We start from the raw sequence: 71,237 nt of genomic DNA on the forward strand, positions 1-71,237 counted from the left end.
CCAGAACTCTCCCCCAACCGGATCGGGCTGTATGCCAAGTCTCCCTTTAGTTCTATTATATTCTTGATTATATGATAGATAAATCTGAAAACTATGTGACTAACTACTACTCCTAACATATTCGATTCTATGCCCTAACTAGTGTATCAAAATAAGTCCCAAGCTGTCTAAAAACTATTATTACACAAAACCAGAGAGACAGGTAAAGAGAGCTAGCTCCAGCCGGTTGGCTAGAAACTCTCCCCAACCGGATCGGGCTGTATGCCAAGTCTCCCTTTAGTTATTTATATATATATAAATCTGAAACTATGTGACTAACTACTACTCCCTAACAATATTCGATTCTATGCCCTAACTATAAGCTTTATCAAAAAGGAAAGTCTTAAGCCTACTCTTAAATGTGGAGACGGTGTCTGCTCCCGGACCCAAACTGGAACCTGGTTCCACAGGAGGAGCCTGATAGCTAAACGCTCTGGCTCCCGTTCTACTTTTAGAGACTCTAGGAACCACCAGTAACCCTGCATTCTGGGAGCGTAGTGCTCTCCTAGGGTTGTAAGGTACTATAAGCTCTTTAAGATAAGATGGAGCCTGACCATGAAGAGCTTTGTAGGTGAGAAGAAGGATTTTAAATTCTATTCTAAATTTTACAGGAAGCCAATGCAGAGAAGCTAAAACAGGAGAAACGTGATCTCTTTTCCTGGTTCCCGTCAGAACACGTGCCGCAGCATTCTGGATCAGCTGTAGAGTCTTTATGGATTTTTCGAGCAGCCTGATATAAAGAATTGCAGTAATCCAACCTAGAAGTAACAAATGCATGGACTAATTTTTCTGCATCATTTTTAGACAGGATATTCCTGATTTTTGCAATATTACGTAGTGGAAAAAGGCGATCCTTGAATTTGCTTTAAGTGGGAATTAAAGGACATGTCCTGATCAAAGATGACTCCAAGATTCTCACAGTGGTGCTGGAGGCCAGGGTGATGCCATCCAGAGAGTACTATATCTTTGGATAGTGCGTCACGGAGGTGCTTAGGTCCGAGAGCAATAACTTCAGTTTTATCTGAGTTAACATTAGAAAATTACAGGTCATCCAGGTTTTAATATCCTGAAGGCACGTTTGAAGTTTAGCTAACTGATTAGTTTCATCCGGCTTGATTGATAGATATAATTGAGTATCATCTGCATAACAATGAAAGTTTATGGAGTGTTCCTATAATACTGCCTAAAGGAAGCATATATAAAGTGAACAGGATTGGACCGAGCATAGATCCTTGTGGGACTCCATGACTAACCTTGGCGTGCACAGAGGATTCATCGTTAACATGAACAAACTGAGATCGATCTGATAAATAAGACTTAAACCAGCTTAGAGCAGTCCCTTTAAATGCCATTATGTTCCAATCTCTGTAATAAGATATAATGGTCAATGGTATCAAATGCAGCGCTAAGATCTAATAACACAAGTACAGAGATAAGTCCTTTTCTGAAGCAATTAGGAGGTCATTGTAATTTTCACAAGTGCTGTCTCTGTGCTATGATGAACTCTCTAATCCTGACTGAAAATCCTCAAATAAGGTGTTGCTATGCAGAAAGTCGCACAGCTGTTTGGCGACTGCTTTCTCAAGAATCTTAGAGAGAAATGGAAGGTTGGATATAGGTCTATAGTTGGCTAAAACATCTGGATCAAGGTTTGGCTTTTTCAGAAGAGGTTAAAATTACAGCTACTTTAAAGTACTGTGGTACATAGCCTGTTAATAAGACAAATTGGTTATATTCAGTAGCGAAGTGTTGACTAATGGTAAAACTTCTTTACTAGCCTAGTCGGGATGGGATCTAAGAGGCAGTTGATGGCTTAGATGAAGAAATAATTGAATTAAATTGAATAGATCAAGTGAAGCAAAGCAGTCAAAACATGTATCTGGTTTTACAGCTGTTTCTAAGGTTCCTGAGTTTAGAGTAAGTCATGCCAGTTAAGGCAGGTCTTGGTGAATTTTGCTTCTAATAGTTATATTAGAAGTTGAAATTTTATCATTGAAGAATCTCATAAAGTCGTTACTACTAAGAGCTATGGGAATACTTGGCTCAGTAGAGCTGTGACCTTCTGTTAGCCTGGCTACAGTGCTGAAAAAAACTGGGGTTGTCCTATTTTCCTCTATTAATGACGAGTAGTACGCTGCTCTGGCATTACGGAGGGCTTCCTATACATTTTAAGACTATCTTGCCAGATTAAACGAGAATTTTCCAGTTTGGTGGAACGCCAACTCTTCTCAAGTTTCCGCGATATTTGCTTTAATTTGCGAGTTTCAGTGTACCATGGAGCTAACCGTCTTTGTTTTATTTCTCAGCATCGACTACGTGTCCTGTCGGAAGTGGACGCTGGCGCGTTTTGCAGCCGCTGCTCTCCGCTCCCCGCTGCCGTTCATTATGTGGGCTTCCAAGTGTTACACTTGGTTTATCCTTCTCTGGACTGTCCTTTCAATTGTACATCAACCTGGGGCAGGCCTGACCCAGTATTCAGCGGCTGATCTCCTCCTGCTCCGCGGGCTTCTGTCTGTGCCCCCCCCGCTAGATCTTCAGCTACACCCCTGAGATCGCCTCCTTCCCCGCCGGAGATACATCCACCGCGGATCTCGCCGGAATTTCCACCTTGACGACTCCAATCCAATAACATCATTCTGGTCCACTTCTCGCCGTTCCCGCCGATGCTCTTCCCGGGCCGCTGACCGCGGTTCGCTTGCTAACCTGGCTAGGGTAGCAAGCCCCGCCCCCCCCCGGCTTCAACACCTCTGCTGTCAACTTTGGTCTCCTGAATGTCCGCTCTCTCTCACAACAAGGGTCAGCTCATCCAGGATCTCCTCACTGACCGTAAGCTGACTTCCTCTGTCTCACGGAGACCTGGCAACAACCCAGCGACTTCTCTCAGCTCAACCCTCCACTCCACCTGGGTTTTGTTTATCATTCTCATCCTCGTGGCTCTGGCCGCGGGGGAGGTCTCGCGCTGCTCTATCGCGAGAGTGGAAGATGTTGCCAGTTTCCACTCCAGTTTTCGCTCTATGGAATGCTTTGTTTTAAATTGCCTGGTCCTATCCCACACTTATTGCCACAGTCTACCGCCCCCCCCCAACCACACACAGCGACTTTTTAAACGAATTCTCCCTACTACTTACCCACCCTCTCTACTCTCTCTCCTAATGTCATTCTCTTGTGATTTTATTCACATTGACAATATAAATCTCCCACTCACCAAAGACTTACTCCTGTCTTGACAGTTCTGGATTCCATCAGTATGTTGACTTCCCCACACACATAAAAGGACATTCACTGGATTTAATCTGCTGCTCTGGCTTAATCCCCTCCAACTGTTCTGCTGATGATGTTCACATTTCGGATCATTTTCTTTGTCCTTCAATATCTCTTTGTCTCTCTCTGTAATCAAGCCAGTCCGCCAGATCTCTTTTCGTAATATCAAAAACATAAATACAGACATCCTATCCTCCCACATTGACAATTTGCCTATTCCTGATTTTCCTCTCCAGACCACCTTGTCACCCATTATAATTCTGGACTTTGCAATATTCTCAACTTCTTGCCCCTCTCAAAAACCCGATCTGTCCTTTTTTTCCGCTCTGCCCCTTGGTTTTCAACCTGAGCTCCGCCTCATGAAAGCCAAGGGTCGCCAACTTGAACGCCTCTATAAAAAAACTGGTCTCTCCATCACAAAGAAATGTATAAATCTCATCTTCTTCATACTCAAACTCAATAGCCGTACTAAATCAATCTTCTATTCTGACCTCATCTGCTCCAACGAAGGAAACTCCAGGTCTCTCTTTTCATAATCCATAAAACCTTATCCCCCTGATTCTCTGCCTTCTCACATGTACTCAGTTGAAACTTGTAATTCACTGGTTGTCTTTTTTAATGAAAAAATCAACTCCATTCACCAGCAATTACATTTGACCCCCTTGCCTTCCCCTCCACCTTTGCCCCTCCCCAATAGCCATCATTTTGTTGCTTTCTACTGCCACCCCCTCCGAAATTTCTGATCTCATTCGTAAATCAAGTCCTCAACCTGTTCTCTTGACCCCCTCCCCACAGCTTGGTCAAAACCTGTCTCACTTCCCTCATCTCCTTCATAACATACCATTATTCATTCTTCTCTCTCCTCTGGTAGTGTCCCCTCACTTTTCAAAACAGCATCCGTCTCACCGATTCTGAAAAAACCTGGACTCAGACCCAACCAACTATAAATCTTCGTCCTATCTCAATCTTCCCTTTATTTCTAAAATTCTTGAAAAAATAGTGTCTGTTCAACTCCCATGCTTTCTTACCCTTAACTGTCTTTATGAACCTTTCCAGTCTGGTTTTCGCCCTCCCATAGTACTGAAACTGCCCTTATAAAAATCACCAATGATCTCCTCACAGCTGCTGATTCCGGACTCATCTCCATCCTCATCCTCCTCGATCTCAGTGCGGCCTTTGATACCATTTCTCACTCCATCTCCTCAATAGACTTTCTCCCTCGGCATCTCTACACACCCCTCTTGACTGGTTTCCGCTCATATCTCTCCGACCGCACTCAGTTTATTCAACTCAAATCTTTCACATCCCACCCTTCCCCTGTTACTACTGGCGTCCCTCAAGGTTCAGTTCTTGGCCCCCTCCTTTCATCACCTACTACTTCCCCTTGGCAATATCTTCCGCAAATTCAACATTCATTTTCATTGTTACGCAGACGACACCCAGCTCTATTTATCCAGCAAACCCACCTCCTCGCTCCCCCCTTGTCCTTACTAACTGCTTACTTGAAATAAAAGACTGGTTCACGCAAACTTCCTTAAACTAAACAGTGATAAAACCGAACTCCTCCTCGTAGCCACCAAGTCCACCCTATCCAAAATCAATAGTTTCTCTCTACCAATCGACAACTCCTTGGTCTCCCCTTCCCCTCAGGTCAAGAGTCTGGGCGTCATCCTCGATTCCTCCCTCTCCTTTCAGTCACACATAAAATAATATCTGCCGGTCTGCAATACTTCCACCTACGCAACATAAACCGCCTCCGTCCGTCCCTACCACTCACACTGCCTCCATCCTTATCCACAGCCTCGTCACCTCCCGCCTTGACTACTGTAACTCTCTCCTTTTTGGCCTTCCTCAAAAATCCTCCATAAACTTCAACTTCTTCAGAACTCAGCAGCTCGTGTCATCACCAGAACCCCCTCATTTCATCATATAACCCCGGTTCTTCAGCAGCTCCATTGGCTCCCGGTTCAATTCAGAATACAATTTAAAATCCTTCTCCATACTTTCAAAGCCATCCATAACCTTGCCCCTCCATATCTATCAGAACTCCTACACATTGCCGTCCCTCCCGCTCCCTCAGATCTCCTCCTCCTCCACCTCACTGTCCCCCATGCTCGACTCATCACCGTGGGGACCAGAGCCTTCAGCCGCTCTGCTCCCCAGCTCTGGAACTCACTCCCACCCGACCTCCGCAACATCATCTCTCTCTCTCCCTCTGTTCAAAACTAGACTAAAAACCCATCTGTTCCAGCTCGCTTATCTGTAAATACACTGTTCCTGTTTTGTTTTGTTTTGTTGTTTTGTTTGTTTTGTTTTTGTTTTATCTGTTTGTTATTACTACTTACACTTTTATGTTCCCATATCTGTCTTTTATCTCTGTAAAGCGTCCTGAGTGTTAGAAAGGCGCTGTTAAATAAAATGTATTATTATTATTATTATTATCTTCTTTTTTAGAGGGCAACAGAGTCAAGAGTCATTCGTAGCGAGCCTGCTGCGCTATCAACAAAATGATCGATTATACTATACTGGCCCATTCAGGATAAGCACTGTGTACTCTGACTGCAGCAACACAAGTTCAAATTTCAGTGATACCTAATTTGATGGTGATTACGAGACTGAATGCAAAGTGATCTGTTAATGGGTAGCAGGGGGATTGGGTGGACATGATGATGGGATGCAAACAGAGGTAATCTCTGCAACAACAAGGTGCTGCTGGACTTGAACCCAGGAGCCCCTGTTTACTAGACAGGCACTTTAACCAACTAAGCAACAGCATCTCCATTAGCAGGTGTAATGTTAATTCTCAATTTCTCTTTTACCTTGAATAAGCTAAACATACAGTATAATGATTGGCAGTATTGGGAGTAACGTGTTACAAAAGTAACGCAAATAAGTAATGTATTCCTTTTTGCTTTAACACAGTAATATAACTCATTACTAATTACATTTCAGTAATATTATACTTGTTGAAACAACAAGAAAACACAAACATAAAGTGGAGCCAGTGAAGCTCGGTCCACCAGGTGGACCAGTCACCATTTGAACTAGACTGGGGAGGACGCTTCAGGGCCCAGCACAAATGTGGAGCAACAGCTATGGCCGCAACAGTGCCTTCTGACGTCCACTAAGGACCCCCCAGTTGCTCAGAAAAGGGAAGTTCGGGGTCCCTTGCTGGAGTTGCTTGACAAAGACGGATGGATGGTTGGAACCCTGGTCCTAACTCATTGTAATCTTGCATGACACACAAACCTGTAGGAGGCACTGTAGCTTAGTGGTTAAGCACCTGTCTTGTAAACAAGAGATCCTGGGTCCAAATTCAGTGCCTTAATTATCAGTCAATATTATGTTATCAGCACTAGAAAGAGTGTATATATATATATTTTGATGTTGTGCTTTAGTGCCTAACAAGCATTATTTAATTTTGCCAAAAAAAGGGAAATAGATTGGACCCATTTTTTAATGCTTGTTTTGCTGGGGCTGAATGTGGCCTAGGTGTGACCGTTGTTACATCACTGTCTGGGTTTTAGGTGCATGTGATGCTGACTGAGGTCAGAGGTGAAATTAACATGAACTTTACTGGCCAAGGCACTGACTGCTTGACTTTAACATCTTCAGTATACCTCACTGAAATCTAATTTATTCTGTAGCTGGAAATCGCTGTGAGCAGGGTTTGAACCTGCGCAGGGAGACCCCATTGGATTTCAAGTCCAACGCCTTAACCACTCGGCCATCACAGTTGTATACTCTGTTTTTACAGCAGAGAACCCCTGAGGCCCGACAGACTCCATTACAGTTGGTAACATCAATCAGACAAAAAAGAGCCTATTTCACAAGTACCTTGGGCAGTTCTGAATGACTGATGGGGATTCCTAAGCATTTCAGTCCCATGTGTACAGACAAGATTACCAGCAGCATTGCCATCGCAGTGCTAGTTGAATCTCAACTAGCACTGACTCTGCAGAGAGAGCCAATTAGAGCTGATCAGCAACAGCTGTGCTACCTGCATGATGGTTTTTAACCTGGCATGTAGCACAGGAACCAGTTTCTCTTGGTGACTGGAGTGATGGGAGCTGTTTGGGTCTTTGTTGTTTGTGTGCTGACTGTTTGGCTTGACAAAGGTTGTTACATTTCTTCTGTTTCAATCTTGTTTACAAAAATGTAGTGGAGCATAGCAAATGTAAAGAGTAGGGTAAATTACTCAATTACTGAAATGAAATTTAGCTGGAACAAGTTCATGATATGTGGCGTCAAACCGCAGAAACATTTGATTAACAGCAATTGCATTGTCCTTAGGCATGAGTTTGCCAGTTGTCGGCACAAATGAAAGACATGATGATGTGCTGCAGAGGAGAATGAGTAGAGGTAAGAACATTAGTGACAAACCAAGTAAATGCAGCACATGAACACAACTGCTGTGTTAGCATAATCTCGTTTCTGTAATGTTGTAAAAAAAACTCAAATGGCCTAATTACCAATGAAGTCGTTTGGGGCTATTGAGTCTTAAAAGGAAGTGCTTTGCGTTTTAATAAAACAAAATTAAAAGACTTGTAAATTCTTCACAGTGTTGAAGTCAAGGGTAGTTGGAACTTCACAATTTCTTCTGATCTTTCAGCACAACTTGAAACCAATGAAGTAGAAGCTGAGGCAGCTATTCGCAAACTTGCAGAATTGTCCCTGAATGACATTGGTTCCCTTCATCAACTGACATTTAGGGAGCAGCCTGCCAACCTGACGTTGGGCAATCCGCCAGCCAACCAGACGTCCCTTAAATCATTGATTAGAGGCTGGTAGAAAATCTCCCCGTTGGGAACTGGAACCCTGTATGTCCTTAAAACTGTGTTTTTTTTTGTCTCAACATGACTCTATATCTTTTAAGTGCACACGTGGCCTACATTTTGAAATGCATGCAGGTGTACATGCACACAGTGGTATGCATGCGTTTAGGAACCTATGCTGAAGTTGACTAAAAAGAGGAATTAAAAAAAATCACCTCTTGGAAATTGATCTTAATGCCTTAATTTAATATAAAGGAAAAATCTCAACCTTTCAGGACACCGACTTTGTTGCCCAGTGATGGGGTTATAGTGGTGAGCATAGCTGCCTTCCAAGCAGTTGACCTGGGTTTGATTCACAGCTGTCACAGTAGTTTTCGTTGTGTGGTTACTTGCTTCATTTGTCAAGAAGTAACCAGAAAGGTTACATTCCCAACCTGATTTAATAAAATATTAATCTCTTTAATGGTACAAATAAGTAAGCATATCAATCAAGCTGCCTCCATGAGGATCCACAGACACAGGCAGCGCACTACGGTTTGCACTTTGCCTGGTAACTACTTCTAACCAATTAAAATGTATGAACATTTTTGCAAACCGGTATAGCACTGCTTTTCAGGTTGTCATGGCCGAGTGGTCAAGGCGAGGGACTAGAAATCCATTTGGGGTCTCCCTGCGCAGGTTAGAATCCTGCCGACAACGTGAGGCATTAAGATTGGTAGTAAACCAAATAGCAGAGGTTTCTTCATGAACAATATTGTGTTCTCTCATAGGTGGAAGCCATCAATGTATTTCTCAGCATTTCTTTTGTCTGTGTTACAAGATTTGGAGTGAACGTTGTATTGTCCAACAGAAAGGCAACAAATGTTACTTTTCGACTATGATTTATTTTGTAACAGTGCAAGCATTTTGCCCAGGTTTGATTTCCAGCCACCACAGTTGCATTTACAGGTTTTGAAGCCATATACAACATTGAACACAGAAACGGCAGGAAGGATAAATCCACCAAATTGGGTCACAAATAATCAGCACAAGGCCTTGTTTAATTTCTTTTATTTTGTATTTAATTGTTCCACATTGCAAAACATTTGAAACAATTCAACCGATGTTATTTTACAAGTCAGATGAATAAACCAGCTGTTTGCTTTCTATTTTCTGATTTTGTATGACATCATCAGGGTCTTTACTTTCAGTCTGAACAGACCTTGACAGATTTAAAACCACATTCAGTCACAGAAAATATGAAATGTCAGACAAAACCCAGGGCTAGTACGGCACCGGTGCCGTAACACCTGGTATCTATCGGACCGAATAGTAACGGGGATTTTGGGGCCTCATTTCGGTGCTACTGAAATACCAGCGCTGCCTCTTTCCACCTAGTGGTTGTTTTTGTTGTTTAGCAGCAATTTACAGGAGAAATATTTTTTACATTTAATTTGGACCATATAGCAATAAACAAGCTGTTCTTAAATTTTGCTGACTGCCTTTTTTAGCTCATTTCTTTTTTTTAACATATACATTTAAAAAATATATTTTTAAAAGGATAGGTTCAGGCACAGATTCTGGTCCCTAAATGGTAAAGGGTTCTGAGGAAAGGCAGAAAACAGTCCAGCTGATCCACAATAACATACATGTTGGTCAGAAGATAGAGTTACTGCTGGTTAGCCTTCAATGTGGAGAGAAGATCAGAATATAACAATACAGCTATCAGGGCATGAGGAGGAGGAAACAGCTTGGCTCTGAAACATGTTCACGAGGCAGAGTGAATGAGCTGGTGTCTTTTAAGGTGACTACTATGAGTAAACATTTTCCCACATTGTTCACACCAGTACGGCTTCTCTCCAGTGTGAATGCGCTGGTGTTTTTTAAGGTAACTACTACGAGAAAAGGTTTTCCCACATTGTTCACAGCTATACGGCTTCTCTCCAGTGTGAATGCGCTGGTGAGCTTTAAGGTTACCACTATGAGAAAAGGTTTCCCCACATTGCTCACAGCTGTAAGGCTTCTCTCCAGTATGAATGCGCTGGTGTTTTTTAAGGTAGCTACTACGAGAAAAGGTTTCCCCACATTGTTCACACCAGTACGGCTTCTCTACAGTGTGAATTTGTTGATGTTTTTTTAGGGAACCCTGTACTGTGAAAGCTGCCCCACATTGTTCACAGCTGTAAGGTTCTCTCCAGTGTGAATGCGTTGATGTGTTTTTAGGGAACCCTGTGCTGTGAAAGCCACCCCACATTGATCACAGCTGTACGGTTTCTCTCCAGTGTGAGCTCTCAGATGAATCTTTAAATATCCTGATGGGAAGGATTTGTCACAGTGCTGACAGCGGTGACGTCTGACTCCTCTTCCTCTCCGTTTCTACCAACAGAGAAAAACCAAGAGAGTGAGTTAGTGAGATGCCATGCTGTAGAGCTCTATCTTAAACTAGAAACAACATTTAGAGCATGTCTATGGAACATTGTTTGACAGATGCATTACCTTTAATTATTTGCCAACATCACTATTATGGAGTTGCAGTATGGGAAATGTAACATCCAGTGTTTGTTAGTTTGTGGTAAATAAACTACTTTTGATCAATTTATGTGTGGCCTCCATTTTGTTGCCAGCCTTTAGCCAGCCGGTAACACATGGGGATAATCCGGGATTTTTAGTGCTGGAAAGTTGTAAATGTAACATTTTCCCACCGATTTTTTACCTTTCACTGGTATCTGTCAGTTATGGCCCATATTTAATCTATATACTGTATACATACATATTTAACCTCTTTAGAAACACTTTCTCACCTACATTTTTACCCCCCAAAAAGTGATGCACTTCCCACATTCTTCTGCCCTCTGGGATGACCCTGAGGTCATTGGAAAATTAACACTCAATTTGTTGTTTCTAGTGGCATTGTGACACTAGGCCGTACTGACACAGAGCTAAAGAGATTAGAATAGAGAATTTCTATTTACGTCCAAGTAAATCATCTGTAAAATTAATAAAAAGCACTACTGTAAGCATATTACATGGGCTATATCCAAAATAGTACCGTAGCCATATGTCTAAACTTAGAACAGAAAAAATCCAGAAAAATTTACTCATTAAATGGATTTTATATAAATTTATTTATACAGATATGTCTGTGCGTTTTTCCTATTTCCAAAAAAGCCAATAAAGTGCAAAATACAAAACTTCTCAAACACAAAAACACATCCACATCACTCACACACATACCTGAAATAACTACATACATACATTTATAGGATTAAGTAATTATAAATTGATGAAATGGTGAAATGACATAAGAAGGCCATATTTTTGCTTTGACACAGCTGGAGCCATCACAGGGTTAATATTTTCTGGTCATGTTTGGTATCGTCAACTCGTCTGCTTATTGGCTACACAGGGAGCCCGGTTTCATAACCTCTACTTCTAACTGGAAGGAAAAACTGTCAATCCTTCCCACGTGGGCCCAATGGGGACTGTGGAACTTGATAGGCTTGTCTCAGGGACAGCTCGGGTTAGACTGAAGCGATTGGCTGGGAACAAAGTAAAATCTGCAGAAGCCAGAGAGTCTGGTGGTGTACGGAGTGACTTCGTAGCACGCCGAGGGAATAAGATACAAGCTGTCAAAACCCAGAAATGATGATCTATCTAGATTCTCCACGTCGAAACTTGGCTAGAAACTACAAGATTGTGAGGGGACCAGCTCATTTTGGATTACAAAGCTTGGATATTCTAATACCTTGGAGAGTTGGCGATGAAGGGAAAAAAAGTTTTGGCGATCTTTCACCGCCTGATTAAAGACACAAGAAGACAGGTTGGAAAACACTCAACTTAGACTCAAATCTTTCTCTGTTTCCTTACTTCATAACATGATTATAACCGCTGTGAGTCACCTTATTGCTTGTGTGTGGGCTTGATGGAATCATGAGACTTTAAGCTTTCAAATGATGTGCTGCTTGTGCGTGTTTATAAAGATTTAATGCTTGCAACAACGTGGGAAACAACCAAAGGACACATTGACTGGCCAAAGGAGAAATGGAGTAACATTCTGGGGACTGATGAGAGGGAAACTGTTCTTTTTGGGTCTAGGAGCCACAGACAGTTTGTCCTCCGACCCCCCTGCACTGAAATCAAGCCCCAGTCCACTGTGAAGACAGTAAAGCATGCTGGTTATGGGATGTTTCTCATACTGTGGTGTTGGCCTGTTTATCACATACCAGGGATCATGGATCAGTTTCAATACATCAGAATACTTGAAGAGGTCATGTTGCCTTATGCTGAAGAGGAAATGCCTTTGAAACGGGTCTTTCAACAAGACAAGGACCCAAACACACCAGGAAGGAGCAAAGTCTTGGTTCCAGATGAACCAGATGGATGTTATGGAGGGACCAGCCCAACCCCCGGACCTCAATCCCAGAGAAACACTTGTAGGGTGACATCATAAATGCTGTTACTGAGGCCAAACCCAGTAATGCAGAGGAATTATGGGATGTAGTTCAATGGTCCTGGGCTGGAATACAGGTGACTCCATGCAACACCGATATGAAGCAGTTCTCAGAAATAATGGTTATGCACCTAAATATTAGTGCAGGGATTCAAACCCTGACACATTTCAGTTTAAATAGTACACATTTGAGTTTGTAAAGAAAAATGCAAATACTGCTAATATTCCTCTTTTTTTTTAACACAAACTTGATCCATGTTGGTCATGTTTTGATTTGGAAATGAATGGGCAGTGTTCCCAATGCATTGGTATTATGGAATTAAAAGCTTTCTGAGGATTTTGAGCATTATTCACTTCTTTAAAAACACAGCTGTTATTATGAACACAACTGTATGTAAAGGTTTTACATACAAAGATGTAATGATTGGTGGAAAGGGGGGTGGCCTCATACAGCCCCCCCCCCAAATTACATGCATCTCCATTGATCTGCATTTGTATATCAACAGACAGAGTGAGTGAGTTAGTAAGTTGCCATGGTGGAGCGAGCTAAGTAAAACCAGAAGCATTGTTCACAGCATGTCTGTGTCTAAGTTCCCCTGCTGCGTTACCATGGTTACGCTCTCTGTGTGTTAATAAAGTTTGGATTGATATATCCAGGTTCCAGTTTGGGTTCAGGAGGCAGACACCGTCTCCACATTTAAGAGTAGGCTTAAGACTTTCCTCTTTGATAAAGCTTATAGTTAGGGCTGGCTCAGGAGACTCCTGAACCATCCCTTAGTTACGCTGCTATAGGCCTAGACTTTTGGGGGGACTTCCCATGATGCATTGAGCACCTCTCTCCTCCTCCTTCTCTCCATCTGTATGCAACCTCATCCCATTAATGCATGTTACTAACTCTGTAACAACTCTTTCCTGGAGTCTTGTGTTTTCTCGCCCCTCTCATCTCTCCTCCTCTCTCTTCCTGCAGGTGTTTCTGGCTCTGGATCTGTGGTTGGAGTCACCTGCTGCCTCCATGTTCCTGCTCTACACCCTCTGCTAAAATTCTTCATGTCTCTGTCTGTCTGTCTGTCTGTCTGTCTGTTTCTCCCAACCGGTCGAGGCAGATGCCCCCCACCCTGAGCCATGGTTCTGCTCGAGGTTTCTGCCTCTTAAAGGAAGTGTATCCTTGCCTCTGTCACCTAGTGCTTGCTCTTGGTGGGAATTGTTGGGTTTCTGTAAATAACATCCCAGAGTCCGGTCTAGACCGGGGCCTGTTGCACAAAAGTAGAATAAAGATATCCAGGATAAGAAAAGAGCAGCTTGACTTAGTGTGATCTGCTCATCGCGGCTTAATCGGTTGCACGTTTGCCGAGCCAGGATGAACAGGTGGAGCTATGTCCAGCCAGGTGTAGATAGCTGGGATAAGTGCACGTTCACGGCTTTTCTTAAATAGACCACGATATCGATCACAGATTTACTGATGCAGAGATGGAGAAGACGCATGCGCCATATGTTTCACCCAATGAGCAGCAGCTTCTAATGGAAAGTAAAGAGGAGGGAAGAATATAATATGCAGGAAGGGAAATTTGGCTCTTATCAAACGGAGAGAAAAAGCCCGACATAGCGGACCCGACTGAATGTGTGAGGATGTAAAATGATCTACTTAGCCTATAGTCACTCCACATTTTTTCCAAAGTTGTGGGCTACACTGTGTTTTTAATTACTTTAAATATGCTAGTTTCATGTTTCTGTTTTTATGTGATAAATGTGCTGGTTTTACTGTAAAGTGTCTTTGAGTAGCTTACCATGTAAAGCACTATGTAATACAATGTATTATTATTTGGCCTTGCCTTAAAAGTCAGCAGAGAGAATTATGTTCCTGGGGGAATGGACCCTAAGGACTCTAGGCTTAGGCTGTATCTCATTTCTGTCTTACCCCTTCCCCTTGTTTTTGCGCGTTCACGCGGGACATAGTGGTGTCCCAATACGTTTTGTGATCGAGGGCTAAGGGGTGCATGGCCCTAGAAACCATAGACAGTGAAAGAAAAAATCTAGGGAGAACGCGAGCATACTTGAAACCGAGGGGTAGGATAGACATGGTGCAACAGGCAATAATGGCTGCCGCATCGACCAGAGAGACGCATAAATGTAAGTATTTTGGCTTAAATCATTGATTTAAAAATTACGACAGTCTTGTTTTATTGTCTATACAGTCCTGTACATATATACTTGCAACCATGATCCTAACTGAAACTTTTTTTTAAATCGCTAGCTTGCAATGCTAACGTTACGTTGATTAGCACAACAATCCCACATTTCTTTGCAGCTGATCCACTTTGGGGCTGAAAACGAGCAGACGTTTCTTAAATCATATGTTCATGTTGTACCCATTCATTATTGCATGGTTCTGTATTATTGTAATAATTTGTAATTACTTCCTGTTCATGCAGTTGTATATTGTTGTTGGTTTTGATATGGGACACTGATGAAATATGAGGGGGGGGGGGGGGGGGGTGTGCACTTATATTAGACATATGAGTGCCTTTTTGTGTGTGACATGTTAGTTATGGTTCTAAGAGTTGATAATGGTTCTGTAACATAATTTTATGTAGGCCTAATGATTTTGCCTGTAATGTTTAATTTATTGGCAATAAAGATAGATTTTGGTGACAAAATGTTTTTTCTAAATATCAATGACATTCAAAACGGTGATAACTGGTTATAACGTTTATTTCGGATCAGACGGCAGCTGATTTGACACGTGAGACTCCAGGATTAATTTAGCCTGCCTGTTAGCCTGCTCTGGACCAGGCTAGCCGCAAAGAATAAATCTCAATCCAACACAGGCACGGCTTTACAGAAGAAATGGGTCATGTAACGTTAAATTAAACCATGTCCGTATAACAACATTGCAGCGGATGCGAGGACATTAGCACCGGTGCGTCCTAGAGGAGCTAACAGCTAACAGACGCTAACTAGCACCGACTAGCACTGGTCACTGCTGTTGTCTGAAAAACAACAGATGGGACAAAGTGTTGCGTTTACTGGTAAACTGGTCAACCTTGAGACCGATGTATAACCAATTGTTATATGTTGAGTTTTCCTCCCGTTACTCTGTCCTCTGTGAATGTCTACATCTAGAAACTAAGCTGCCCAGTGCAGGGAACAACTGATCATGTAGTAGCGGTAGATGGGCTTTGCAAAAAATCCCGGAGCGTTCTATGAAATTACGCTTTGAAAAAAATTGCTCAATCACGTAAATTTGATCGTGGGAAGTCAAAATCGCGATTGCGATTAAAATTTGATTAATTGTGCAGCCCTACCGTCTTTCCTTCACTCACCTCCTCCTCCCTGACATCTTTCCTCTTGCCCTCCTTCTTCTTCTTCTTCTCCTCCGTCTCCTTGTGTCTCTGCATGTACTCGGTGATCAGGTCTAGGTCCAGGTTGTCTTGTGGCTCCCATGTGTTCTCCTCACTGGAAAGGTGAGTGCAGACAGAAGAACATCTCCTCACACTTTGTTTTTAGACAATCCATTCTCACTCTAATTATCATTCCTGTTATTCCTTTTTTCTATTTCTAAGGTTATCTATTTTTCTATTGCCATCTTGTAAGGTTATTTGTGGGTCTGCAACGTAGTGTCAAAATACCAAACCTTCAACTTTGAGGGCATGATACCATGCTGACACTTATTTGCAATATGTAAGTATATTATATATCTCAGGACCAAGAACACCAAGCATTAATATTATAGACTCATACTTACTCTGAGAACCCCTTCCATTTCAGCAGAAACTCTACTCTTCCCTTCACCACTCTGCGGTCCAAAACCTTCTCCACCACATACTCCTCCTCTTCCTCCTTCACTGCTGCTGCAGGCTGCTCCTCCTCCTCTTCCTCCTTCACTGCTGCTGCAGGCTGCTTCTCCTCTTCCTCCTTCACTGCTGTAGGCTGCTCCTCCTCCTCCTCCTTTCCTGCTCCGGTCGCCAGCTTGACGTCTGTCCCAAGGCGGTGGTTTCAAATCGAGTAACCGGGGTAACAAATTATTTTTGTTGATTGGGGTTCACTACTTAACTCTCATAGGAGAAACCCTGGAAAGTAGAATCACGGAGTCAGTGAGTGAGAGAACGAACCGCCGTCCTCGTCTCTAAATCTCTGTCTGTTTATTACAAATTCTCCCAAACACAAAGGCATAAAACAGTCCTCAACAACAACATTTCACTTAAGAACCGTAACACCATTTTCTTTACTCCCCACTTTTCAGGGGGCAAAATCTTCCACACTCAAATTCCAAGAAATAGTCTCGTACTCACCAAAATAAATATCACCCTTACTGTACAGTTTCAATAGTAATATATATCTCTTCTTTCTACCTCCAAAACTCCTCCATTATACTAATGTCATCATGGAATCATAAACCCTCTTTGGCTGGAAATAAATATTCAAACGACTTCAGAGTCAAAACATGAACCATCATACACCTGGGGATAATAGTTCATCTTATAATACATTCCTTTTCTAATACTCTGTAGAACTTTTAGGAGGAACTCCCCTTTAAGAGTTAAACAACATTTTAACATTAACAATCCTGTCAGGATACGTTAAAAACCACAAAATAACTCATTACCAGGGAATGGAAGCACCAGCACCCAGAATCACACACACAACCCTATGTTAGCATGTTAGTTAGCAGTAATTAGCCTGAGCCTATGTTAATGTTAACTAGCATGTTAGTTAGCAGTAATTAGCCTGTGTCCATGTTAATGTTAACTAGCATGTTAGTTAGCAGTAATTAGCCTGTGCCTATGTTAATGTTAACTAGCATGTTAGTCTCCATGGAAACAACGGGACCTGTTGGTCCATGTCTTTAACTGTCTATGGTACCACCCCGATACACACCTGTTAGCTAGCCGCTAGCTCTATTGTTTACGAACCCGTTTCCCGCGGTTCCAAACGCGGCTCTGTAGCTCGCCTTTACACATCATAAACTCCATAACTAACCCACCACAGCTTCAGTACACCATACGCACGTCAGAAGGAAACCTGTTGTCATTTTTACCGAGTATCGACCTGGAAAGCAGAATTACGGCATCAATGAGAGAGAAAACAAACCGCCATCCTCGTCTCCAAAGAGGAGGAAAGTGTCCGTCACCGGGGCCCCGGGTGTACCGATACCCGCACATTGGTTCCGCTTTCTTTGTTCCCCCGCTACGTTAATATTGATTACCAATAAAATATGAAATTCGTACCAAACGCTACGCTGGTTATTATGTTATCCCTTAAGGGTGTATCACACATTCAAGCTGAAATAAATGTGGAGATATGCTGCTCTATACACGCTAAAAGTAGTGATTATTTACATGGAGTGTGGTGGAGATATGCTGCTCTATACATGCTAAAAGTAGTGATTATTTACATGGAGTCTGGTGGAGATATGCTGCTCTATACATGCTAAAAGTAGTGATTATTTACATGGAGTCTGGTGGATATGCTGCTCTATACATGCTAAAAGTAGTGATTATTTACATGGAGTGTGGTGGAGATATGCTGCTCTATACATGCTAAAAGTAGTGATTATTTACATGGAGTCTGGTGGAGATATGCTGCTCTATACATGCTAAAAGTAGTGATTATTTACATGGAGTCTGGTGGAGATATGCTGCTCTATACATGCTAAAAGTAGTGATTATTTACATGGAGTCTGGTGGAGATATGCTGCTCTATACACGCTTAAAGTAGTGATTATTTACATGGAGTCTGGTGGAGATATGCTGCTCTATACACGCTAAAAGTAGTGATTATTTACACGGAGTCTGGTGGAGATATGCTGCTCTATACATGCTAAAAGTAGTGATTATTTACATGGAGTCTGGTGGAGATATGCTGCTCTATACATGCTAAAAGTAGTGATTATTTACATGGAGTCTGGTGGAGATATGCTGCTCTATACACGCTAAAAGTAGTGATTATTTACATGGAGTCTGGTGGAGATATGCTGCTCTATACAAGCTAAAAGTAGTGATTATTTACATGGAGTCTGGTGGAGATATGCTGCTCTATACACGCTAAAAGTAGTGATTATTTACATGGAGTCTGGTGGGTTTGGTGATGGTGATTTCTGTTTCATGTTAAACTAAAAAGATCTTACTCTTTAACTAAAGGTCTATCTCTGTAGGGATCCATCCCATAATGTTGTCAAACATGATATGATCAAATCAACAAATGATAAAACGTATAGATTTTATTAAAAGCATTTAGAAACAGACTATATGATGATTGTTTATAGAAACATTTGTTTTCCACATTTTAAATATATTACAATATTATTTAAAATTTAAAGGACATAATAGTGACCAATAACAGTTGATTATTTTTGAGATGTGACATATCCTGAAGTGTTTTAGTCAAACAGTTCAAATGTTGATAACCAGAGATGAAATCAGATGAATGTTGTTGTGTTTGAGTCTCAGATCTGCTTCACAGTGCAGAGTGTGTGTGATGGTGAACAGACTGAACTTTGATTTCAGCAGCTGGTCTTCAGTCAGTGTTTCTGTCCACAGGAGAGACTCTCAGTCCTGCAGAGGACACAGAGACACTGAGGAACTACCAGGCCCGACCCCAAAACCAGGATAGAGAGACTGAGTGAATGTGGTGTTGAAGGTGTGGAGGTGGATCAGTGAGTCAGAGGAGACTGTGTAGAAGGACAGAGAGCCAGCAGGAACGTCCACATACACTGCTACTCTGTTAGAGACAGAGCAGGAAGTAAGGACTGTTTCTCTGTTATTGTGCCAGACATAGTAACCAAGTTTATCACAGCAGTTCAGTCTCCAAGAATGATCATTACATCCAAACCAATAGTCTCTACTGTTTCCTTTCCTTCTGATTCCTCTGTAACTCACTGATATATAAACCTCTTCTCTCCTTTCGACCTCCCAGTAACCGCGACCAGTCAGACCATCTCTACACAGCAGCTGAGGCCAGTGGTCAAATCTGTCTGGATGATCAGGATATGACTGATCCTCCTCCACACGTGTCACCTTCCTGTTGTTGTCAGACAGTTTGAGTCTTCTGTGTGCTGTGTTTGTGTCCAGTTCCAGTTCACAGACATCTGATGGAGAGAACAAGACACAATACAGCTGCAGGTTATCATCTGATCATTTATTAACAACTTTACTGACAATAACTGAAAGAAAACCCTTCAAACGTTGATTTGATATTCAGCTGTGAGTGATGTTTAACAATCCAGTTCTACCAACATGAAGAGTTCCTGAACATGAGAGTCAACATGTCAACAATGTCCAGCTTCTTGTCCTCGTGTTGACCCGATGAGGACAGCTGATGATCCAAATCTAGAAACATCAACTGAATAAAGTCTCACTAATAAAACTGTCCCATCTTCTTCTACTGCAGCATAAAGCAGCTCTGAACCATCTGCTTTCTAAAACTGCTATTAGCTGATGTTCAGTTGTAGAAATACCAGTTTATGGATGAAAAATGAGGATTTATGGTAGTTGAACATAAAAGGCAGTTACATTTTAAAGTGTTAAAGTTTTCTACAAATCCTTTCTTAAACTATCTAAATAATATCTGAGAGTCTCTCGTGATGTGTTTATTGTGTCATTTAATGTTGACTTGAGGATAAAAACATATGTTGTGCAGCCTAGTGGAGGACAGTGGTAATTAACCGCTGTGTTAAAGCAGTGTTGCAGACATTACATGTTTTTCACTTTTGAAATACCGATATAGCTCATAGTGAGTTAAGTAGTTCCACAGTGGAGGCACCGCGTTATTGGTTGTTGATTATTTCTTTATAGTTACCTATGTCTATAATAACAACATTCACTGGTAAAGGGAGATTTAGCCAATTCACCATAATAAGTAACCTCTTCTCATATTATACTTCCAGCGCCAGGAAGGGGTTAAACTAGTGTAACACACAGCTGAGTTCTCTTAGAGCAAACTTAAAACACACTCACACTTCATTAGACCAGGTCTCAGTCTCTGCGGTCCACCATGGTCCACCCTGCAGGAAGACACAAAGACACAATCCACTTCATTCTCCAGGGCTGTGGATAATTGAAGGTTTAACCATCATATTGTGAAACGAGACGGAGTGAGACTATGTGGACTCTGCAGCTTGTTCAAGTCAAAGTCAGGGCAATGCTGCTAAAGCTGTCATGGTGTGGTTACACTTAAGCCGCCTACACATGATACGCAATCTGCTCTCTGCACACCGCTAGGTAGGACGCGGAGCAAAGCACAGTGCAGGTAAACGTCTTTAAGGGTGGCAAGGAAGCTATTTCCCGTTGCTAGGTAACAACATGCCATTATCTCATTGGTTGCTCATTGGTTGCGCCTACCAAAGGTCAGCGGCAACTTGGTAAAGTTGAAGTAATTTGAACTTTGGGTGCAGATCAAAGCAACACCACTGCCCCCTAGTAAATAAAGCTGCCTTGCCTAACGCCAAATGAATCTCTCCGGTGGTGAAAAGAAAATTTTGAAAACATGAATGTCATGATGTTGTGTTTTCTTATTAGGGGTCCAAGCCCGAGGATGCGTGCACCGCGGTATCGCAAGGCGATACGCGGTTCACACAGCAGGGCTGTGGAACCCTACTGTTTTCGCCAGGATTCTTCCTTCTTCTTCTTCTTTTCCATTATTATTTTTCTTCGCCGCATAAAAGTGGTGCTGCAGCCTAAACCGTACATGGTGGCGACGCGCCATTTTCAGGACTGGTCCGAAAGTCCGCAAAGACCTGACATAAAGTTGTATAAAGATTTTTTATAGGATAAAAATTGGGCGTGTTACGCGCAAACAAAGTTTTGTAGCTAGCTATGAAAACATTGCCGTTGCCATATCTCGGCCAAAATAAATGGTATCAAAGCCAAAGTTTAGAATATCTCTTGCTATGTCCCCTTGAGGCTGTGTAACAAATTTGACGAACATTGGCCACTAGGGGGCGCTACAAATAAAAAAAGTGTGTTTTTCACAAACGTAATTTGCCATATATCGGCCAAAATACGTGGTATCAACACCAAACTTGGGGGGATTGTTTGGCATGTCGCCCGGAGGCTTTATACCAAATTTGGTAACGAATGGCAAATAGGGGCGCTATAATCAACCTTTGTTGGTTTTGTCCCTGAGGATCTGTACCAAAGTTGACAAACATTGGCCACTAGGGGGTGCTACAAATGCAAAAAAAGTGTATTTCTCATGAACCGCTCATCCGAATTTTACGAAATTTAAAGGATAGCATCTAGGCCCGCTCCCCAGGCGGTCCTCGCAGCGGGGTGGTGATTGGTGCGCTCCCCGGGTCGCCGGGACGACTGGCGCGGGGAGGCTTGGACCCCGTTGAAACTGCGTGCAGTTCTAGTTTTCTGTTGTGATTTGCACTTCAGGGCCAATAAACATTCACTTAGATCCTCCATTGAACATTAACCAGAGTTTCTCAGTTAGTGACAAAAATAAATAAAATAAAGTCTTGGTCCATCCATACCTGAGAGTGTCCAGTCTGCAGTTTGGATCCTCCAGTAAAGCAGAAAGCCGCTTCACTCCTGAGTCTCCTGGATGATTGTAGCTCAGGTCCAGCTCTCTCAGATGGGAGGGGTTGGAGCTCAGAGCTGAGGCCAGAGAAGTACAGCCTTCCTCTGAGATCATACAGCCTGAGAGACTACACACACACACACACACACACCACACACACACACACACACACACACACACACACACACACACACACACACACAGTTGGTGATGACAATTTAGGGAGCAATACTTAACAATTAATTTGAGTGCTAGAAATGGTGGTATACAGTCCAGCTGTATACCACCAAAACTAATGTTGTGTAGCTACTTGAATTTCATCGTCCAGTAGAGGGAGAGAGAGAGAGAGAGAGAGAGAGAGAAATAAACATTGTTTACAATTGTTTTGCAGTTATTACATTCTAAAGCACAAATAAATTAATTGATCGCACCGTTCTGCTGTTGTTGAAGCTGCTTTTAAAAACCCAGAACAAGTTGTGAATCACTAATTTTAGGCTCAGAGCTGAATGCTAAATGTAGCCTATTTTGCATTGTGACACTATACTATTTCATATACTGTATTTTTAGTTTTATACAATAGAGTTCTTATACAAGACACTTCTAAATGTGCACTCATAACGCCTACAATTGCAGGAAAGACGAAGAAAACAGTTGAGTTGCATATGCATTAATTGCCTCACAGTGATTGCTAATATTGATAATAATGAGAAGGATAATGGCAGGCGATGCTGATAGTTTTGATAGTTTTACAAAATAACAACAGACAGCTGGCCTTTTTGTTGTGGGAGAATTAATTAATTACTTAATTAATTAATGTCTTGTGTCATTGGCTCTGTTAGCAGAGTTGTTGACCCACTAGATTTAGATAAGTAGAAATGTAATCATAACAAATGCACGTGTAGAAGTATGAATATTTATGACAGCAGTGTAGAAGTAAATTACTGTGAACCTGTCTAATTCAGAAAATCTAAAAAATATACGAATGTTACACAATGTTTCATTGTTACTCAGGTACTAACTGAACACCAACCCGAGAGTTTGCAGTCTGCAGTGTGGACTCTTCAGTCCAGGAGACATCAGCTCCACTCCTGAATCCTGCAGGTCGTTGTTACTCAGGTCCAGGTCTCTCAGACTAGAGGACTGGGAGATGAGAACTGAGGACAGAGCTCCACAGCTTCTCTCTGACAACGTACAGCCACTCAACCTAAAAGAGATTCAATAGAAAGGCCATCCAATAATTAATATGTGAAGAAAAAACAATTTAGAGGTTTATCCTTTGCAAAGAGCTCAGCACCAACCTGAGAGTTTCCAGTCTGCAGTGTGGACTCTTCAATCCAGAGGACATCAGCTCCACTCCTGAATCCTGCAGGTTGTTCTTACTCAGGTCCAGCTCTCTCAGACTAGAGGACTGGGAGCTGAGAACTGAGGACAGAGCTTCACAGCTTCTCTCTGACAATGTACAGCCACTCAGCCTAAAAGAGATTCAACAGAAAAGTCATCCAATAATTACTATATGAAGAAATTAACAACATAGAGCAGTGTTTCCCACACAGACTATTTTGTGGCGGTGAGCCACACAATTAATACTACAGCCCCACTGTAGCTTCTCTCTGTCCGCAGTGAAATGCAGTGGAACTACCCGTCAAAATCAACATACAGGTCGTGCTGGACTACGTGGAAGATCGTTCCTATCACCACTCTGTCTTTGGCTGGTCCCATCTGGATCAGCGGGGACCGGCGCAGCAGTGAGGTGTGTTCCTGCCCGGGGGAGAGACGCTGCCGCCAGAGCTCAGATTATATGAATACAATGTTGTCAGTGTGTTATTGTTGGAGTCCCAATCCGACTCCTACCAAACAAGCGATTGTACCTGCTTTAGAAAGTTAACGTGTCGCAAGTTTGCGGAAAAATGTAGTTGGGTTGTTGAGGTCAAAATACTTATTGAAAATTGTATTGAAAGGTTTCTGTGACTGAAAAGGCACGTGTTGAGGATGAGGACCAGCAAGTCTGAAACAGAGCTGAACAGTCCGACCAGTGTAATTAGTTATGTTATTAATTTGTTTACAATATTTTCAGCCTTCAACCAGTGCTGCTCAAGGAGAAAGACAGGGTCAGGGAGAGAAAGAGATAGATTCGTTTGGCATTGAAGAAAGAGTAGGAGAGGAGGACAGCATCCAACAGCGTGTCCTCCTCAATTATTGATACGTAATTGTTATAAAAATAAGTATCCCCGCCCACCCCCTCGTCAGACACCACAAGCTAATATGTGGGAAACATTGTTGAGGTTCATTTTATCATTTGAAATAGCTGAGCACCAACCTGAGAGTTTCCAGTCCACAGTGTGGACTCTTCAATCCAGAGGACAGTTGCTTCATACCTGAATCCTGAAGGCCATTGTTACTCAGGTCCAGCTCTCTCAGTCTAGAGGACTGGGAGCTGAGAACTGAGGACAGAGCTTCACAGCTTCTCTCTGACAGGTTACAGTCTTTCAGCCTGAAAAGGAATCAGCAATGCATAAGAATACAGCTTCAAGCAAACAAAAACAAATTAATTTAATCTGAATAGTTGTGTGTGCACCTACAGAGCTTTTTTGGAGGTTTTTACCACCGGCAGCAGCCTCAGAAGAGCCTCTTCTGAAGCAGAGTATTTCTTCAGGTCAAACACATCCAGATCTTCTTCTGATGACAGTAAGATGAATACCAGAGCTGACCACTGAACAGGAGACAGTTGATCTGTGGAGAGACGTCCTGAACTCAGGGACTGTTGGATCACTTTCACTAGAGAATCATCATTCAGTTCATTCAGACAGTGGAACAGATTGATGCTTCTCTCTGCAGACAGATTCTCACTGATCTTCGTCTTGATGTACTCAACGGTTTCCTTTGTGGTCTTTGAGATACTATTTGGCAGTGTCATCAGACCTTGAAGGTGTCTCTGATTGGTATGCAGTGACAGACCCAGGAGGAAGCGGAGGAACAAATCCAGGTGTCCATTTGGACTCTGTAAAGCTTTGTCCACAGCAATCTGATGGAGATGGTTTAATTTAGGTTTGACTCTGGAGACTTCAGGCAGCTGGGAGGTTGTTTGTTCTTCTGCCAGCAGGTTGACTCCAGAGTTGGTGAAGGTCAGATGGACATGAAGAGCAGCCAGGAACTCCTGAACACTCAGATGGACGAAGCAGAACACCTTGTCCTGGTACAGTCCACTCTCCTCTTTAAAGATCTGTGTGAACACCCCTGAGCACACTGATGCTGCTCTGATATCGATGCCACACTCTGTCAGGTCTGATTCATAGAAGATCAGGTTGCCTTTCTGCAGCTGCTCAAAAGCCAGTTTTCCCAGAGACTCAATCATCTTCCTGGTCTCTGGACTCCAGTGTTGATCTATCTCAGATTTCCCATGATATTTAACGTTCAGTTTGGACTGAACAACCAGGAAGTGGATGTACATCTCAGTCAGGGTCTTGGGTAGCTCTCCTCCCTCTCGGGTCTCCAACACCTTCTCCAGAACTGTAGCAGTGATCCAGCAGAAGACTGGGATGTGACACATGATGTGGAGGCTTCTTGATGTCTTGATGTGGGAGATGATTTTGCTGGCCTGCTTCTTGTCTCTGTATCTCTTACTGAAATAATCCTCCTTCTGTGGGTCAGTGAACCCTCTGACCTCTGTCACCATGTCAACACACTCAGCAGGGATCTGATTGGCTGCTGCAGGTCGTGTGGTTATCCAGAGGCGAGCAGAGGGAAGCAGATTCCCCCTGATGAGGTTTGTCAGCAGCGTACCCACTGAGGTGGACTCTGTAACATCAGTCAGGATCTCAGTGTTGAGGAAGTCCAGAGGAAGTCGACACTCATCCAGACCGTCAAAGATGAAGACCACCTGGACCTCTTCAAACCTGCTGATTCCTGCTTCTTTGGTTTCACTAAAGAAGTGATCAACAAGTTCCACCAAGCTGAACTTTCTCTCTTTCAGCACATTCAGCTCTCTGTAGGTGAATGGGAATATGAACTGGATGTCCTGGTTGGCTTTGCCTTCAGCCCAGTCCAGAGTGAACTTCTGTGTTAAGACTGTTTTCCCGATGCCAGCCACTCCCTTTGTCATCACGGTTCTGATTGGTTCATCTCTTCCAGGTGGGGCTTTAAAGATTTCTTCACATCTGATTATTGTTTCTGGTCTGTCTGGTTTCCTGGATGCTGTTTCAATCTGTCTGACCTCATGTTCTTCAATGACCCCTGCAGCCCCTCCCTCCATGAGGTAGATCTCTGTGAACATCTGATGCAGAAGGGTTGGGTTTCCTGCTTTAGCAATCCCCTCAAAGAAACACTGAAATTTCTTCTCTAGGTTGGACATGAGTCTGGGGCGGCATCCTGCAACACGGGTTTCTGAACAACCTAACAAACAAATTAAATTAACAGAATCTAAACATGTGAGGCTGCTTTTAAAACTTGATTTGATGCAATGTGTGCAGTTTTGTTACAGCACACACATTTTGCCTCCATTTAATCTTTCTGTCAAGATTAATGTGCTAACATCCTCTTACTGCTCTGCAGACGGTCAGCCAGCTCCTCCTGCTTCATTCTCCTCAGGAAGTGCAGTGTGATCTTCAGAAATGCTTCTCTGCTCCTCCTCCTCTGCTCTTTATCCTCACCCTCCAAAACCTCCTCATCCTCCCTCTTACTCTCTAAGCATTCTGGGTAATCTGGACTCAGAGACTTCTGAATCTTCTTCAGCTCGTTCTTTATAAAAGTGACGATGTTCTCCTCCAGCAGCTGGACCAGAATAATAAAGTCAACATTTAGTTTAAAGAACTCAACATGTGATTCATCTCTCAGTCTGAAGGCCTGCTGGTTTGAAAAGAGCAGCATGGAGACTATTGGGATCTGAATGGTAGTTCATCATTTAATCTGTAGATAATAATGAAAATATTCTTTTAATATGTACACACCATAAATATGGAGTCCAGGTCTGTTTGCTGCTGCAGGTCAGACTGACCACCGATGCCCTCTGAGCTCTCCTGGTGAACTCTGTAGAGAAAACATCAAGTTTAAGAACATTTAATTATCTGTGCACAGTCCTGATGATGACACAATGGCAACTGTGGCTCTTGAGGAGTGTTATGTGGTTCAGGACTAGGATTGGGTTTGGGTATCCTTATCAGCGCTATGGTCTGACAATTTAAGACTAAGTGCAAAGAGACAATACGGGGATAATGTGGACTCTAACTACCAGGGCTTCAACACTAGGAACATGTGGTCTAGACTAAGAACCATCACAGACTACAAGAGGAAACCTGCAGTGCTCAGGTAACCTGGATCTGATGGCTAAGCTCTTAAGGTGTCTGCAGATCAACTGAAAAAGTCTTCAGAGACATTTTCAACCTCTCACTGCTCCAGTCTGTAGCCCCCCCCCCAATGATTCAAGAAGCCAACCAAGGGTGGACCGGCCATCGGAGGTTCTGGAGATTTTCTGAACAGCCGGTCCATCCCAGGCCAAACCGGCGGTCATATTTCAATTTCAGGTTTGAGAAAGAATATGCATTTATTATGCTATTATGACGTCCTAAACGTCCCCAATGACGTCCTAAACTCATTACTATATGCTGATAATTCTAGGCCTTAACAACTTTACAAGTGTGACTAGTCCACACCACATTCTGGGATGAAAGAATGTGCTCTGATTTATTGCCATTTCTTTAAACCAGTCACTATTTTTTTCAATGGTGCTAAGCTGTCTGGTTGTTCTGGTCCTGGTATCACTGGGCATCAGATTAAAATCACAATTTGTCAAACCTAGACCATGAAGGTCTGAGAGAGTCAGGTAATAACAAAGTTCAGTTATAAATTATTACCTTCCATCAACAGCTTGTCCAACTTTAAAGTTATTAGGACGACCCATAGACCAGTCACTCTTCATGGACACACAGCTGGGTCCAGGTCCTAAACTTTGGAACGCTCTCCCTCTCAACGTGAGAGCAGCTTCCTCTATTCAGAGTTTCAAATTACTTGGCTTTTAACATAAACTGAACTGTGACATTTTATTTTTATTGTTTTGAGTAAAGTTTTTATCTGTTATCTGTTTTTATTTTTGGCATATTCTGTTTTAGAAGGTTTTTTTTCCGGTTATTTATTATGCTTTTATCTTATGTAATCTATATTTGTACCGCACTTTGGGGCAGTAATGACTGGTTGTAAATATGCTTTATAAATAAACTTTGACCTTTGACCTTGATATATATAGTTCTAACGGCTTGATGTGGATGCATCAGCCTAAGGACAGAAGCAAAGCAATGAACGCCCGTTCCAATGAACCAACCTGTGTCTGTGTTGTTGTGAAGAGAGCTAAAGTCATAAAATTAATTTTTAAAATCTTACCTTTCATCAACAGCTCGTCCATCTTTAAAGTCAATAAGACGACCTATAGACCGGTCACTCTTTATAGACACACAGCTGGGTCCAGGTCCAGGTTTCTGCTGCTGCATCCTGATACAAACAAAGACCGTGGATGAGTTACTATTGTGTGCTCATCTCAACTCATACTCAAAAAGTAATGTGTTTGTGGCCGGTTAACTCGGTTGGTAGAGCAGGTGCACATATGTAGAGGGTCCGGGTTAGAGTCCGACCTGTGATGGTCTTCCCCCTCTCTCTTCCCTTTTATGAGCTGTCCTTTCATCAAAGCATTGCCCATCAAAGAATCTTTAAAAAATAAAAGTAGTCTGAAAAAAGGGGGGGGGGGGGGGCTGGCGACTCTGTTGGGCCTTGTATTTTAAATATGATAAATATGTCTCTATCACATAGGTGTGTTCCAGCTGCATTTAAAAAGGCCGTTGTACAATCGCTCCGACAAAAAAGCACAATTTGGACCCCTCTGCTTTGTCCAACTACAGGCAAGTTTCTAAGCTACTTTTTTATCCAAAGTTCTAGAAAAAGTTGTATATTGTACCTTAACTCCAACATCTTTGAAAAATTCCAGTCTAGTTTTAGATCTTGTCACAGTACAGAAACCGCTCTTTTAAAAGTTTTTAATGCTCTTCTTTTAATTTCTGATTCTGGTAGCTCTGCTGTGCTAGTGCTTTTAGATTTGACTGCAGGGTTCGATTCTGTTGACCACAAGATTTTACTGTCAAGACTCGAGTCCTGTGCAGGCATTAAAGGCACAGCTCTGAAGTGGTTTCAGTCATATCTGACAGACAGGTCTTTTTCTGTAAACCTCAGGCCTTTCTACTTAAATAAAGCCCTGATTGACAGAGGGGTGCCTCAAGGGTCAATTTAAGGCCCAGTCTTGTTCTTGCTGTATATGCTGCCACTGGAATCAATCTTCCTAAAATACAACATTTCCTTTCACTGCTTCGCAGAGGTGGTCCGGGCATGTGGTGAGGATGCCTCCTGGGCGCCTCGCTAGGGAGGTGTTCCAGCTGGGAGGAGGCCCAGGACTAGGTGGAGAGATTGTATCTCCAACCTGGCCTGGGAACGCCTCGGGACCCCCCAGTCGGAGCTGGTTGATGTGGCTCGGGAAAGGGAAGTTTGGGGTCCCCTACTGGAGCTGCTGCCCCCGCGATCCGATACCGGATAAGAGGATGAAGATGGATGGATGCTTTGCAGATGACGTCCAAAATTACCTACCTTTAAATACTAAAACAAACTCAGTTGAAGCTCTGAGAAAATGCCTACATGACATAAAAGACTGGATGTCAATGAATTTTTTAAACATAAATGATAAAAAAAACTGAAGTTGTAATTTTGGAGGAGCCCAATGTCTCTGGTTTTAACAGTGCCCTTAGTCCAATATTCTCAAACTGCTGCCCATTTGTAAAAGGTCTTGGTGTTTTAATTGACAGTTCTTTTAAACTTGATAAACAGATTAGCTCAGTGGTAAAAAACAAGCTTCTTTCATCTCAGACTTCTGGGGAAGGTCGAGCCTTACCTGTCCCATTGCCACCTGGAGACAGGTGTGCATGCCCTGATCTAAAATCACCTGGACTACTGTAACTCACTGTCCTATGGCCTTGATTTGTCTTCAGTTCACCGATTACAGTTAGTCCAGAATGCGGCTGCACGCCTGCTGACAGGAAACCACATCACCCCCGTTCTGTCGTCTCTTCACTGGCTGCCTGTCGTTTTTAGAATCCATTTTAAGATCTTATTGTTTGTTTTTAAATCTCTTAATGGGCTGGCACCATCATATTTCTCTGATATGCTGATTTTGCACCCTCCAGTCAGAGCACTAAGGTCCAGGACCAGTTGCTTTTAGACTGTCCCAGATCCAGACTGAAAACAAGAGGGGACCAAGCTTTCTCAGTAGCAGGTCCTAATCTCTGGGTCTCTCTTCCTCTCAACATTAGAGCAGCTTCCTCTATTCAGAGCTTTAAATCACTTTTAAAGACTCATCTTTTTGCACTGGCTTTTAACAGAAGCTGAGCTGTGACATTTTATTGTTATTATTGTTTCGAGTAAAGTTTTTATCTGTTGTCTGTTTTTATTGTTTTTGGCATATTCTGTTTTAGAAGGTTTTTTCTGGTTATTTATTATGCTTTTATCTTATGTTATCTATAATTGTACCGCACTTTGGGGCAGTAATGACTGGTTGTAAATATGCCATATAAATAAACTTTGACCTTTGACCTTGATATATATAGTTATCACGGCTTGACGTGGAAGCATCAGCCTAAGGACAGAAGCAAAGCAATAAACGCCCGTTCCAATGAACCAACCTGTGTCTGTGTTGTTGTGAAGAGAGCTAAAGTCATGAAATTAATTTTTAAAATCTTACCTTTCATCAACAGCTCGTCCATCTTTAAAGTCAATAAGATGACCCATAGACCGGTCACTCTTCATGGACACACAGCTGGGTCCAGGTCCAGGTTTCTGCTGCTGCATCCTGATACAAACAAAGACCGTGGATGAGTTACTATTGTGTGCTCATCTCAACTCATACTAAAAAAGTAATGTGTTTGTGGCCGGTTAACTCGGTTGGTAGAGCAGGTGCACATATGTAGAGGGTCCGGGTTAGAGTCAGACCTGTGACGGTCTTCCCCCTCTCTCTCCCCTATCATGAGCTGTCCTATCATTAAAGTATTGCCCATCGAAGAATCTTTAAAAAATAAAAGTAATCTGAACAAAGTGTGCCTTCTTCAGGTAGGGAGTGAGTCCTTACCCCAAGTAAAGGAGTTTAAATCCCTTGGGTTCTTGTTCGCGAGTGAGGGGACCATGGAGCGTGAGATTGGTCTGAGAATCGGAGCAGCGGGTGGGGGGATTACATTCGGTTTATCGCACCGTTGTGATGAAAAGGAGCTGAGCCAGAAGGCAAAGCTCTGGATCTACCGGTCAGTGTTGGTTCCTACCCTCACCTATGGTCATGAAGGCTGGGTCAGGACACAAAGAACCAGATCAAGGGTACAACCCAAAATGGTTTTTTCTCAGGAGGGGGGGCTGGCGTCTCCCTTGGAGATAGGGTGAGAAGCTCAGTCCTCCGAGAGGAGCTCGGAGTAGAGCCGCTGCTCCTTTACGTCAAAAGGAGCCAGTTGAGGTGGTTCGGGGGTCTGGTGAGGATGCCTCCCGGGCGCCTCCCTAGGGAGGTGTTCCAGGCACAACCAGCTGGGAGGCGGCCTCGGGGAAGACCCAGGACTAGGTGGAGGGACGTCCAGCTGGGAGGAGGTCTCGGGGAAGACCCAGGACTAGGTTTAGAAATTATATCTCCAACCTGGCCAGAGAACGCCTCAGGATCCCCCAGTCGGAGCTGGTTGATGTGGCTCAGGAAAGGGAAGTTTGGGCTCCCTTACTGGAGCTGCTGCCCCCGATACCGGATAAGTGGATGAAGATGGATGGATGATCAAAGATGTTCTCTCATCTCAGTCGTTGGCTCTTATTTAACTAATAAAGTAAGAAGTTGTAGGCGTACACTGTGATGTCACTGCTACATGATTTACTGTTGAGTCCTACATGAGACTACAAAGATCTGGATCCAGACCTGAATCGGCTTCTCAGGAGGGTCATCAAATTAATTTTTAAATTCTTACCTCCCACCAGCAGCATCTTGTCCATCTTTAAAGTCAATAAGAAGACCCATAGACCAGTCACTCTTCATGGACACACAACTGGGTCCAGGTCCAGGTTTCTGCTGCTGCATCCTGACACAAACAAAGACCGTGGATGAGTTACTATTCACCAAAATGTAATGTGATGAAAGATGGCGTGTCATCTCAGTAGATAAGCAGTGGTTGTCTCTTTGTTGCGTATTCCAGTAAGAAGTTCTTATTAACTAGATATTGAGAGTGAATCCTGATGGAGGAGTGATGTGAGTGCTGAGCTCTAACATGGAGAAGAGTCCATCATCATCTCACCTCTGAGCTTTGGTCTGGCTGTCATGGTCCCCCCACAGAGTGGGTTTAGAGGGAGGGGGTCCCTCCTCTCTGTCCTTACACTGACTCATAGCAGAGTCCACACCTGCTGGGAGACATCACCTCTGTTACTATGACAACCTTTTCATCCCAGGACACATTAGTCCCTCATTCCTCTCCAACATGTCCCAGATGCTGTAGAAAACAGTGAGTCAGCTGATCTTTCCTTCAGACACACACAAACCAAGTCGTTCTCAGTAGTTGGAAGATGGCTGTGGTTTAAATATAATGCATCATGGATCTAAGTTATTTGACAAGTTCTGACACATCCTTCATTTTTCACTGATGATTTAACATTCCTGTAGAAAACTCCCTGCTGGACTGACGAGCTGACGTCACGCCTTGGAATCACGTATTTGCGCGCATGCGCAGTTTCATTGTTCTTTTCATAGTTTGCTGCGGACACGAGCAAAATCATATGTAAATCATATGTTGTGTTGCCGTGTGCGTTAGTGAGAACGTAAGTGCACAATATTACGCTCATGTTAGTTACATGTATGTTTAGTTTGTGTCAGTCAACATGATAGTAAAGTTCTTATCATCGTTCATGATAGCATGCTAATGTCGACCGTAATGCTAAGATGATGTTGCCGACTGTACCGTTCAGAAACAGTAGTTTATATATCGATAGATGTCTGTTACTACTGTGTTCTATATGTTTCATTATAATCCTGTTGAGGATTTAATACAGCTGCTACATTAGCGATAGTGTCGCTAGTTTGTTTGTAGAAATGTACTTCAGCGTGTCATCCACATGTCGCTGTTATATTCATTAATGGTCTTAGAGCACCACCTAGCGACCAATGGTTGTACCTACATGTAGCCTGCATGTTCATAATGCTGAATTGTGTTAATTTCCGTTACTATCCGGTATTGCCTGATTGTTTGTATAGTAACTGTTTGTTACCTAGTAATGATACATACTGAAGAGTAAGTTGCTTATCTTTATTTGTATATGTGCATTCATTATGTACATTTGGTATTCACTGTATACATTCTGTGTTCCCTATGTTACAGGAAACCACACACACACACACACACACACACACACACACACACACACACACACATACACACACCTTACACAACCGTGTAATGCCAACAACAAGACTGGATCTGGATATTAATAAACCTGTTGAACTGAAAACTGAAGTTGCAGCGATTCTCTTACCGGAATACATAACCAGTTTGGGGTAGCACCAGAAATAACGCACACAGACTTCACACCTCCTGTCGTCAAATTTGACCCATTTTCAAAAAACATTTATATCAGAAATAAGGTTTTCTTTCCAGAAATGAACATGATGTTTCCATGTAACCCTCTTCTCTAGTAAATGAAGGATCTGTACGCTACTTTCATTGGACTTTGGGTGTTTTATTCAATGGTAAAGCATATTTCTGCTTTTTAAACTCAAAAATTAGGTTTATTGACGGTGAATTCCAACAATAAGTGTAAAACTTGTATCAGTTGGTAGTAGTGTGAAAAAAGCGTGAAAATATTTTAAAAAATTAACTTAAAAAAAATTAAATAAAACCTAAGCAAAAAGTGCTGGAAGCCAATGGGGAAAACACGTTGAAAAAAGTGTCAGTTTCCTTATCTGGGAGGACAACACAGGGTTAAGGTCCCCCATCAGGTGATGGAGTTCCACTATCTGTCCACTAGATGGAGCTAACTGACCATCTAATGAGCTAAAGATCAGCAACATCAACTCTGCTGCTCACTCGCCAAATGGCGTCCTGGTGATGTTTCCTGTTACCAGAGACTGTAAAACAAGAAGCTGTTACATAATGTCTAGAGCTCAGAGGAAATGGAAGAAGAACTAATGACTGTATCTGATACGGCCTGGCAAGGGTCCTAAGGCCGGTCAAAAATCTCACTCGACAATTCATTAATAATTCCCGCGTTTTCTTTTATCGGATGTATGGAACACATGGTTTCAGCATTTAAGTTACATAACACAAACAATCGTGGGTACACCGTCCAACATGTGTACCCCAACTGAACATTTCCCTGATGTTTCATCCTCTCTAGCTTGAAGGATCTCCTCCTCTCCCTCCTCTCTCCCGGGAGATGTTCCTCCAGCACACACACATGCCTTCATGCTGCATAGTGGAACCTTCCTGGACTAACATGGTGATCATGCTTTCTGTGTGTCTTGGACTATGGCGTACACACACACACACACACACACACAATATTATAATGAGAGTAAAGCTGACACAAAACACATTCCTTTATATGGAACTCCCAGTTTGAACTAACTAACTAAATGTCGGCCTATACGTTGACGGAGAAAAGGAATGTGCCCTCCATTTCTCATGACTACATAGACTTTAATACTAAGATTCACACATCTAGACTTTCTACAGCTTTTACTTTGATACACTAAATACATTTAGCTCCTAATACTTGTGTACTTTTAACTCAATAGACCTTTAACTTGTACTGTTCTGACACACAGCTGTTAGGATTAATCCCTGTTCCAGTTAACCCTAACCAAGCTCAACTCTTCTCCAACAAAACACATTTTACAGTTTAATGAAAGATCAAAAATCAGCTGAAAAGTGGAACTTACCAGATGTTTAACGTAGGGGAAAGATCTGCGTCACAACAAGACAAAGTGAAGGTAAAAAACTGCTGCCTAACAAAGAGCCGGGCGTTCACCAGGGAGAGAGAGAGAAAGTGAGGGGGAGGGAGAGAATCTGGATTCAGTTCCACAGTCTTCCACATAGTTTAACTTAGTATCAGATATCATTTAGAAGCCTACATCATAAAACAGCAACACAGAATATCAATATATGCTATAATACAGTAGTACAGACCACATTCAGTCCTGTCCCCCTTTGTCAGCAGAGCTACATTTGACTTCTTAACCCTTGTTTTGTCCTTCGGGTCACAGGGACTAGTTTAGTTCATTTAACAGGTTTGAGTGGAGGACGGGTCTCTGGGACCCTGGAGGACAACATAAGGGTTAAATATGGATTTAGGATTCCCTCCATCATGGTCAGCTCCTGTTGTTAAAGCAGATGGTGATTCTGTTTGTGAACGCTAACCCTAACCCCCTAGCACCCCTTACACCCCTAACCCTAACCCCCCTAACCCTAACGCTGTCTGAAACGGGTTGTCAAGTTCTTTCAAAAATAGACATATGATACTTATCAATAAACAAAATACAAAGTGAGTGAAGAAAATTCAACTCAAATCAATATTTGGTGGGACCACCCTTGCCTTCATCAGTTAGCACAAAGGATTTTGAAAGCATATTGTCCGGTGTATGATTAAACAATTACTGCTCTGATCATAAATTTAGCCCACTGTTACTATTACAAGGAACATTAAGGAACAATATGGTCCCAAAATAGCAAAAATAATGTTTTGATGCAAGCAAAGAACAACAATTAGTCCCAAGTGATCATCAGTCTGACTCTTTGACCCCGATCAGTGGGAAGCCATCGGTCTCTACGTTGCACAATAAAGAGTTTCATTTAGTACTTCTAAATGGCATTCTTTGTTGTTTATAGCACAACTGCAGATTACTACAGTTATGTAAATGTGCTGTATTTATATAGCGCTTTTCCAGTCTTAACAACTGCTCAAAGCGCTTTTACATCTACAGGAAACATTCACCATTCACACACATTCATACACTGTGGCCGGGGCTGCCGTACAAGGTGCCACCTGCTCATCAGATAAACACTCACACACATTCACACTCCGATGCACAGCACCGGGGCAATTCAGGGTTCAATGTCTTGCCCAAGGACACTTTGACAATGACTGCAGGGGCAGGGATCAAACCACCAACCTTCCGAATGGCAGGCAACCGCTCTACCACTGAGCCACAGCCGCTATGTTGTGTTTTGTGTAAATGAAGTGTTTAAGCGAGCGCAGGTTCAAACGTGCTGTATGTTCATCTTCTGGCTGAGATCATTTTGAGTTGCCATGATGTGCAAAACTCGCACATTTCTTCTTGGGAAAATATAATGAGCCAAACTGGGGGTGACATTAAAAAACTATTAAATAAAAACTGTTTTGGCTTAAAATTATCATTTCATTCAACTACTCCTAACCCTAACCCATCAGCACAGGGGGAATTCATCCCATCTCTTCACTAGGCTGCAGAAGCAGGACCTAGGAAAACCTACTTTAATCAGGCTTTATCTTCTTAGTGACAGCTCAAATTCAATATTTTGGATTTACCTGATGTAGTAGTTTGAGATCCTGAGGTCGTGTGATGAGTGAGTTTAAGCATAAATTAAAGTTGGAGTTTTCCCATTAACGAGGCCTTTTGAACACAACACGTTGGGTTTGAACGCAGCCGTTATTGCGAGAAAAAGGCGCCAAAGATCGTGGTCAGAGATCGGGGAGAAACGGTCGGTGCAAAAAGTTACGGTGAGTTATGAATGTAATGTTTCTGCTGACAATTGATATATTCAGCTATTCTGGTTATTCCAACTTTGCGTGATATTGGCTAATGGCAAGTCAGCAAACTGTCAAGGCCAATGTTTAGAAATCAAATTAAATAAATTGAAGCTTTGTCTTCGCAGTGTAAGAACAAGAATTAATGCTTAAGTGAAACGTGAGTTAGTTAATGTTAGCTAGCTAATTGTTATAACTTAACTTAATGTTAGCTAACGTTTCCAGAACATTAACCATTCATGCACCAACATAAAATGCAAATTCAATGCATTAACATTAACATTTAAAGATAGTTATACTGTCCGCAGGACGTGCAGGAAAGAAATTTGCTAATGCTAAAGGCATTGAACACACTTTTAAAAATACAGCGATTATATCATTATAACTGTAAGGTTACATTTTCATACATCCCTGTGTTAACGTCATAAGTTCAGGCATGAGGCCGTACAGGCACGTTAACGTTATTTCACGTCAACCATTTCTGTGTTTTTTTCCCCCGGGCAACATTGCCATGATTAGCTGTTAGATACAGAGCAGCACTCCTTGTCTTGATGAGTAGCTAGCGTTAGCTAGACCTTAAGAGATGAGCTGCTTTCATGGGATGGACCGTGGGATAACGACGTTTCTGGCAACTGCAAAGGCATTCGTGATGTAACTTAACCTCGGGATAAATATTTCACAAGAAGAAGAAAATGCTGGATCTTAATTTACAGCGTACTGTAGATGTGTCTAGAAAGACAGCATCAATTTTCCAGAGTTGACAACATAAACCTTATGTTCTTTACATTTTATATATGATACTCTAACATCCCAGTCCCGTGAATGCACATGCAGCTAGTATCGAAACTGAAAATCCGGCAGGCAGCCGTCTCTTCACGGTGTAACGTTAAGATGGCACTTTTCAAAATGTTGCACGCACGCATGACTGTTCTGTAAGTAAGGTTCAACTCATCTCGCTGTTATGTAGACTGACTGTAAAAAATAAGACACTTAACATTATGAACAGTCAACGTTAGGTCCGTTATTTGCCCTTCTACAATAATGAACACATACCGTGCTTCACCTGTCAATTCAAAGATTTTATGAGATGATCAGTAAAACATTCTCCTTCACCAAAACTCTGTTCCGGGGGGGTGGCAGTAGCTCAGTCCATAGGGAGTTGGGTTGGGAACCGGACGGTCACTGGTTCAAATCCCCGTATGGACCCAAAAAGTTGGGAGCGTGGATTGGTGGCTGGAGAGATGCTAATTCACCTCCTGGGCACTGCCAGGTGCCCTTGAGCAAGGCACCGTACCCCCCCCGACCGCTCAGGGCGCTGGTTCAGCTGGCAGCTGCTATTTGAAACATGTATCAATGTTAAATGTTCTTCTTTGCATAGCTGTTGACAAGCTACAGGTTAGCCTACAGGTTGGCTAATTATCAAAGAGAACTTGGTGTGATTGCTTTGTCATGGAGAGAGAAAAGTGGAATATTGCTCGCAGCAACTTGAGGAAAAGGGCTGTTAAAAGAGTAAACCAGTTGTTAGAATCTTTCAATGACCAGGATAATAGTGTTGAGGAAAGTTATGAAGAGAACTATAGAGGAGCAGTCGCTTTAAGCTCTGATTTGCCCCCAAACTGTGGATCAGAGAGCAGCGGAGAAAGTGAATTAAGTAGTGACGAAGATATCCATGTTGATGGAAGGGGGGGGGTTCCTAAAGATGATTCAGCAGGTTCTTTGAGAGACTGGGCAACACATTTAGACATTGATTGCTTAATCTGCCCTTTTGTCCATACTGAAAGTCCATCAGCCCTCTTTGCCAAAAGATGCTAGAACTTTCCTCAAAACACAGACTTTGCTTCCTTGGCAGGTGGATCATTCCATTATTTTGGTACACAGAACATGTTCAGCCGAACATCTCAGAAGCTTACATCATTTATCCAGAGTCATCACAATTTCAAATTACAATTAAACATTGATGGTCTTCCAGTTTTTAAAAGTTCAGCTGTACAGTTCTGGCTCCAAGGGTCTAGTAGAAAACCGGTGCTGATTGTTATTTCTGTGGAAAGTCAAAGCCTCAGTCATTGTCAGAATATTTGGAGGATCTGATCTGCGAGTTGAAATCCATGAGCAGTGGATTTATTATTAATGGTGAGACATTCTTGACTGTGTGCTCAGTGATCTGTGATTACTAACTAACTAACTATTGTTAATATTTTACTTTCAACTGAAGTTGTATGTTGGGCAGCAGTGATGCTGGTCTCTCACTACTGTCCTAAATACCAGCTTATTGAAAAGTAAAATCATGTACATTTGTTATAATTGTGTTACATTGACTATTGTTGATATATGGCATGTATTTAAATACATTTTTCAGATTACTGCACTGAGTGTCATTGGAGGAACTGATGTTAAGGACAGTGTTTGGTGAGTTATTAGATTAGATTCAACTTTATTGTCATTACACAGGTACAGGTACAAGGCAACAAAATGCAGTTTGGGTCTAACCAGAATTGCAATAGCAGTAAGTATGAAGCATTGCTTTCTTTTTTTCTTACAAACTTTAACCGAAACTTAACTCTTCAACCCGTTTTACAGTTTGATGGGGGGGCGTGCTCTACCAACTGACCAAACCGGGCGACTGATGAAGTCATTGGTTACCAGGACAACAACCAGCAGGTCGGTCATTCAGCCGACCGGTAACATCTTTACAGTAGAACTGTTAGGGTTTCACTCAGACCCGAACACAGAACAACACAGGACAACAGGAAAAGGTAACAAAAAGGTTTAATCCACAAAACACACACAAAAACCAAGGGACGGGAGATGGTGAAGGTGTAAGTGGTAATCCAGTCCGGGAAAGCTGCACAGAGTGGTGATGGAACACAGAATCTGTGACGGAACGAAAAAACAAAGTTAGTCAAATAGTAAGCTTAGTAGAGCAACGAACACTAAGTGACTGGCCTAGTTACCACTTGGGAGTATGTAACGAACTGGCGCTGAAGAGGTGGTCAGCCCGGGTATAAATACTGCAGTGGTGGTGATGGTGATGAGACGCAGCTGTGCTGGTAGACAGATGATGGTGATGTGGTGCAGCTGAGCTGGTAGACCGTGTACCTCTAGGACGCCCTCAAGTGGTGGACAGACAACACAGACACACTGGGGAAAGGAGGGGGAATGGAACAGGAAAGGCAGCAGACCCACAACAGAGCCCCCCCCTCAAGGGACGCCACCTGGCGGCCCAGGCTTATCCGGATGGGACCGGTGAAAATCGGCCACCAATTGAGGGTCCAGGATGAACCGCCGTGGGATCCACGACCGTTCCTCGGGCCCGTAGCCCTCCCAGTCGACCAGGTACTGGAACCCTCTGCCACGCCGCCGAACGTCCAGGAGCTGACGGACTGTGTAAGCCGGATGGTCGTCTATAAGCCTGACAGGCGGAGGCGGGTCAGCAGGAGGACAAAGCGGACTGGAAGACACCGGCTTCAACTGGGACACGTGGAAGGTAGGGTGGATCCTCATGGCAGCGGGCAGCTTCAGCCGGACGGCCGAGGGGTTGATGATGGCCTCGACCACGAACGGGCCCAAGTACCGCGGGGAGAGTTTCCGCGACTCGGTGCGCAGCGGCACGTTCCGGGATGACAGCCACACCTCCTGGCCTGGCTGGAACTGGGGTGCCGGGATCCTGTGTCTGTCCGCCACCGCCTTGGACCGCTCCGTGGTCTGGAGCAAGGCCTCTCGAGCCGTGACCCAAACCTGACGACAGCGACGCAGGTGGTCCTGCACTGACGGCACAGCCAGTTCCCTCTCCTGGGCAGGAAATAACCGAGGTTGGTACCCCAAAGCCACCTCAAAGGGGGAGAGACCGGTGGCCGAGGAGGTCAGTGAATTATGCGCGTACTCCACCCACGGCAGGAGAGACGCCCAGGCGGTGGGCTCCTGGGCGGCTACGCAGCGGAGAGCGGTTTCCAGGTCTTGGTTGGCCCTTTCGGTTTGACCGTTTGATTGAGGATGGAATCCAGAAGAGAGGCTGACGGTCGCACCTAGGGCAGAACAAAACTCCTTCCACACTCTGGAAATGAATTGTGGGCCTCGATCAGACACAATGTCCACAGGAATTCCATGGAGACGGAAAACATGTTGGACAACGAGGTCAGCCGTTTCACTGGCTGTAGGTAATTTAGGTAATGCAATATAATGGACAGATTTAGAGAACCTGTCCACAACAGTGAGAATAGTGTCATTACCTCCAGAAACGGGCAAGCCTGTGACAAAATCCAGGGCCACATGCGACCAGGGACGGCTGGGGACCGGGAGTGGCTGCAGCAGACCAGCAGGCTGTTGGTGGGAGGCCTTTCCCCGAACGCAGACAGTGCAGGCCGCCACGTAAGCCCGGACATCGGCTTCAGCCGACGGCCACCAGAAGTGTCACCTCAGCAGAGTCAGAGTTCGATGTACGCCAGGGTGGCAGGCAAAACGTGCAGTGTGTGTCCAATGCAATACCTGAGACCGTACGGGCTGCGGAACGAAGAGTCGATCGGGGGGGCCGTCTCCGGGACCAGGATCCGTAGCTTGAGCGGCTTTCACCAGAGATTCGATCTCCCAGCGTACGGCGGCAACAACCCGAGAGGGTGACAGCACCGATTCCGGCTCGGAAGAGTCCTCGGTGCGGTCAAACAGACGTGACAGAGCGTCGGGTTTAACATTGCGTGTACCTGGCCGGTAGGTAAGGGTAAAATTGAAACGACCAAAAAACAAGGCCCACCTGGCTTGACGTGAGTTCAGTCTCTTAGTGGATTGGATGTAGGCAAGGTTTTTGTGGTCCGTCCACACTACGAACGGCAGCTCCGCACCCTCGAGCCAGTGACGCCACTCCTCCAGTGCCAGCTTAACCGCCAGGAGCTCCCGGTTCCCCACGTCGTAATTCTGCTCGGCAACGGACAGTTTCTTAGACATGAAGGCACAAGGGTGGAGCTTCTGGTCTGAAGTGGAGCGTTGAGACAGTATAGCCCCCACTCCAGACGCAGAAGCGTCAACCTCCACCACAAACTGGAGTGAGCAGTCGGGGTGTTTGAGTACAGGAGGCGAAGTAAACAGCCGTTTCAACGTTGACATAGCATGCTCAGCAGCAGGAGACCAGTGGAAAGGGATCTTGGGGGACGTGAGCTTAGTCAGAGGGACCGCCACCCGGCTGAAGTCACGTATGAACCTGCGGTAGAAATTAGCAAAACCCAGAAAGCGCTGGAGTTGCTTACGTGTCGTAAGATGGGCCAGTGGGCGACAGCTTTGGTCTTCTCTGGGTCAGCCGAAACCTGTCCAGTCTCGATCACGAACCCCAAGAACGGGACCGAGTGCTGGTGGAAGGAGCATTTCTCGGCCTTTACGTACAGCTTGTTTTCTAGAAGGCGTTGTAGAACCTGCTGGACATGACACACATGCTCGGAGAGAGAGGAGGAGAAAACAAGAATGTCATCCAGGTAAACCACCACAAAACGGTTCAGAAAGTCCCTCAACACATCATTGACCAGTGCCTGGAAGACAGCTGGAGCATTAGTTAGTCCGAATGGCATGACCAGGTACTCAAAGTGCCCCAGAGGAGTGTTGAAGGCGGTCTTCCACTCGTCACCTTCCCTGACACGAACGAGGTGGTAAGCGTTCCTTAAATCCAGTTTGGTGAATACAGCGGCGCCCTGCAGAGGCTCAAAGGTGGAATTAATCAATGGCAGGGGATATTTATTCTTAATGGTAATGTTGTTGAGCCCCCGATAGTCTATACAGGGGCACAGTGACTTGTCTTTCTTCTCCACAAAGAAGAACCCCGCCCCCACCGGGGATGAAGAAGGACGGATGATGCCGGACGACAGGGATTCCCTTATATACCTCTCCATAGCCTCCCGCTCAGGACGAGACACACTAAACAAGCGGCTAGCGGGATAAGGGGCGTCGGGGAGCAGTTCAATGGCACAATCATAAGGTCTATGGGGAGGAAGTGATAGGGCTTTGGCCTTGCTGAAAACCTCCGCAAGACCCATGTAGTCGGGAGGGACCGAAGACAGGTCCGGAGGTGTCTCCGCCGTGGCAGGGTCACGTTCGGCAGGTGGGACAGCAGAGCCTAGGCAGACGGAATGACAGCGGTCACTCCAACTAAGGATCGAGAGACGCTGCCAATCAATGACGGGGTTGTGTACCTTAAGCCACGGGAATCCGAGAATGAGCGGGGAGGCAGCGGCGGACATAATTCTGAAACACATAGTCTCACGGTGGTTCCCGGACAGGACCACCGTGACGGGCACAGTCTGGTGTGTTATACGGGCCAATGTGTGGCCATCAACGGCGGTGACCCGGAACGGGGTCTCCATGGGCACAGTAGGCAAACCGGCTTGCTTGGCTAGGCTAACGTCCATAAAATTGTCCCCGGCACCCGAATCAATAAGAGCCGCGACGGGCAGTGAAAGGTCCTCATATTGAAGGGTGGGAGGGATCTGGAGACGGAGTTTAGTGGGTGCAGGAGTAGGGATAGGGCTCGTCAGTACCCCCACATTCACTGACGAGCCTTGTCTTTTGGTCGGACAGAACATGTTGCCACACGGTGAGTGGGATCACCACAATACAGGCACTCACCTGCCTGTATGCGACGGCGTCTCTCAGCAGGAGTGAGACGGGTGTGACCCAGCTGCATGGCCTCCACAGCGGAGTCTCCGGATGCGTTGACTGGCGAGGTGGCTGGAAACGTAGGGAAGGTCGGTCTGCGACGCCGGGTTGGAGCAGAAGTCTGTTTGACGGGATCCGGCCGGCCGCCTCTCTCGCGTCTCCTCTCTCGCCACCTGTTGTCGAGCGTAATGGCTAGGGAAACAAGGTTGTTAAGGGAGTCGGGCTCATCCCGGAGTGCAAGTTCATCCTTAACCGTTTCACATAATCCATTAACAAACACCCCACGTAGTGCCTCCTCGTTCCAGCCGGAATCAGTAGCCAGTGTCCGGAAACCCACCGAATAGTCAGCCACAGTGTCAGCTCCTTGACGGAGGCTAAGCAAACGCTTAGCTGCACACCCACTATAAAAAAACAGCAGTTAAATCCGCAGAAAAATCATCAAAAGAGATCTCAGTAGTGAGACGGCTAGTACACACTGCTTCTGCCCAAGCTAGTGCTCTGCCTCTGAGTAAGCCTATCACGTAATGTACCTTGGAAGCGTCCGAAGAGAAGGACAGCGGGCGTTGGCGGAAGATGAGTCCACACTGCAGAAGGAAACCCCGGCATTTGTCCAATTCACCTGAAAACGGTTCAGGCGAGCAGATGGGAGGGTCGCGGTGAAGTTGAGCAGCAGCCATGACAGGGGGGGCAGGTGGAGAGACAGGCTGAGAGGGAGAGGTAGTGACAGACAGTTTATCTACCTGCTCAGTTAGCTTGGTGACTTGGGCGATAAGCAGCTGGTTGTTTTCCAACAACGTGCGGGTAAGCTGGTCATGTTGTCCGAGTAGGATTCCCTGGGAGTGAAGAGCCCGCTGGGCACCCTCACTGCTGGTATCCTGTGGTGTTTCCGCGGGGTCCATTTTTGGCCAGTTCGTTCTGTTAGGGTTTCATTCAAACCCGAACACAGAACAACACAGGACAACAGGAAAAGGTAACAAAAAGGTTTAATCCACAAAACACACAAAAACCAAGGGACGGGAGATGGTGAAGGTGTAAGTGGTAATCCAGTCCGGGAAAGCTGCACAGAGTGGTGATGGAACACAGAATCTGTGACGGAACGAAAAAACAAAGTTAGTCAAATAGTAAGCTTAGTAGAGCAACGAACACTAAGTGACTGGCCTAGTTACCACTTGGGAGTATGTAACGAACTGGCGCTGAAGAGGTGGTCAGCCCGGGTATAAATACTGCAGTGGTGGTGATGGTGATGAGACGCAGCTGTGCTGGTAGACAGATGATGGTGATGTGGTGCAGCTGAGCTGGTAGACCGTGTACCTCTAGGACGCCCTCAAGTGGTGGACAGACAACACAGACACACTGGGGAAAGGAGGGGGAATGGAACAGGAAAGGCAGCAGACCCACAACAAGAACGTATACTAACGCAGCGTGTATTGGTACTTTTACTGAAGTACAGACTAAACATCAGAGACTAACCCTAACCCCCCCTAACCCTAACTATGTCCAAACTTAACTCTCCAACCCATTTTCCAGTTTGATGAAACTAACAGATAAGAAATCAGCTGAAAAGTTTTACTCACCAACAGTTTAACCTGGAGGAAACATCTGGGTCACAACACAGGACGGAGTGGAGGACCAGAGGAAGACTTAGACCTTTAATGTCCCTTATCAAGACACCTGATCACCAGCTACAGGACACACCTACACCTACACCCACACACACACACACACACACACACACACACACACACCACACACACACACACACACACCACACACACACACACACACACACACACACACAGATCCAAAGTGTAACATTATAATCAGTGAGAGGAAGGTTGAACATTAACAGTCTTCATCCTCAGCCCTTTAGTAAATAAGGAAGTAAACTTTATTTATAACGCACCTTTCACAGACTAGAAGGTCACAAAGAGCTTTACAGTAAAAACAAATAAAACAGCAACACATAAAACACTGAGCCATGTTGTTAGTTAAAAGCTCGTCTAAAAAGACGTGTCTTCAGGTGTTTTTTAAAAGTTTCTACAGAATCCAAAGCTCTCAAAGCTAAAGGAGAGAGGTCCAGAGCCTTGGATCCACCACAGAAAAGACTCGATCACCTCTGGTTTTAAAACGTGTTCTGGGGACAGGTAGAAGGTCTGAAGACCTCAGAGAGAGACCAGGAGTGTGGGGGGGGGCAATAGATCCTGGATGTAAGCGGGAGCTTGACCATGCAAGGCTCTATAAGTAGTGATTAAAATGTTTATAATTCACTCTAAAACCTACTGGTAGCCAAAGAAGAGCCTTAAGCCCCGGAGGGATGTGGATCTCCTGCTGGTCTCAGACTAAAGTCCTGCTGCTGGTTCTGTACAACTTGCAGTTTGTCCATAGATGATTTGTTTAAACAAGTGTACAGAACATTACAATAATCCAAACGTGAAGAAATAAAAGCAGAGACCAACCCTGGCAGCAAGAACTCAGGGTCCACCTGCCCTGCAGCTCAGGACCAGATCAGACTCGGACTCACTCCTCTTATTTTAACAGCCTGACCTTAAAGAGTTCTTCAGGTTCTGCAGAATGACAAACTACGTTTCTGGAAAAAAGACTATTGTACTCAAGTAAAAGTATGAATACTTTGATGAAATATTGTTTAAGTAAACGTAAAAACACCTATATGAAAAATTACTCAAGTAATAAGCAGTTCATTTAAAATAAACTTTAAGTAAAAGTTACTTAGTTACATAAAAAACCTGTAAAACGACATGGGATCTCTCCCATGTAGTGAAAATAGGACAAGGGGTCATAAAATTCAACTATTTTGTTTTTAAATAAAGAAAAATCTATACAAATGCAAATTACCCAGACTAGCAGCTAGCTTCTACAGCTAATGTCTATAGCCCAGACTAGCAGCTAGCTTCTACACACCTAAGTAGCCCGTATGCGCAGATGTATGTGAATTAATTTAGCCAGCCTCCTACATACGTTGTCCTAGGGAAAGGGGGGGGGGGGGGGGCAATTCATTTCCCCAAGGGGCCACATGAGGAACAGGGGCTGTTGTGGAGGAAGTATAGAGGTAGTAAGTATTAAAAGCTAAATGTACAACGTATACGTCAATGTATGTGTGACACGGAGGCCACTTGGAGAGATACCTGCTGCTGTACAAGCTGCTGATCTTCAGCTCATTAGATGGTCAGTTAGCTCCATCTAGTGGACAGATAGTAGAACTCCATCATCTGATGGGGGACTTCTCTCACACTGACTGGGTCCAAGAGTGTATGGCTGCAGCCTGGAGCGTCCCATGTCATGCCGTCCCGCTTGGTGCCATCCCCGAGCTTCTACTTTTCAAAATAAAAGCTTGCATCTGGAATAAAATACTTTAAACAATAGGCCATCTGTCTTACTTTTCAAAGTAAAAGCTCACGTCAACTATCATGCTAATGAATAAAAATACTAGAATTTTTTTTTTTTTATATTTAAAATATATGTCCGTCTCTAAAATAAATAGGCAAACTAAAAGATTCCTGATGGAGGACTTCTCTCAGACTGACTGGGTCTGGGACCAGGTTGGACTGGTTCTGATGTCTCTCTGACTCTGAAGTTATGAAGACGTCACGGCGTCATCGGATCAAATGCACATCGACACCAGAAATTCATACGTTGTAGAATTATTCTATTAATGTCAAGAAGTAACACAGATGTAGAAGAAAGACATCCCTTTATACGTATATCTGGTGAGGGGAAATTCACATTGTTCACTCAGTTTGGTTCATTTAATACACACTTGACAGTGAGGTATTGGCAGAGGTGGAAAATAAGGAAATACATTACTTATGTTACTGTATTGAGCAGTTTTGTTGTGTATTTTTCAAGTAGTTTTTAAAATGTACTTGATTTTAAGGTGAATGTATTTTGTTACATTACAAATCCTATCGTTACTGAGTAAAAAGAAGTTTGACTAATGAAAACTGAAAGGAAGAAAAATAAATAAATAAATAAATCCCACCGTCTATAACCACTACACCAGACCTGGGCTTTCTTTTTTGTGCCAACGTATGCAGCTTCTTCTTCTCTGGTTGCAAGGCGCAAATAAAAAGACGTAGAAGAAGTGTACCGTGTGGGAGGGTCGGACCCATGGATGTATTAAGAGAACGGTCGAACCCCTGTGGGGGCGAGCTGAGACCTGAACGGGAGACATTAACATGGACGGGAATCAGCTGTTATCCCTCAAAAACATCAGCTTATGGGAAAGAAAGAGAGGTCGATACAGAGCGCCGAGGTTTTAACCAAACATGGACGCACAACATCGCCACAACACTACGCCATTTTCTGAAGGGGAGCTTCTAGTTACTTTTCAGGTTTTTTCCCTTCTTGTCCAATGAAAACCACGTATCTCCAGATGTGTGTTGATGTTGAATGTTTGTGGTAAACTGAAGTATGATGTCATAAGTGTCAAAAAAAAGAATAAATCTGTAAAATAAGAAGAAACTAAATGTCAAAGTTCAACTCAGTTCAGTTTATTTAAGAAGAAGACAGATCAAATTAATAAAACAAATGATTATACATGGGTTAAAAATCCCAGAATTAGTCAAAAGCTCGCAAACCTCCCCCTGAATACAATCAGCCGTTCTCATGGCAAAGGGAACATTTCACGAGTAGAAGGAAAAATGGATTCAATAAAATTTCAGCAAATTTTGGACGCTAACTCGATGCCATCAGTGAAAAAGCTGAAGTTAAAGAGAGGATGGCTTCTACAAACAGATAATGATCCTAAACACACCTCAAACTCCACTGTGGATTACATCAAGAAGAGTAAACTGAAGGTTTTGCCATGGCCTTCACAATCTCCTGACCTCAACATAATGTAAAATCTATGGATAGACCTTTAAAAGAGCAGTGCGTGACTGACCAGATCCAGGTACAGATCTCAAAGAACTGGAAGACTTTTGGAGGAAGAATGGGCGAAGATACCTCAAACAAGAATTAAAGACTCTTGGCTGGCTACGAGAAGGGGGGGGGGGGGGGTACATGGTATTAACTCTGCAGGGGGCCCAAAACGTTTGCAGACGTCATTTCTTTGTTTTCTGTTATTTTGAAAGTGTAAATGATGGAAATAAAATCCAACTTTTTGTGACGTATTATACGAATGTCTAATCTGTCATATGATGTTTTTTGGAGATTTTTCCATCTTTTCTTGGCTTCTTTATGCACATTAATACACATTTTTACCTGGGGTGCCCAAACCTTCAAACCCCACTGTAGTTATTGTTTATAGTTTTTTCTTGAAGCTGCACTTTCATAAGTCTCTTTGTAGTTTTGCTTATTTAAAGCTAATGTTCAGACTATTTCGGCTTCTCTCCAGTGTGTCTGCGCTGGTGAGATTTAAGGTTACTACTCTGAGAAAATGATTTCCCACATTGATCACACCGGTACGGTTTCTCTCCATTGTGAGCACGTCGGTGAGATTTAAGGCTACCAACTTGAGAAAATGCTCTACCACATATATCACAGCTGTACGGCTTCTCTCCGGTGTGAACACGTTGGTGAGATTTAAGACTACCGTTGTCAGAAAATGCTCTACCACATATATCACAACAGTACGGCTTCTCTCCAGTGTGAATGCGCTGGTGTCGTTTAAGACTACAGCTCTGGGAGAACGTTTCCCCACATTCACACGAGTACGGCTTCTCTCCGGTGTGAATGCGCTGGTGAGATTTAAAACTACCGCTCTCAGAAAATGCTCTACCACATATATCACAACAGTACGGCTTCTCTCCAGTGTGAATGCGCTGGTGTTGTTTAAGACTAGAGCTCTGAGAGAACGTTTCCCCACATTCACACGAGTACGGTTTCTCTCCGGTGTGAACACGTTGGTGAGATTTAAGACTACCGCTCTCAGAAAATGCTCTACCACATATATCACAACAGTACGGCTTCTCTCCAGTGTGAATGCGCTGGTGTCGTTTAAGACTACAGCTCTGAGAGAACGTTTCCCCACATTCACACGAGTACGGCTTCTCTCCGGTGTGAATGCGCTGGTGAGATTTAAGAGTACCACTCTCAGAAAATGCTCTACCACATATATCGCAACAGTACGGCTTCTCTCCAGTGTGAATGCGCTTGTGAGATTTAAGGTTACGGCTCTCAGAAAATGTTATCCCACAATGTTCACAGCTGTACAGCTTCTCTCCGGTGTGAACGAGCTGGTGTCTTATAAAGTCATTATCAGTAAAGGCGTTACCACATAGATCACAGCTGTACGGCTTCTCTCCAGTGTGACTGTGTTGATGTAATTTTAGGGTACTCTTCAGTGTGAAAGCTGCCCCGCATTGATCACAGCTGTGTAGATTCTCTCCAGTGTGAACTCTCTGATGAATCTTTAAAGTTCCAGATGTTGTGAAGGATTTGTCACAGTGTTGACAGTGGTGACATTTTGGTCCCTTTCCTCTTCTCTGTTTCTATAGCAACAGACAAACCGAGAAAGAGAGAGAGTTAGTGAACAACCTTCTTAAACCCCGTTTTGCAGACGATGAACAAATCTATTTGCCTGTAAAAATCAGTGATAAGGATACACTTCAGCCTTTGCTGAACTGCCTGAGGGATTTGAAAATATGGTTGGATCAGAATCTTCTCCGTCTCAATGAAAATAAGACTGACATTGTTATGTTTGGTTGTGCTGAACATTTTAGTGCTTGTGTAGATGTTCTTTAGGCTCCAAATATTCGTCCTTTTACCAAGAATCGGGGTGTGTGCTTTTAATTTTGACAAACAGATTAGTTCTGTTGTTAAAACCACTTTCTTCCAGCTGAGACTTTGGGCTAAGGTCAAGCCTTACCTGTTGCACAATCACTTAGAAAGAGTCATATATGCATTATTACGTCTGGATTAGACAACTGTAACTCTTTGTTGTTGATTAGATCAGTCATTCCTCCGTTGGTTGGTTAGTCCAGAACACAGCTGCTCGACTTTTAACCCAGGACCAAAAAGCAGGACCACATCACACCTGTTTTGGCCACGCTCCATTAAAAGCGTATTTCTCAAGATTTTAAATGGGTTGACTTCTTATTTATCGGAGCTTCTACACATCACTCCTGCCAAGGCACCGAGGTCTTCCAATCAGATACTTAACGATGAGACCAGATCCAGGTTAGGCAATAATCTCTCTCTCTGGCTGGCTGTCTTTCTCTCTGGCTGGCTGGCTGTCTCTCTCTCTCTCTCTCTGGCTGGCTGGTTGTCTCTCTATCTCTAGCTGGCTGGCTGGCTCTCTCTCTCTGGCTGGCTGGCTCCCTCTCTCTCTCTCTCTCTCTCTCTCTCTCTGGCTGGCTGGCTCCCTCTCTCTCTCTCTCTCTGGCAGGCTGTCTCTCTCTCTGGCTGGCTGGCTGGCTGGCTGTCTCTCTGGCTGGCTGGCTGTCTGTCTCTCTCTCTGGCTGGCTGTCTCTCTCTCTCTCTCTCTCTCTCTCTGGCTGGCTGTCTCTCTCTCTCTCTCTCTCTCTCTCTGTGTAACACGGGCTAAACCAGACCTGGGCATCTTACGGCCCGCGGGCCACATCCGGCCCTTTGTGCGTCCCTGTCCGGCCCGCGTGAGGCTAATCATAAATTACAAAATAAATGAAAAAAATGTCTATGTCGAGTGTGCAATACAACGGTGCTGCTTTTGTTTTAAAAAGCGTTATTTGTATTACTTCCGTGGGGACGTATGCGCGTTCGTGATTGTGAGTGAAGATAAACAGCGGCAATCACAAATTACAAAATAAGTTTAACAAAAACATCTGTCGTGCGTGCAATACAACGGTGCTGCTTTTATTTTGAAAAGTGTCATTTATGGACGTATGTCCGTGTGTAACCTGTGAGTGAAGGTGCACAGCGACAAGTGATGCCCGGTTACCCCCCCCCCCCCCCCCCCCCGAGATGTCCGCTCACGCTAAAAAAAGAAAAGTTGAGGATGAATGCCGTGTTTTCAACAAGACATGGACTGCCAAGTATTTCTTTACAGAAATTAAAGGTAAAGCCGTGTGCTTAATTTGTGGTGCACAGGTTGCTGTGTTTAAAGATTATTATTTGAATCGCCACTACACAACGAGGATAAATACCGGAATCTGTCTGATGAAGAGCACGCAAGGGAGGAGAGTGAACAAGTTAAAAATAAATTGCAGTGATTCAATGATTGTTTTTGTTTTCTTATTTTAATTTCACATAGCCTAATATAATTATTTAAGGATTAAGAGTTTAAATAAAACCATCAAAAGCAATCTGCTTTTGTATAAAGTTAAATTAGGTTAAATTAAATTATTATTTTTATTAATATTTATCTTACATTATATCAAAAATAATATTGAGCAAAATTTTATTGAAATATTGTCGATGTGGCCCTCCAGCAGTGCTCGGGTTGCTCATGCGGCCCCCTGTAAAAATTAATTGCCCCCCCCCCTGGGCTAACCTTCCACATGGTAGCAGAACACATGTCTATTATGGCGTTTTTCCACTGCTGGTAACCGCTTGACTCATCTCGCCTCTACTCGACGCATTCTACGTCCGTTTTCCATCGCAGATTGAGTAAAGCCTCAGCGTGGCTAGTCACCATAGCTACGCATGATGATGTAATTTTCAACGCAACTCACAACAGCACGGCGGCTACTTGCCACAGCCAGAAGAAATTTTTAGTTTCAGGGTTAGCAGAAGGAAGCAACAAAAATCACCACTGAAAAAAAACAAACAGGAGTTTGGGAATTCTGACGGAGTTCAGACGTCGACATGACGACACAAAAGGGTAAGTTAAGTTTCCTGGTAACGTTAGCTAACATTTGCATGTGTTCAGGGTTACAGTCAGTATTTACTATATGCTATATAAAGTATATGAACTTTAGCAACCATGATTACACACCATAATACTTATGCTGTGTACTGCTTGTGTTTCCGGGGGGACACTGTCACAGGGAGGGGGCAGAGGAAGAAGACCGGGAAATACGGGAAGGTTTGATGCTGTACTTGAAAAGCTAAATAAAAACTTTTCTTTGTTATATTGTCTTGTTTTTTTTTTTTAAAGTAATGGTGTGCAACCCTAACCCTAAGCCCCTAATAGCCCTTAATATTATAAAGTTGAAAAGTGAGAATAGTGCAGAGAGTAGATAATCTGTCGGTGTCTGTTTTTTTTTTTGTTTTGTTTTTTTAAATGTCGCGTTTGTTTTTCTGACACACACTCCACACTCTGGTCTGCTAACAACGCAGTGATCTGACCAACCAGCAGTCTGCAGGTTTCCACGTCACCTTTTGGTATCGCCTCAGCTCGCTTGGAACCTCGACTGAGGTAGTACTAAAAAAAGTACCTAGCAGGTCCCAGGGACCAAAAAAAAACAAAAAAGGCGATTAGAGTAGATACCATGCAGTGGAAAAACGCCATTATTGAAGATAACAAGGCAGTAAGACCCATGACAGTTGACAGCGAGCTACAGAATAGTTTTAACTTCCGTTCTTCACTTCAAGAAGTCTGAAAACGGGAAAGGAATGATAAAGCAAAAAGTCTGTTGACATGACAACGTTTTTGTGCTGGTCTGAAAAATGTATCTCATCTTTGACTCAAACCTGATCCAAACCGAGCCGTGAGGTTGGTGATCCATTGCAGCCCGACTACCAGACATGTGCATATCGCAATGTCCAGAGTCGTTTCTATAAAAATCCTATAAGACATTTGTGAAAGCGTCTGTGTGCGTTCATTAATATTGAGATTAGATTCCTGGGTCTCTTTAGTCTGCAGTAACCTCTTTCCTTCACTCACCTCCTCCTCCTCCTCGTGTTTCTGCAGGTATTCGGTGATCAGGTCCAGGTCCAGGTTGTCTTGCGGCTCCCATGTGTTCTCCTCACTGGAAAGGTGAGTGCAGACAGAAGAACATCTCCTCACACTTTGTTTTTTAGGAAATACATTCTCACTCTAGCTGCTAATTTGGATTATTCCTTTTATCTGTTGCCATGGTGTAAGGTTATTTGCGGGTCTGCACCTTAGTGTCAAAATACCAAACCTTCAACTTTGAGGATGCCGAAAATTATGTTGAAAGTATGTGTGAATGTGTGTGTATATGGAATAAGAACACCAAGCATTAATATTACAGACTTACACTTACTCTGAGAACCCCTTCCATTTCAGCAGAAACTCTACTTTTCCCTTCACCACTCTGCGGTCCAAAACCTTCTCCACCACATACTCCTCCTCTTCCTCCTTCACTGCTACAGCAGGCTCCTCCTCCTCTTCCTCCTTCACTGCTGCAGGCTCCTCCTCCTCCTTCTTTCCTGCTCCGGTCGCCAACTTGACGTCTGCCCCAAAGGGGTGGTTTCAAATTGAGTAACCGGGGTAACAAATTATTTGTCTTGATTGGGGTTCACTACTTAACTCTCATAGGAGAAACCCTGGAAAGCAGAATCACGGAGTCAGTGAGTGAGAGAACGAACCGCCGTCCTCGTCTCCAAATCTCTGTTTATTACAAATTCTCCCAAACACAAAAGCATAAAACAGTCCTCAACAACAACATTCCCCTCGTGGAAACACGTTTCACTTCAATTTAAGAACCGTAACACCAATTTCTTTACTCCCCATTTTTCAGTGGGCAAAATCTTCCATACTCAATTTCCCAGAAATAGTCTCGTCCTTACCAACATAAATATCACCCTTACTGTACAGTTTCAATAATAATATATATATCTCTTCTTTCTACCTCCAAAACTCCTCCATTTTACTAATGTCATCATGGAAAACATGAACCATCATACACCTGGGGATAATAATTCAACTTATAATACATTCCTTTACTAATACTATGTAGAACTTTTAGGAGGAACTCTCCTTTAAGTGTTAAACAACATTTAAACATTAACAATCCTGTCAGGATACGTTAAAAACCATGAAATAATTCATTACCAGGGACTGGAAGCACCAGCACCCGGAATCACACACACAACCCTATGTTAACTAGCATGTAAGTTAGCAGTAAATAGCATGTGTCTATGTTAATGTTAACTAGACTGTTAGTTAGCAGTAATTAGCCTGTGTCTATGTTAATGTTAACTAGCATGTTAGTTAGCGGTATTTAGCCTGTGCCTATGTTAATGTTAACTAGCCTGTTGGTTAGCAGTAATTAGCCTGTGTCTATGTTAATGTTAACTAGCATGTTAGTTAGCAGTAATTAGCCTGTGCCTATGTTATCTCCTAACATATACCTACCTCTCCGTCTCTGCTGATTGGGAATGATTGAGATTTCTCTTGCACAGCTACGAGAAGACTTACAGCTTTCAGACAGGTTACTCAAGTCACATCTACGTCTTCAAGCTCAGTTGGAGGCTGCGCAGTAACGCTCAGCATCACCGGGAAAGAGCTTCTAATAGACTTCACTGGTCTCCTTCCAGAGCAACGGGACCTGTTGGTCCATTTCTTTAACTGTCTATGATCCCACCCCGATACACACCTGTTAGCTAGCCGCGAGCTCTATTGTTTACGAAACCCGTTTCCCGCGGTTACAAACGCGGCTCTGTAGCTCGCCTTTACACATCATAAACTCCATAACTAACCCACCACAGCTTCAGTCCACCAGACACACGGCAGAAGGAAACCGTCTTTTGTCATTTTTACCGAGTACCAACCTGGAAAGCAGAATTACGGCATCAGAGAGTGAGAAAACAAACCGCCATTCTCATCTCCAAAGAGGTGTCCGTCACCTGGGCACCGTGGTGTACCGATCCCCGCACATTGGTTCCGCTTTCTTTGTTTCCCCGCTACGTTAATATTGCTTACCAATAAAATTTGAAATTCATACTAAACGCTACGCTGGTTATTATGTTATCCCTTAAGGTTGTATCTCACATTCAAGCTGAAATAAATGTGGCAATATGCTGCTCTATACACGCTAAAAGTAGTGATTATTTACATAGAGTCTGGTGGAGATATGCTGCTCTATACACACTAAAAGTAGTGATTATTTACATAGAGTCTGGTGGAGATATGTTGCTCTATACACACTAAAAGTAGTGATTATTTACATAGAGTCTGGTGGAGCCCTGATTTTCCACTTGCCAATAGCAATAAACAAACTTTAACGGTAGTGTGGAACAGTACAGTGATCTTAAGACTTTGAAAGTTCTGTAGTGTGACCAAACTGTATTGGGATTGGATGTCTTGATTCATCGGTCTACAAGTCACTATAAGAGGTGTAGACTGAGCTTAGTAGCACAATTAATTTCATTTGTAGTGAAAGGGAAAGGCAACTCTTAAACCTAGCTCATCTCATTCAGTTTTCCTTCACCCTAAATCCTTAAAGGCTGCCTTTTTTAAAGGAAAGACACCTAAAGATGGAATTAGGGTTAAGTTACAATTAAAAATGTTTCTTTTTGACCTCCTGTTCTTTATGCAGTGCGGAGTACAGTGCCTTCATCACCGAGGGAAAGTGAGGCCAGATGTCAGGAGACAGAGAGCAGCAATCAAGAGAGTGAAAGTCAGGGCCAGGCAGGGGACCTGAGACAAGTGTTTCCTTATAATGTGGCAGAATTTGTGTAAGATATTGTTTGGGCTTCATAGAAATGCAGCAGTGTAGATGTTGGTCTGTTTACAATTTGAACCTCTGATATAGGTTTCTTTCTCTCTCTCTCTCTCTCTCTCTCTCTCTCTCTCTCTCTCTCGCGCGCGCGCTATGTCGCTCTCTCCTTCTCTCTTTCTCTCTGTCTTTGTCTCTTTCTCTCTCTCGGCTTTCTGCTGTCCCTGTTTATCTCTGTTTGCTCAGCCCTGTTTATCTGGAGGAAGATGAGGCTCTTGAAGAGGCAATACAGCGTAGCCTACTAGAAGAGTGTGATAGACCTGCTGTTAATACTTTAAAGTAAGAGTTACAAGTATTTTTTTAGTACTGTAAATATATTGTTGACATCAGTGTAAACATCACAAACAGCATCAAACAGTTATATCATTGTGCACTGAAGGTGCTAGTGGAGTAAATGCACAGATAGCCAAAGGTCTGTTCATCTTAACATAGGTCATCTGAAATGCTGAGCAAAGAAGAAATTGCAGGCCTTCTACAAGCTCACAGTGAGAGAGTTATTACATTGGGAACAAGACAGATCTGTATCAGTCGAGCCAATGTTTGGACCACAGCCTTACGTGTGTTTAAGAGACCTGGTTTTGCAGAAAGCTGTGACAGGCTCTATTTTATATTTGCAAGCGATGAGCATGATGCTGGGGAAGATGCTGCTGACCTTGGGGGTCCCAGACGAGAGTTTTTCCGCTTACTGGTGAAGGCTATCTTCCAGGACAGTGGCGCTTTTGAAGGTGTGTGTGTGTGTGTGTGTGTGTGTGTGTGTGTGTAAAATATATAGAATGTGCTGTTTTAATTTATTGAATCTTTCAGGCACACCAAATGGATGCACACCAAGACTGAACATGCTCCACTTGCAAAATGGAGTGTATCGAACCATTGGCAGGATGATGTCTACAATAATAGTGCAAGGGGGTGAACCACCTGCATTCCTGTCCCCGAGTGTGGTGGACTACATTGTGTCTGGGGACATCCTTCAAGCTCACGTGACACCTGATGATATAGGTGACCCTGATTTAAGGGAGAACCTCAATAAGGTGATGCGCAATGTTCGGATCTGAAGACTATTGTAGTAAGCCTTTGCTTTTGACTATTCCACAGCAGTACAGTACTTTTATTTTGGTGGAATGCATTATCAAAATAATTTTGGTTTCATATTACCAAATAAACAACTAAAAATTTCAACTTTTCTTGTCATAGGTAAGTAAGTATTAAGTGAAATGCATAGTGTACATAGTACTTCTGTAAATGTTGATTAAATGCAGTAATTTGAGAAAATAACATTTGATCTGTAATATTTAGGTTCAACATGCAACCTTGCAGGATGATTTGGAGAAAGCAGTCAGCTGCTGTGACTCATGGCGATATCAAGTTGAGGGTCTTCCACTCGTAGTCACCATGGCCAACAGAGATGTGTTTGTGAAAAATGCAGTTCTATATCATACTGTTGTGCAACGGCAGAGCTGTCTTGATCAACTAATTGATGGCTTGTCCCACTATGGAGTAAGATTTACCTCACAGTTCTGTATCATCTTTAGTTATCTTTCATTTATCTTTCATTTATGGAGATGAATTTCCCTACAGGTTTTATCACTCTTGAGAGAGAACCCCAGCTTGCGTGTGCTGCTTGACATACCAGGAGAGGACAAAGGTCAAGAAGCTGATTTTGTAGCTGGTATTCTCAAACCATGCTACTCTGCACTGGGGAGCAACAGAAGAGCTAAAGAGGAGTTGATGGTGGTCAAATTTAGGGAGTTTCTACAATGTGTTGAAAGTAAGTATGCATTTGTTATTCAGTATATTATTCAATAAGACAATCCAGGAAATTTACAGATTAATTTTATTCTTTACTCGTAAAGCTGTGCCTAAGGGTCATGTACCACAAACAAGAATACAGTTATCCATTTGCTTGTCATAATAAAATTGCTTTTTCACCAAAATACCTATACAGTAATCCATTAGTCACTCACTTAGTCATTATTTGTTGAGTATTTTCCAGTCTCCAAGTCAACAGTGGTTTCCCTTTACTTTTAGGTAAAGAGCTGAGAGACACATATGGGGACAGGACTCTAACAAACGATGAGGAGGCATTCCTGAAGACTTTGAGCCCTGGTCACATCCTGGCATTTGCTACAGGGAGCAGCAAAGTCCCAGCCATTGGTTTTCATCCAACTCCTAAGTTAATATGTATTCATGATGAAAACAAACATCTTCCCATTGCGCACACTCGTGCTAATGAGCTTCACCTTTTTGTGAATGCAAAAACAATGGCTGATGATGATGAATTTAACTACAGCTTCCTAGTAGCACTAATGAATGGATCTTTATTCAGCTTCATTTAAACAAGACATTTAACAGCTACCAATTAAAGTACAAGGCTTATTTTTTGCAAGCACAACTGGAGCATAAGTGGAATGTCCTAATTTTGATTTTTACTGTAAATCTACTAATTTGCTTAAATCAGTTCATTTGTAAAAGAACCCCTGCAGTGAAATAGACCACTGTTTAGTGTAGGGCTCCTCATGTTTGTCAAACCAGGCTGCTGGTGGTTCTGTGTACCCTCTGCCCCCTTCATGGCAACAACCCTAAAACTATACACTACAGCCCGGTGGTTGATTGTGTCCATGTCTAAGTGTGTTTCATAGAGGACATAGTTTGTCCATATTTAAAGCAGTGATTTCATTTGCAGTACATAAGTAGGCTGAAAAAAACATTGAAAAACACACCGTATTTGCCATTTTTAAAATTGTGTCAAATCTTCTGTTAAGAGCTCTTTTGCAATAAATATGCAACATTTTGATTTACACATTATGTGAACACATCACTTCCTGATTTCTGTAACAGCCAGCCATATGCAATCAGTATAGCCTAATGAAAAAAAAAAATTTCACTAGCTGTACTTAAACAATAGTGTACAACTGTAGCCCTTTTGAGTTTAATGTAGTTAAGGACAACGGTTTGGCTATACATACTGGTATAAAAGGATTAATAGAGCTATTGGCTCTGGTTTCCATGTGGTTGTGAAACTACAATAAGGATAATGTTACTCAATTGTCCATGTAATGCTAAGATCACACATTTACAAGTTATCAAAATAAACTGTTGTGTTCTCTGAAACAATGTTTTGCCATTGTTGTTGTCATTTTGAAGAGGGTTAATGGTCTCATTCAGTTCTTGCAAATCCCTGTCATTCAATGGGGAAAATCCTCTTTGAGAGTTAGGTGAGGAACGAAAAACTACCCCTGCTGTTGAGAGTTCTGGGTTGTGAAGATGAGGCAAATCATTGTCCAGAGTAAAAAGCTGAACAGGTGTTCTATTTCCTTCAGATGACACTGAGTGATTGTTAAATCCAGCTTTGAATTCCTCCAAAGTGTGGTTGATTCTGGGTAGAAAGACATAATGGAGACAAAAATAAGTCTGTTGCATTGTCTATGTCTAGGATACCCAGGGATTCCAGTTCATAGAAAATGGGTGCATAGACTTGGCTGCAGTTTTTGTTCAAGTCTCGGTTAAAACGCTCAATCCTCTGGTTGTGTACAGAACTTCCTGTTAAGACAGAGCCTTCCCCCCTGCTCGAATGCATGTCCTCCCAAATCTGAACGTTCTCTCCTCCGTGATCAGTCCTGATGTGCAGTGGTCTGCCATACTGTCCAACAGCTGCAGTAAAAAGGTCTCTTACAGTTTCACCAAGATTATTGTTGGAGCATTGAAGAAACATCAACATCCTACTGTAGCCGTCTATGGCACCATGAACAACCAATTTCCACCTAATCAACTTATGATTTCCATCTATATGCCATATGAAATTTGGATGTGGGACAGAATACACTCGGCGAGCTACAGTGGTTCTTCTCCTGGCTAGGACACCGATTGGGTCCATCCTTCGCAGTGAATCTCTTACACGTCTTTGAACCACAATGTTTTTGGAGCGGAGATGCCCCATAAGCATCACTTCTCCAACATTTGGGTGTTCAGTTTTGCACTCAGATCGCTGGATTCAGAGCCCAGAGTGCTAACCATTACACCATGGAACCTTTAAAAGTGTTGCAAGTGTTTGCTTGACAGTTTCTTTCATTATATCCACATAATATTGATATGATATGATATTGAAGGCACACAACAATCACAACACAGATGAAAAAGCAACAATTATTGGCCAACTTAAGTCATTTAGTTAGCTAAGCATTCAGAGGATGTGGGAAAAGGCAAGTCAAGAACAGGTTTTCCAAAGTAGAATGGGAGCCAGAGCGTTCCTCTCCTGTGGAACCAGGTTCCAGTTTGGGTTCAGGAGGCAGACACCATCTCCACATGTAGGATTAAGACTTTCCTCTTTGATAAATCCTATAGGTAGGGCTGGCTTGGGTGAGTCCTGAACCATCCCTTAGTTGTGCTGCTATAGGCCTAGACTACCGGGGGACTTCCCATGATGCACTAGGTACCTCTCTCTTCTCCTTCTCTCCATCTGTATGCAAACCTCATATGCCTTTGAGATACAAGAACTTCTTCACTTGCGTAAATGGCCTGTTTGTGCATACAAAAGGTGGAATCAGATGATCTTGGGTGTAGGGTTTGGGGATTTTATTACCCCTAAAGTGTCTGCCGGTGCTTAGCATTATTAGCACCACACTCAAACCATCTGAGATACCGGCCTGCTTTATAAGTGTTGAAAAAGAAAAATTCCGGAAACAAACAGGCGAAATCAAGCAAAATTGGGCGAGTTCTGGATGGGCTACCTGGTTGGGAATGGTTTGTAGGGACTGCATATGTTTTCGGCCTTGCAAAAAAGACGTGGAAAGCATAGCTATAGAGTCCAAACCAAGATGCTCCCATTCTGTTTCTGGAGGTAGACAGGAGCTTCTAACCACGAAGGGACTTGAACCCTCAATCTTCTGATCCGAAGTCAGACGCCTTGTCCATTAGGCCACGTGGTTGCAAAAAAAGGTAATATTTCCAAATCTGAATTGCCATGGTTTATCTGAAATTCAGGAGCGAGGTAACATTTGTAAGAAAGGCAGACTAATTAGGTGGCCAGTTAGCTTTTGTTGAAGTAAATAGATTGAATGCTAGGCACATCAGTTACCTGTGACTCATATTTCACTTACTGAGCAGACAACCTTACAACTGTATGTTTTTGGCCTTGCTACAAAAGACATGGAAAGCAGAGCTATAGAGATTGAGACTTGTTTTTGCGTTAATCGCCGATTTGTGCAAACAAAAGGTGGATACAGATGATTTTGGGCGTAGGGTTTGGCGATTTTAGTACCCCTAAAGTGTCTGCCGGTGCTTAGCATTTTTAGCACCACACTCAAACAATCTGAGCTAACCGGCCTGCTTTTTAACTGTTTAAAAATAACAGATGTCCAGAAACAATTAAGGCCAAATTGAGCAAAATTGTCCGGGTTCTGGATGAGCTGGATGAGTTGTACACTTTGGCAATCCTGAACACTTTCAGACACTGTTGTATCATGTAAGTAACATGCACAAGTCTTTAAAAAGAATTGTGGCTGTTTTTCATGCAGGTTTGCATCATAACAATGCGGGTGCTATCTCTAAATGAACAATGGGCAACCTACATCATCTGTTAGCACCCAAATCTCTGTGCTGATCTCCATGCTTGGATGGCAAGTCATCTGGTGGATTTTCCCGTCAAGACGAAGCAGATCAAGAGGGAGAGTTGTTTATTGTACTCACCAGCAATAAAGTTTATTTGTCCACAAATTGCAATAGGTTATTTTAAGAAATTCATAACTTAAATCGCGTTCGTTCGGATTTCTGAGGAAAAGGAGGCTGAGGGTCGAATTGAGAATGAATGAAAAGGTTTAATGCAACAGCAGTGATGAGATGATGAGACAAAGACAATCAGACAAAACAAACACATAATAACACTGCAGCTGACAGCGGACTGATCCACGCTCCTCCTGACGGAGTCACATGGAAGCAGTCCTGAATATCTGTAAAATACTCTCATTTATGCCGTGTACCTGGGGGCGGTTCCTTTTCATGGTGCTTTCAATTCTATTCTCATTGGTCCGCTGTTGTCATGACAACATGCCGTACATCTTCTGTGCAATGAGAACTGACCTGCCTTCAAACACTGCACCTTTGGGGGTCGTTTTGGTTACAGAACAGAGGTTCTGTTGTGTAAATGTGAAACTCTGACATCAAAGTAGTCCAATCAACATTGTATTGTTTAGCCTAGACTAAGACCCCAGGGGACAGGAGACAGAGAGGACCACCTTTGTTGCATAGCAGAAGCCCCTTTCCATAAGTTAATTGCCAGACTTGACCTGATCAACTCTTTACAGTCAGAAGGTGGGGGGAAATGGAGACAGCTGTATGCTTAATTTTCTAACCTGGTTCCTTCAGACATTTTAACTTTTTAAAACTCAACATTATCAACGTTTTCATCGAAAAAGAATACCACAGCTCAAGTCCCTGATAAGGCAACAGCTTGATTGTGTGAAATGAATGAAGTGCTCGCTAACGTCATCTGTCATGCAGGTTTGCAGGATGTTCACAGTCTGCTAGTGGCCATGATGAGTTGGGACTTTGAGCTTTTTAACCGTTTTGGTCAATTTAGCCAATTTTCAACCAGTTTGTGCAATAACAATTGGTGTTCTCAGGCATTGTGCAAATTATGGTCTACCCTCCTGCTGTCCAGAAGACCGTGATCATGGCAACAGCTCAATGGTCTTCATTTACTAAACTTCAATGTAGTTCAGGAGATTATTTTTCCACAGCCAGTAGTTTTAGAAGCCTGGGTAGCTCAGTCGGTAGAGCATCAGACTTTTAATCTGAGTTTCCAGGGTTCAAGTCCCTGTTCAGATGTAGAGTCGACATTCTTGAACACTTCAGATACTGCCATATCGTTTGTTCCTTCCATAAGTCTTTAAAAAGAATGTGGCTGTTTTTCAAGCAGGTTTGCATCATAACAATGTTGCTGGTAAGTCTAAATGTACATAGGCAACCTACGTCCATCTTGCTAGCTCCCAAATCTCTGTACTCATCTCCCTGCTTGGATAGAAGGTCATCTGGTGCATTTTTCTTGTCACGAGGGCTAAGTGTTGTGGTCTGGTGCATTCCCCAACCTGTGTCGTGTCTTCCCTTTCTTCTGTGTGTCTTGTCTGTCTTGCCGTGAGGGCGTTCCAGGGGATCTAGAGGCGTGGCTTTCCATCTACGTTCCGTCATCCACTCAGCTGTTCCTCATCACTCATCACCCACTGCAATACATAAACCCGGGCTGACCGCCTCTTCAACGCCAGATCATTACATGCCTATTGTGGTAACTGGGCTCCTAGTCATTTGCGCCTGTGTTGTTGTTTCTTGTTGTATTCTAGTACTAACTCTGCCTCTCCTAGATCCATCCGTTGTCCCTCCGAGCTGCCTTCCTCCCTCACGCCGACCAGCCACCTGTCTACACCGGTGTTCGAACCCCTCCGCACTCATAAACTACCTGAACCTTATCCTGTCTGCGTGCCTTTTGTATCTCTATGGTTCTGGTCTTACTAACCGTAACACTAAGAGTATAGAAGCGGAACAAGAGGGAGAGTTGTTTTTTTGTACCACCAGCAGTAAAGTTTACTTGTCTGAAGCTGTGTTGTTTTAATTAGGTTATCAATGTTTTGAGTGAAAAAGAATACCACAGCTCAAGTCCTCGGTATGGCAAAGCTTTTTGTGGGATATGTATGAAGTGCTGATCTCTATGCTTTGATGGCAAGTCATCTGGTGGATTTTTCCTTCCATGGCAACAGCTTAATCTTCTTCATTACTTGCACCTCAATTTATAGTTCAGGAGATTGTTTTTTCCACAGACCTCTGTTTTCGAAGCATGGGTAGCTCAATGTTGGTGGTACGTCTAAATGAACAATGGCCAACCTACATCCATCTTGCTAGCACCAAATCTCTGTGCTGATCTCCCTGCTGGATGGCAAGTCATCTGGTGGATTTTCCAGTCACGAGGGCTTTTTTTAATCAAACTAGTATAGTGCTTCCGCATGAGGACACTAAGAGTATAGAAGCGGAACCAGAGGGAGAGTGTTTTATTGTACCACGTAGCAGTAAAGTTTATTTGTCTGTAGCCATTAAATTGCATTAGGTTATCAACGTTTTGAGCGAAAAAGAAAACCACAGCTCAAGTCCCTGGTAAGGCAACAGCTTGATTGTGTGATATGTATGAAGTGCTCGCTATTGTTATCTGTCATGCAGGTTTGCAGGATGTTCACAGTCTGCTTGTCGCCATGATGAGTTGTGACTTTGAGCTTTTTAACCGTTTTGGCCAATTTAGCCAATTTTCAACCAGTTTGTGCAATAACATTTGGTGTTCTCAGGCATTGTGCAAATCGTGGTCTACCCTCCTGCTGTCCAGAAGACCGTGATCATGGCAACAGCTTTTTGGTCTTCATTTACTTGCACTTTAATTTGTAGTTCAGGAGATTGTTTTTCCCACAGTCCTCTGTTTAGAAGCCTGGGTAGCTCAGTCGGTAGAGCATCAGACTTTTAATCTGAGGGTCCAGGTTCAAGTCCCTGTTCAGGTGTAGAGTTGCACATTCTGCTAGATGAGTTGTCCATTTGACGTGCTCGTATGGACATGGACAAATTCAGATGCTATCATATCATGTGTGTTCCATGTGCAAGTCTTTAAAAGAATTGTGACTGTTTTCAAGCAGGTTTGTATCATAAAAATGTTGCTGGTAAGTCTAAATGAACAATGGGCAACCTACATCCATCTTGCTAGCACCCAAATCTCTGTACTCATCTCCCTGCTTGTATAGTATGTCCAATGACATACCATTTATGGTCTATAACCCTTTTCATTGGTTTGCTACGACTCTTAAATAATTCCTTTCATTGTATCAATCTCAGAAATAACCAAGAATGACGAATTCACTCATGTGCTTGTGTTAAACCACCTGTCACTGTATTTTTAGCAGCAGTAGTGCTTTTAGTTTTTCGTGTGAGGGTTGAACTCACGACCTTCAGATTATGAGACTGACGCGCTGCCTACTGCGCCACAAGGCAACAAAAGACATTGCAATGGTGGGAAAATCTCTGAAAAAACTAACAATTTGGTCGTCAATCTTAATAAAAACAATGTATGTGGAGACCTATGTTCTCACACAAAGGCTAAGATCAACACTAGATGCTTTGTAATGACCCATGAAAAGGGGAGAGAAAAGACTGTGTGCAAAGGTTGTATACATGTATGCCTGGTGTATGCATGGATCAGTGTGAGGTGTCAGTGATTTATGCTGGACAGTGAAAACTAACAAAGGTGAGCGGGGAGAGGTGCTTGACTGAGAGACCTCTAGGGCAATCACAGATGCACAACCTAATAAACCACTACTGAGTAAATAAGTTCAGAAAATGAAGAACATTGTTCAGAAAGCTTAATGAAGCTTCATTGACCAAAGCTATTAACCACCTGAACCTGGTAAAAGGTATGAGGTAGTCCTGCATAGCTAGCTAGTGATTTACCTCCTGTAGATGGTGGTCGGCGTGCCAACAAGGCTTGGAATTTGCAGATGGTGATTCAGAGGAGATGTAACAGTTTAAAGTTTAAAGTAACTTAATTTCTAAATTGTCCGCCTACAGTGCCAACAAGAGCTCTTCTCTAATAATACCGGGTATGCAATAGCTATTCAACTTCGAAGGTATTGTTTCAGAAACAACAATAGACAGCACATCTTATCACAACGCCCATGTTTGTGTTCCTTCAAAGTTTGCAAAAACATTCATCTGAACTCGCAAATCAATTGATGAGATTTTGGAGGTCAAAGGTTCAATGTCAAGGTGACTGTGTCCTCATGTCTGGCCATCTGATTCTGTGAATGCAATATCTCTGAACGCCTAGAGGGAAGCACTTTAAATTTGGCATACATAACGACTAGAGTTGCGGATGAACTGATTTCAATTTTGGAGGTCAAAGGTCAAGGTTACTGTTTCATTACGTCTTGAACTGTATATGTATTTCTCCTGAACTAGTGATGGGGATGCTTTGGTGATGTAAAGCCCCAGAGGCCTAATGGATAAGGCATGGCCTCCTAAGCCAGGGATTGTGGGTTCAAGTCCCACCTGGGGTGAATTTTAGCAGATTGGCACAATGGAAGTGTCCTCGGCCTCTGACCCAGAGGTTCAGGGATTGAAACCATCCTCTGCTAACTCTGATTTCCATGGGTGAGACGATAACTGCTGGAAAAGTTGATGACAGATGTCCAGGATCCTGTAGTAATGCTGACTTTCCAGTGATGTGGTTCGGCTGTTTAGAGGTTTTGATCATATCCATCGGTTGCATGGGGGGACATCAATACCCGGTTCTATCACCTGATCGCTGTCTTGTCTTTGTCGTTCGACGACTATTTGGGCTCACACCTTAACACACCTAAAATCATGCTGCACCTCAAAGAACTCAAAGCACTCCCAGCTGTGCGTTTGCAGAAGAGCGCCTTGTTTTTTTTAGCTTGGGAAAAGGCTTTAGCTTATGACAAGGTAAACAGATTGCACCATTGTGCTACTCATTAGAGTGTCCACTTCAGTTATGTATTGAAGCACATCCTTAGAGCTAATGGCCCTCATTTATTAAACTAACGTACGACAGGCTTCACGTGAGATTCATGAAACGTTCGTATCACACCAATCAGAGCGTAAGAATGATCGTACATTGATAAATGCAGCGGCTAGAAACGATTGTAATTTAAATATAACGCCCCAATACATTCTCAGTTTTGAGGCCTCGCCTCATTATTTATGACATGGCCAGACATAATCCGGCTAAGAAGCGGCACTTTCAGAGGTGGGGATTTAAAGCTGACATCCCAGGGCTCTGGTGCAGCCAGATACCACCAGGCCCAGGGGAATATGCCGCCTAAGAAAAATGCAATCCTACCCGATGAGAAGAATAAACATTGTGAAAATAACGAAATATGAATACATTAAACATATACGGGCATTGAACATATTGCTGCAGTCTCAGTCTTTGGATGGTATAGGAGCGCCCCATCAGACATGTCATGATATCATGACATGTTAATTTACTATATAAAATTTTTGAGACAGGTCCTACTGAAGATCTGTTGGATCAGTCAGGATGGCCGAGCGGTCCAAGGCGCTGCGCTCATGTCGCAGTCTCCACTGGAGGTGTGGGTTCAAATCCTACTTCTGACAACTAGTTTTTCATTTAGAACTAATGTCTAAGAGTTGATATTGGGAATAAAGAAATTAGCAGTTCTTTGTATTTAAGAGGACATGAATGGCATGAGAAACGCAATTCCAAGTGCAGCGTTTTGTGAGCATCTTTATTGTCAACACATGTAAAGTTCCTTAGGGGCCCGTAGTGGATGAAATGGTAAAACATTTGGCCCTGGATGCATAGAATTCCTGCCATATTGAGCGACAAAGTTTGGGTGTCCTGAAAAAAGGGTCTTGAACTCTATCTCGCCGACCTCTTTTTTTTTTACTGTTTCTTGTTATGTCACGGCAAGAAGTATTATGCTTTTGAGTCGTTTGTCCATCTCTACATCAGATCAGAAATAAAAAAAAACATCATACATATGCAGTCTCTGTGGCGCAATAGGTCAGCGCAGTCGGCTGTTAACCGAAAGGATGGTGGTTCAAGTCCACCAGGGACGTTTTATTGCTTTAAAAACCTGGAGTGAGCCAACTCTGGGATTTATCCTTCTTCAGGAGACCATAGAGCAGCCTGAAGATACCCAAGTGGCCTTATGTCTATCAGAAGATACAGTTCTGGCAAACCATGTACATATTAATCTTTACAGTCATCAAAGATGGGAAGTAACGAAGTACAAATACTTTGTTAACAAAATAACGAAGTACAAACACTTCATTGCTGTACTCAAGTAGATTTGCGGATATTTTTACTTTACTCTTTATTTTTTTGGCGACTTTTTACTTTTACTCCTTACATTTTACCACAAAATCGGTACTTTCTACTCCCTACATTTTACAAAATTGGCTTGTTACTTTAGTTTTGTACTAAAGGTTGTCTATCAGGTGTGATTTGGAGTCCATGTCGGAGAATAGCGCGGACACGCGCCTCACACCACGAGCAGGCGCGCACGGCACACGGAGACAAAAGTGAGAGAAAAGAAAAAAAGAGACTAGCTGTCTAAAGGATAACCAGTTGAGATCGTGTGCGTCTTTGAGAACTGTAAGTCATATAACTTATGTTGTCAGTTCATGTAAGCCTGTTGTTGTATTGGTCTGTAGTTCTGGACGTTTGTTGCTTAAATAACCTGGAGTAAGCCAACTCTACGGTTATCATTCTGCAGGTGAATATAGAGCAGCCCAAAGATAACCCAAGTGGCCTTACCTTTATCTGAAGGTACAGTTCTGAAAACCATGTACTGTACATATTAATCTTTACGGTCATTGGTATGCAGGTCACTTGATGTAATACAAGCAAATACATAAGGCCAGACAGAGACAAAAAGTGAGAGAAAAGAAAAAGAGACTAGCTGTCTAAAGGAACCAGTTGAGATTGTGTGCGTCTTTGAGAACTGTAAGTCATATAACTGATGTTGTCAGTTCATTTAAACTAATGAGGAACAATTTGACAGATCAAAATCAAGTCCAGGATCTTATTCTTTCAAACATCAACACCTGAGTCTCTCAAGTCCTGACCATTCCCTGACCGGGAATCAAACCCGGGCCACTGCGGTGAGAGCACCGAATCCTAGCCACTAGACCATCAGGGAGTCACATCTTTCAAATTTCTCTTTGTAGATGTGAGTTTTTTTTCACTTACTGGAATGACTCATATTGTTTTAGGCGAGGAATGGCGCCTGGCTAGAGCTTCAGAAGGCAGGACATGACAGATTACACATCTGTCACATAGTCAGTTTGTAGTCTTAAATACCAAGTCTCTTGCTGTTCCTTGACTAGTCGGCCACCCCTGCTTTGCATCGCTCCAGGTATGTAGAAAAAAAATCTGTTATGCACCTTGCATTGCACTAAAATGTCAAAATTGGACCTGAATCCAACAATAACATTACTTGACTCTCACATACATTGGTTTTCAGTTAAAAATTGGTTAGGGGTTTAGTTACTGCTTGAAAAAATGAAAAAATGTTATTGAGATGGAGGCAGATGAAGTGTTTACGACCAATCAATGATGACAAATGGATACATCCACTGTCGGAAATGGTACTCTTTAAAACGTTAAACTAATGAGGAAGAATTTGACAAATCAACCAAAACCTTACTCTTTTAAATCTGTATCTGTCAAGTCCTGACCATTCCCTGACCGGGAATTGAACCCCGCCGCGGCGGTGAGGGCGCCAAATCCTAGCCATTAGACCATCAGGGAGTTACATCTATCAAATTTATTAACATATTGTTGGTTATATTGTTTTAGGCAAGAAATGGCGCATGGTTAGAGATTTAGAAGGCAGTGGTGCAAAAATGCAAAACTGCCGTTTCGATTTAATTACATGGTAATAATACAAAAAACAGAGGGTGTAGTGATACTTGAAATGCTTCCGGTAGTTTCTGAAATAAAAAACATGAATCAGTGGTGGAAAATGCAAAACTACCTGTTTCTATTATGACGTAGTAAGACAGAGGTGTAGTGATTACCTGGAAATGCTTCTGGTAGTTACTGTCAAACAACATGAATCAGTGGTGGAAAATGCAAAACTGCTTGTTTCAATTTTATTACATGGTAATATTAGAATAACAGAGGTGCAGAGATTAGAGGTGAAGAGATTACCTGGAAATACTACCATGAAATATGTCTTGTCCTTCACGTACGTAACGCTGTGTAATCTGAACAGCAGCTAAACACCTTCCACCATCAAGCACTGGCGACCGGGTTCCTTGTAACCTGTTATTTGAGTAACAAAAAGGTGTGAAAATGGGAGAAAACAGTAATTAGATAGTAATGAGTCACAGATATTAAACAAAGATAATTGTAAAAACAATATAACTACACAACAGACTAGCAAAAATGTAAGATGAAATAAAGAAACACGTAATGTATGGTATACAGTGGACGTAGTATAACCTATGTTGGGTATCTAAATAAACTAAGATATACTTACATGTGGCATTACCCAAGATAAAAGTGGCAAACTAGCTTACTGAAGTATACCGTCAGTTAGGGCTGAACAATATTGTGTTTTAGCATCGACATCGCGATGTGCGCATGCACGAAAGTCACATGCAGGACGTTACGATGTTGACGTTAATACTTTTTGCGCTTGATAGAAAAGTAACCTTTCACCGTTTCTCCTTACATGATTATTCCATCTGACCGTTCCCCTTTAAGACAGGTAGCCATGTGGGCAACGTGTGGATGTGACGTTAGTCCGACGGGGTTTGGTATGGGAAGTGAGGCTCTCCGTGTGTAGAAAAGTAGCCTACCGTTGGCAACAGCTGCCTCTGACACAGTGATGTCTAGTATTGATGGGTGTGAGTGACGCTACAGTAGTTGGGGTTTTATGTTCTTCTCAAATACAAACTAAACCCCCTGATTAATGCAACATAATCACAACGTCTCCCGGCAATTTCCCACCGCAGAAAGCTGCTATCAGCCAAGCTAAAGCTAATATAGTTAGCTAAAGAAACCAGCAGAAAGCTGCTACCAGCCAGGCTAAAGCTAATATAGTTAGCTTAAAGAAACAAGCAGAAAGTGCTACAGCCAGGCTAAAGCTAAAATAGTTAGCTTAAAGAAACAAGCAGAAAGGCGCTACCAGCCAGGCTAAAGCTAAAATAGTTAGCTTAAAGAAACAAGCAGAAAGGCGCTACCAGCCAGGCTAAAGCTAAAATAGTTAGCTTAAAGAAACAAGCAGAAAGCTGCTACCAGCCGGTCTAAAGCTAATATAGTTAGCTTAAAGAAAACAAGCAGAAAGCTGCTACAGCCAGGCTAAAGCTAATACAACTAGCCCAAAGAAACAAGAGGCATGCAGGTCTGGTCAGTTTATCAAACTGACGAGCTGGCCTCGCTAGTCGACCACAACCTTAAATTTAGAGGAAGCAACATGCAGTCACTGTCATTCACGTTAACTGGATTGAGTATTATATGAATACAATGGTGTCATGCTAGTCAACCAGAGTATTTCTACTGATGTCCTTCCCAAAATCACTTCAGAAGAGTAATGTTAGTCACAGCGCTTACTTGCTTTGGTGTTTGTAAAGCACTAAAGTTCAACAAAGAATATGAAGGTAAATATGGTGCAAATGTGAGAGCGCGTAGATGTGATGTGA

General features: G+C 43.1%; 3 protein-coding genes and 2 non-coding genes across 13 annotated transcripts; 1 reads left to right on the plus strand and 4 right to left on the minus strand.

The window, feature by feature from the left end:
* Positions 1-6,955: 6,955 nt before the first annotated feature.
* Positions 6,956-7,037, minus strand: trnas-uga (transfer RNA serine (anticodon UGA)). Its single transcript has one exon. It is a non-coding gene; the product is annotated as a tRNA-Ser (tRNA).
* Positions 7,038-18,896: 11,859 nt separating this feature from the next.
* On the minus strand, positions 18,897-45,214 carry LOC116682688 (NLR family CARD domain-containing protein 3-like). 9 transcript variants are annotated; one of them, XM_032509761.1, is made up of 13 exons: positions 45,039-45,214; positions 32,358-32,460; positions 32,034-32,144; positions 30,788-30,895; positions 28,393-28,500; positions 26,967-27,045; positions 26,562-26,790; positions 24,603-26,412; positions 23,322-23,495; positions 23,054-23,227; positions 21,977-22,150; positions 20,457-20,503; positions 18,897-19,588 (listed from the first exon to the last, which is right to left on the minus strand). In XM_032509761.1, exons 2-13 carry the CDS (start codon positions 32,444-32,446, stop codon positions 19,050-19,052), a joined length of 3,642 nt encoding a protein of 1,213 aa, XP_032365652.1. In that variant the 5' UTR covers positions 32,447-32,460; positions 45,039-45,214; the 3' UTR covers positions 18,897-19,049. The 9 variants fall into 9 exon arrangements, with proteins under 9 accessions (XP_032365652.1, XP_032365650.1, XP_032365651.1 ...); XM_032509759.1 differs by lacking the exon at positions 45,039-45,214 and adding an exon at positions 34,991-35,101; XM_032509760.1 differs by lacking the exon at positions 45,039-45,214 and adding an exon at positions 34,991-35,101 and having other exon boundaries at positions 32,358-32,463.
* A 3,444-nt stretch (positions 45,215-48,658) lies between these two features.
* On the minus strand, positions 48,659-55,187 carry LOC116682691 (zinc finger protein OZF). The gene is made up of 3 exons (XM_032509769.1): positions 55,156-55,187; positions 53,228-53,306; positions 48,659-49,913 (listed from the first exon to the last, which is right to left on the minus strand). Exons 1-3 carry the CDS (start codon positions 55,185-55,187, stop codon positions 48,798-48,800), a joined length of 1,227 nt encoding a protein of 408 aa, XP_032365660.1. The 3' UTR covers positions 48,659-48,797.
* A 981-nt stretch (positions 55,188-56,168) lies between these two features.
* LOC116682689 (G2/M phase-specific E3 ubiquitin-protein ligase-like) lies at positions 56,169-58,517 on the plus strand. The gene is made up of 6 exons (XM_032509768.1): positions 56,169-56,306; positions 56,460-56,752; positions 56,832-57,055; positions 57,321-57,521; positions 57,603-57,792; positions 58,053-58,517. The coding sequence occupies exons 2-6, from the start codon at positions 56,470-56,472 to the stop codon at positions 58,358-58,360; spliced, it is 1,206 nt and encodes a 401-aa protein (XP_032365659.1). The 5' UTR covers positions 56,169-56,306; positions 56,460-56,469; the 3' UTR covers positions 58,361-58,517.
* A 2,359-nt stretch (positions 58,518-60,876) lies between these two features.
* trnar-ucg (transfer RNA arginine (anticodon UCG)) lies at positions 60,877-60,949 on the minus strand. The gene has a single exon. It is a non-coding gene; the product is annotated as a tRNA-Arg (tRNA).
* Positions 60,950-71,237: the final 10,288 nt, after the last annotated feature.

The sequence above is a fragment of the Etheostoma spectabile genome, unplaced genomic scaffold (assembly GCF_008692095.1).
Source record: "Etheostoma spectabile isolate EspeVRDwgs_2016 unplaced genomic scaffold, UIUC_Espe_1.0 scaffold00018831, whole genome shotgun sequence".
Taxonomy (NCBI): domain Eukaryota; kingdom Metazoa; phylum Chordata; class Actinopteri; order Perciformes; family Percidae; genus Etheostoma; species Etheostoma spectabile.

Coding starts and splice junctions, on each gene's coding strand:
- LOC116682688 (XM_032509761.1), bottom strand. CDS start 32,446: ATGAGTCAGTGTAAGGACAGAGAGGAGGGACCCCCTCCCTCTAAACCC. Junction 28,501..30,787: donor GGACGAGCTGTTGATGAAAG/GTAAGATTTTAA, acceptor TGTTTGTATCAG/GATGCAGCAGCAGAAACCTG. Junction 19,589..20,456: donor GAGACCTGGTCTAATGAAGT/GTGAGTGTGTTT, acceptor TCTCTCCATCAG/ATGTCTGTGAACTGGAACTG.
- LOC116682691 (XM_032509769.1), bottom strand. CDS start 55,187: ATGTGCGGGGATCGGTACACCACGGTGCCCAG. Junction 53,307..55,155: donor CGGTACACCACGGTGCCCAG/GTGACGGACACC, acceptor TTCCAGTGAGGA/GAACACATGGGAGCCGCAAG. Junction 49,914..53,227: donor AACACGAGGAGGAGGAGGAG/GTGAGTGAAGGA, acceptor CTGTTGCTATAG/AAACAGAGAAGAGGAAAGGG.
- LOC116682689 (XM_032509768.1), top strand. CDS start 56,470: ATGCTGAGCAAAGAAGAAATTGCAGGCCTTCTACAAGCTCACAGTGAG. Junction 57,056..57,320: donor TAAGGGAGAACCTCAATAAG/GTGATGCGCAAT, acceptor TGTAATATTTAG/GTTCAACATGCAACCTTGCA. Junction 57,793..58,052: donor GTTTCTACAATGTGTTGAAA/GTAAGTATGCAT, acceptor CTTTACTTTTAG/GTAAAGAGCTGAGAGACACA.